Source organism: Poecilia mexicana, unplaced genomic scaffold (genome assembly GCF_051168715.1).
Source record: "Poecilia mexicana isolate PSO_F unplaced genomic scaffold, ASM5116871v1 ptg000084l_RagTag, whole genome shotgun sequence".
NCBI classification, from domain to species: Eukaryota; Metazoa; Chordata; class Actinopteri; order Cyprinodontiformes; family Poeciliidae; genus Poecilia; species Poecilia mexicana.
The window spans coordinates 1-64,179 of record NW_028263429.1 but is presented as its reverse complement, the minus strand read 5'-3'; the positions used below and the strand labels follow the sequence as shown (position 1 = coordinate 64,179).

Sequence of the window (64,179 nt, the reverse complement as noted above, 5' to 3'; positions counted from 1 at the left end):
GTATTCGGTGCGGTTCGGCCTGTTCCGTGGTGCTGGGCGTGGTTGGGGCTGGCGTTGCTGCCGCTGCTGAGGCTGCTGTCGCTGCTGTCTCCGTTGCTGGCGCTGCTGCTGTTGCCACTGATGTTGCTGGTGCTGATGCTGCTGGTTGTGGTTCCGACGTGGTGCTCCGTTGTTGTTCCAGCCCCGGGAGTCAGTACGTGGTTGGCGGTACTGGTTGCGGGGCTGGGAGCGGTATGGTTGTGGTCGGAAGTCCACATCGCGACCATAAGGACGCGGCTCACGGCGTTGCGGAGGGTACCTCTGACGTGGCTGGAAGGATCCGCCGTGTCGGGAAGGAGGGTACTGCCGCTGGCGGTGTTGTGGACCGGAGCTTCTGCTGCGATCCGCCGTGGGGTAGCGGGTCACCGAAGCATAGCTGGGCCTCCAGCGTTGTTGAGGGGGGTCCCAGTTGTTCGGTGCCGCTTCGTAGCTCCGGAGGTAGCGGTTCTCCAGTTGCCGGTTGCGTTGTCTGCCGCGGTGGTAGTGGACTGTTGTCCAGTTGTCATCCTCATAATCCAGAGGATCAGAATTCCAAACCATTTTGGATGGATGATAAAAAAAGTTTTATAAAAAAATCTAAACTGTGATTAAATGAAAAAATAAAAATTAACTAAAATAGAATAAATGAAAAATCGGGAAAACTGAACTGCTTTTAAGGCCGTTCGGCACTTATTTTATTCAGAACACGAGACAAGCAAACAAAACGCGACGTTTCGGTCAAAATTAAACCTTCATCAGGCAGTCTGCTGTCTCAACTAAGAACATCGGTTAAGATTCAAGTATATAAAGCAGAACAGTTTCAAATTTCGCACTTCAAACAAGCAGAATAAACAGTTGGCTCTGATTGGCCGAACGAGTGCAGGTAACACGTCATAGAACAGGAAGGGAGGGGGGAGGCTGAGGAGGAGATTTAAACATATACAAACACCAAATAGCGCTCCCGCCCCCTACTGGTCAAAAAAAGGAACTGTATCCAGTGCAGTGGAAGGCCAACAAACATATTTACAGGTCAGGATGGCAAAACCATAGAAAATCAATAAAATTATGCAACATATTTACATATTTACAAGGATAGTTCAATATTTACATTATATATACATGTTTTAATAAAAATTAGGTTTTAAACAACTTTTATTCAACCGTTCAGGATTAAAAATAAAAGTCAAACATATAAATTAAGACAGGTGATGCACAGCGTGAGTGTTTAGGGATTTTGGTTAGGGGAAATATTTACATTTAGGGTTAAAATTATAAATTAGGGTTAATAATGCATAGTTTTAAGTGGTTAGGGTTAGAAAAAAATCTTTGGTAAGGGCATAAAAAAAAAAAAAAAAAAAAAAAAAAAAAAAAAAAAAAAAAAAATATACAAATTAGGATGGTTAGGGTTAGAGAAAAATCTTTGGTAAGGGCATAAAGAAAGATATTCAAATTAGGAGGGGGTCAAAGGTTAGGATTAGGCAAGGGAATGGGACTTTAGGTTTAGGCACTAATCCTTGATTGTTTCTGTGTTTTAAACAGGTGTGGAGGGATCCCATGGTCACCACAGAGAAGACAGGACACTGAAGAAGAACCCAGGCGGGAGGCACTGGCTGGTTAGGACGAGTGTTGCGGGTTGGAGCAGGGTTTGGGTTCAAGGTCAAAGGTCAGGAAACCAATATTGGTTCCCCAAACCAATGCCTCTTACCCTCTACCCCGCCCAGATGCACGGGCACGTCCCGCCCGGAGAATCAACAGTGCAGCCTATCTCTCGTTGAGGCCCCTGGGGATCTTAGTGTCCAACCTGTGGATCCAGAGCCTTTCAGCTCTCCTCCTCTGGGCCGGAGACCACGCCGGGTTGGAGTTCAGCACCAGAGCCGAAACAGAGGTCCAACCGTGCCTAATAAAGTGTCGAATTAGGGGTACATGTGTCTTTTTTTGCTTTTGAATATTATGTCTGTGTTGGACAAAACGGGTGAGGAGGGTGTTTCCCGTTTCGCCGACATAATTCATTTTACAAATTTTACATGTGATTAGATAAACACAATTTTTTAATTTAGGGTGGCCTAATTGATCTAATTTAAAAATTGTGTTGTTAAATTTATTTTGTACCCAACTCAACTGTTTGAAAAAATCACTCTGACCTTTCACCTTGGGTTTCTCCAGAGGTTTGACTTCAGCTTTAACTAGGAAGTCTCTCAAATTTTTGTTCCTTTTATATGCCGCAATTATTCTATAATTTTGAAGTAAAGAGGTTTCTGATTGGAATTTGGTGAAATTTTGTTTAATATTATATACAAATTGGCCTGCTGAAGAGGTGAAGGTTGTGATCAGAGGAAGTAGGGGAGACGGATCGGGGGGTCTGGACTCAAGGAAGCCTTTCCTACATGCCCTGAGGAAAGTCCTGGAATATCCTCTTTTGGAAAGTGCAGAGAACAGGATCTTAACAGCCTCCTCAAAATCTGCTCTCTGCGTACATATCCTGTGGAATCTGAGGAGTTGTGACTTGATGAGGCCGGCATATGTGTGCCTTGGGTGATAACTGGTTTTAAATAAGAGGGCATGTGTGTCTGTTTCTTTGAAAAAAACCTTGATATCCAATTTGTGTGTCGTGTCAAAATTTGGTCCTTTAAAGGTGGTTGTGTCCAGAAAATCTACCGCTTTAACGCTTGTAGTGGACTTGACTGTAATGGAGGGATTGTATGTGTTTAAATGATTGAGGAATTCCTTAAAGTCTTCTTCAGAATGAGTCCAGACCCCCCAGATGTCGTCCAGGTATCTGAAATAAAATAAAGGGGTCTTTCTGCAAGTGCTGAGGGCACCCTCCTCCCAGTCAGCCATGAATATATTTGCATAGGCAGGTGCAAATTTTTTACCCATGGCTGTACCTTTCACTTGCAGGAAGAAGTTTCCGTCAAAAACAAAGTCATTCCTTTTCAGGTTGATCTCCAGCAGCTGGATTAATTCACGATCTGGCCTCCTCGAATCTGGGTACTTAAAGAATATTCTTTTAATGCAACTAATTCCTTCATTTATATCAATGTTAGTGTACAAACTGTCTATGTCAATGGTAAATAGAATAGAGTCCTGAGGTAGGGAAATTAATTTGATTTTTTCAATAAAATCATAGGTATCTTTAATATAGCTTTTGTGTAATATGGATAGAGGGTATAAATAATGATCAATAAATTCTGCTGTGTTATATGTTTCACTCCCACAGTCTGAAACAATTGGTCTTCCATGTGGGATCTCATTTTTCTTGCTCCAAGCTTCTCTTTTTTTGTGTATTTTAGGGAGCAAATAAAATCTCCTGGCTCTGGGTTCAGGAGGCCCAAGCAGGTAAGATTTTTGTTTAGCATTAATGAATTTCTTTTTATGTAGATTGTCAATTATTTTTCTAATTAGGGGGGCTGTTTCTTTATAAATAGGAGCATCCAATTTCTTATAATATGTTTGATTGTATAATTGTTTATAGCCCTCCCACAGGTACTGTTCTCTATCCATAATCACAATAGCACTGCCTTTATCAGCAGGTTTAATTATTATATTCTTGTTATCCATTAATTCTTTAAGTGCTTTGCTTTCTTCTATAGTTAGGTTAGGTATGGTTTTACTAAATTTAAAGTTTTTATCTAGGTATTTTAGATCTTTATTAATTAATTTTCCCACCTCAGGAGGAAGAGCGTCGATTGGAGGAGACCAGTCGGATTCAGGTAAGAAAGGTAGGTTCTTATTACTGTTAGATACATCATCCTTGTAATACACTGCTAGTTTAATTCTTCTGTGATACTTTTGTAATTCAAACCTCATTTGCATTTTAGTTATTTGTTTATTGTCAACCTGACTAGGAATGAAGGTTAGACCTCTGCTCAAAAGGGAACGCTGTGCATCACTCAGAATAAAGGATTTTGAAAGATTACAGATATTATTATGTACAATCTGAGAGTGCCCTTCCTTCTCTCCAAGGCTCTCAGGGCAATCTATTTTAACCACTCACCCCAGTGGTTGAGAAGACGGGATGCAGTGGCCTTGGTCCAGTGGATTCTGTCCCTGGCCACCGTGAAGGACGTCTTCTTCAGTGCAGGGATGTAGAGAGGAAGCTGCATGATGTGAGTGTTCAGGTGAGAGAGGATTGCCTGTTCATGTTGAGGCAGAGCAGATGAGAAGTTGACCTCAGGAACATAAACATCTGCATTAGGACACTTGGTCCTGGCAGCTCTCACAGCCGCCTTCATCTCTCTCACAACAGCTTCCTTGTTTCTCTGGGATCTGTGGTTGATCCCCAGAGAGAGGATCAGACGCTCGACACCCTCGTTGATCTGCGTTCTTCCAAACAGGTGTGTCAGATGTCTCCATCTGGCACCGGAGAAGCTGATGACCTGCAGATCAGGGTTGCTCACGTTCGGGAACCTCGCTACGTTGGAGTCTCCGATGATGACACATCTGCTGTCGAGGTTGAGGGCCCAGTTCCTGGTCTTGGACAGGACGCCCTCCTGCCCGGCTGTCATCAGGGCCCGGCCGACAGAAGGGCCCGTGGGGCCGGCCGTGGAGGAGACAGAGGCAGGAACACCAAACGTGAGCTTACGTTGAGTGCTGACCTGTAGCCTGCGTTGGATGGGGGCCATCCTGGGTCGCAGAGAGGTCATTCGAACTTCACGAAGGGAGGGTGTGGGGGTGGAGGAGCGGGTAGATGGAGATCTGTATCTCTGGAGCTCCTCCTGCAGGAACTCAGCCACAAAGGAGATGTCCTCATCTAGAGCAGGAGTTGACCTTCTCTGTGGAGGAGCAGGCACAGGGGTTTGAGCTGTTCTCCGGGGGACAGAGGTGGTTTCTCTGGCTGGGTCCTGCTGACGTTGGGGCAGAGGAGTGATGTTCTCTGCTGCATGGTGAGGGGGAGGGGGGCTGCATGCTGCATCCAGGCTCCTCACAGATGTCACAGGTGACCAGTCATTTTGGGGAGGATCTGTCATGGTAGCTGTGGTTGACATGACAGGTCTAGGGGGTGGGGGAGGAGGGGGGGAGGGAGAGGAGGAGGAAGAGGAGGGGGAAGATCGAGGGACCACCGGTTGGGAGGGGGAACGGTGGAAGTAATCATATTCATCCTCCTCCTCTGTAGTTGCAGCTTGAGTTGGTGGAGGGTGATCAGCAGGTTCACCCTCTGTTTCTGCAGCTTGCTGAGGTGGCCCATCATCCTCTGTATTCAGGTGCCGAGAGGATGGGTTGGATGAGGAGGAGGAGGAAGCAGCAGAGGATCCAGCAGGAGAGGGGGGAGCCCCATCATCATCTGAGGCCAGCAGGTAAGCCTGGACATCATCTGCTACAGATGGGTTGAATCTTTTGCCCAGGTTGCGTTTGGCCCATTTCACAGCAACCTCCAGCGGTTGCAGCATGTCGCCACCTAGTGCCAGAAGCAGCTGTTTTTCTTCTTCTTGCACATCCTGATAGTGTTGCCTCAGGATGCACATTGTGTTGAAGGCCCAGTTCCTGGCATTTCCATCAATTAAATCGAGTGTTTTAATTGATGGATTGGCAGGTTTGATCGCCTCAGCCAGGTTGATGGTGATCCGCTGGATGGCCGGTGGGTCACGATCTTTCTGGGATACATTGTTGAGGTGGTGGGTGGCTTTAAGCAGCCTGTGTAGGGATCTGACCTTAACGGTAAAGTCCGGGTCGTCCGATTGCTGGTATTCGGTGCGGTTCGGCCTGTTCCGTGGTGCTGGGCGTGGTTGGGGCTGGCGTTGCTGCCGCTGCTGAGGCTGCTGTCGCTGCTGTCTCCGTTGCTGGCGCTGCTGCTGTTGCCACTGATGTTGCTGGTGCTGATGCTGCTGGTTGTGGTTCCGACGTGGTGCTCCGTTGTTGTTCCAGCCCCGGGAGTCAGTACGTGGTTGGCGGTACTGGTTGCGGGGCTGGGAGCGGTATGGTTGTGGTCGGAAGTCCACATCGCGACCATAAGGACGCGGCTCACGGCGTTGCGGAGGGTACCTCTGACGTGGCTGGAAGGATCCGCCGTGTCGGGAAGGAGGGTACTGCCGCTGGCGGTGTTGTGGACCGGAGCTTCTGCTGCGATCCGCCGTGGGGTAGCGGGTCACCGAAGCATAGCTGGGCCTCCAGCGTTGTTGAGGGGGGTCCCAGTTGTTCGGTGCCGCTTCGTAGCTCCGGAGGTAGCGGTTCTCCAGTTGCCGGTTGCGTTGTCTGCCGCGGTGGTAGTGGACTGTTGTCCAGTTGTCATCCTCATAATCCAGAGGATCAGAATTCCAAACCATTTTGGATGGATGATAAAAAAAGTTTTATAAAAAAATCTAAACTGTGATTAAATGAAAAAATAAAAATTAACTAAAATAGAATAAATGAAAAATCGGGAAAACTGAACTGCTTTTAAGGCCGTTCGGCACTTATTTTATTCAGAACACGAGACAAGCAAACAAAACGCGACGTTTCGGTCAAAATTAAACCTTCATCAGGCAGTCTGCTGTCTCAACTAAGAACATCGGTTAAGATTCAAGTATATAAAGCAGAACAGTTTCAAATTTCGCACTTCAAACAAGCAGAATAAACAGTTGGCTCTGATTGGCCGAACGAGTGCAGGTAACACGTCATAGAACAGGAAGGGAGGGGGGAGGCTGAGGAGGAGATTTAAACATATACAAACACCAAATAGCGCTCCCGCCCCCTACTGGTCAAAAAAAGGAACTGTATCCAGTGCAGTGGAAGGCCAACAAACATATTTACAGGTCAGGATGGCAAAACCATAGAAAATCAATAAAATTATGCAACATATTTACATATTTACAAGGATAGTTCAATATTTACATTATATATACATGTTTTAATAAAAATTAGGTTTTAAACAACTTTTATTCAACCGTTCAGGATTAAAAATAAAAGTCAAACATATAAATTAAGACAGGTGATGCACAGCGTGAGTGTTTAGGGATTTTGGTTAGGGGAAATATTTACATTTAGGGTTAAAATTATAAATTAGGGTTAATAATGCATAGTTTTAAGTGGTTAGGGTTAGAAAAAAATCTTTGGTAAGGGCATAAAAGAAAAATATACAAATTAGGATGGTTAGGGTTAGAGAAAAATCTTTGGTAAGGGCATAAAGAAAGATATTCAAATTAGGAGGGGGTCAAAGGTTAGGATTAGGCAAGGGAATGGGACTTTAGGTTTAGGCACTAATCCTTGATTGTTTCTGTGTTTTAAACAGGTGTGGAGGGATCCCATGGTCACCACAGAGAAGACAGGACACTGAAGAAGAACCCAGGCGGGAGGCACTGGCTGGTTAGGACGAGTGTTGCGGGTTGGAGCAGGGTTTGGGTTCAAGGTCAAAGGTCAGGAAACCAATATTGGTTCCCCAAACCAATGCCTCTTACCCTCTACCCCGCCCAGATGCACGGGCACGTCCCGCCCGGAGAATCAACAGTGCAGCCTATCTCTCGTTGAGGCCCCTGGGGATCTTAGTGTCCAACCTGTGGATCCAGAGCCTTTCAGCTCTCCTCCTCTGGGCCGGAGACCACGCCGGGTTGGAGTTCAGCACCAGAGCCGAAACAGAGGTCCAACCGTGCCTAATAAAGTGTCGAATTAGGGGTACATGTGTCTTTTTTTGCTTTTGAATATTATGTCTGTGTTGGACAAAACGGGTGAGGAGGGTGTTTCCCGTTTCGCCGACATAATTCATTTTACAAATTTTACATGTGATTAGATAAACACAATTTTTTAATTTAGGGTGGCCTAATTGATCTAATTTAAAAATTGTGTTGTTAAATTTATTTTGTACCCAACTCAACTGTTTGAAAAAATCACTCTGACCTTTCACCTTGGGTTTCTCCAGAGGTTTGACTTCAGCTTTAACTAGGAAGTCTCTCAAATTTTTGTTCCTTTTATATGCCGCAATTATTCTATAATTTTGAAGTAAAGAGGTTTCTGATTGGAATTTGGTGAAATTTTGTTTAATATTATATACAAATTGGCCTGCTGAAGAGGTGAAGGTTGTGATCAGAGGAAGTAGGGGAGACGGATCGGGGGGTCTGGACTCAAGGAAGCCTTTCCTACATGCCCTGAGGAAAGTCCTGGAATATCCTCTTTTGGAAAGTGCAGAGAACAGGATCTTAACAGCCTCCTCAAAATCTGCTCTCTGCGTACATATCCTGTGGAATCTGAGGAGTTGTGACTTGATGAGGCCGGCATATGTGTGCCTTGGGTGATAACTGGTTTTAAATAAGAGGGCATGTGTGTCTGTTTCTTTGAAAAAAACCTTGATATCCAATTTGTGTGTCGTGTCAAAATTTGGTCCTTTAAAGGTGGTTGTGTCCAGAAAATCTACCGCTTTAACGCTTGTAGTGGACTTGACTGTAATGGAGGGATTGTATGTGTTTAAATGATTGAGGAATTCCTTAAAGTCTTCTTCAGAATGAGTCCAGACCCCCCAGATGTCGTCCAGGTATCTGAAATAAAATAAAGGGGTCTTTCTGCAAGTGCTGAGGGCACCCTCCTCCCAGTCAGCCATGAATATATTTGCATAGGCAGGTGCAAATTTTTTACCCATGGCTGTACCTTTCACTTGCAGGAAGAAGTTTCCGTCAAAAACAAAGTCATTCCTTTTCAGGTTGATCTCCAGCAGCTGGATTAATTCACGATCTGGCCTCCTCGAATCTGGGTACTTAAAGAATATTCTTTTAATGCAACTAATTCCTTCATTTATATCAATGTTAGTGTACAAACTGTCTATGTCAATGGTAAATAGAATAGAGTCCTGAGGTAGGGAAATTAATTTGATTTTTTCAATAAAATCATAGGTATCTTTAATATAGCTTTTGTGTAATATGGATAGAGGGTATAAATAATGATCAATAAATTCTGCTGTGTTATATGTTTCACTCCCACAGTCTGAAACAATTGGTCTTCCATGTGGGATCTCATTTTTCTTGCTCCAAGCTTCTCTTTTTTTGTGTATTTTAGGGAGCAAATAAAATCTCCTGGCTCTGGGTTCAGGAGGCCCAAGCAGGTAAGATTTTTGTTTAGCATTAATGAATTTCTTTTTATGTAGATTGTCAATTATTTTTCTAATTAGGGGGGCTGTTTCTTTATAAATAGGAGCATCCAATTTCTTATAATATGTTTGATTGTATAATTGTTTATAGCCCTCCCACAGGTACTGTTCTCTATCCATAATCACAATAGCACTGCCTTTATCAGCAGGTTTAATTATTATATTCTTGTTATCCATTAATTCTTTAAGTGCTTTGCTTTCTTCTATAGTTAGGTTAGGTATGGTTTTACTAAATTTAAAGTTTTTATCTAGGTATTTTAGATCTTTATTAATTAATTTTCCCACCTCAGGAGGAAGAGCGTCGATTGGAGGAGACCAGTCGGATTCAGGTAAGAAAGGTAGGTTCTTATTACTGTTAGATACATCATCCTTGTAATACACTGCTAGTTTAATTCTTCTGTGATACTTTTGTAATTCAAACCTCATTTGCATTTTAGTTATTTGTTTATTGTCAACCTGACTAGGAATGAAGGTTAGACCTCTGCTCAAAAGGGAACGCTGTGCATCACTCAGAATAAAGGATTTTGAAAGATTACAGATATTATTATGTACAATCTGAGAGTGCCCTTCCTTCTCTCCAAGGCTCTCAGGGCAATCTATTTTAACCACTCACCCCAGTGGTTGAGAAGACGGGATGCAGTGGCCTTGGTCCAGTGGATTCTGTCCCTGGCCACCGTGAAGGACGTCTTCTTCAGTGCAGGGATGTAGAGAGGAAGCTGCATGATGTGAGTGTTCAGGTGAGAGAGGATTGCCTGTTCATGTTGAGGCAGAGCAGATGAGAAGTTGACCTCAGGAACATAAACATCTGCATTAGGACACTTGGTCCTGGCAGCTCTCACAGCCGCCTTCATCTCTCTCACAACAGCTTCCTTGTTTCTCTGGGATCTGTGGTTGATCCCCAGAGAGAGGATCAGACGCTCGACACCCTCGTTGATCTGCGTTCTTCCAAACAGGTGTGTCAGATGTCTCCATCTGGCACCGGAGAAGCTGATGACCTGCAGATCAGGGTTGCTCACGTTCGGGAACCTCGCTACGTTGGAGTCTCCGATGATGACACATCTGCTGTCGAGGTTGAGGGCCCAGTTCCTGGTCTTGGACAGGACGCCCTCCTGCCCGGCTGTCATCAGGGCCCGGCCGACAGAAGGGCCCGTGGGGCCGGCCGTGGAGGAGACAGAGGCAGGAACACCAAACGTGAGCTTACGTTGAGTGCTGACCTGTAGCCTGCGTTGGATGGGGGCCATCCTGGGTCGCAGAGAGGTCATTCGAACTTCACGAAGGGAGGGTGTGGGGGTGGAGGAGCGGGTAGATGGAGATCTGTATCTCTGGAGCTCCTCCTGCAGGAACTCAGCCACAAAGGAGATGTCCTCATCTAGAGCAGGAGTTGACCTTCTCTGTGGAGGAGCAGGCACAGGGGTTTGAGCTGTTCTCCGGGGGACAGAGGTGGTTTCTCTGGCTGGGTCCTGCTGACGTTGGGGCAGAGGAGTGATGTTCTCTGCTGCATGGTGAGGGGGAGGGGGGCTGCATGCTGCATCCAGGCTCCTCACAGATGTCACAGGTGACCAGTCATTTTGGGGAGGATCTGTCATGGTAGCTGTGGTTGACATGACAGGTCTAGGGGGTGGGGGAGGAGGGGGGGAGGGAGAGGAGGAGGAAGAGGAGGGGGAAGATCGAGGGACCACCGGTTGGGAGGGGGAACGGTGGAAGTAATCATATTCATCCTCCTCCTCTGTAGTTGCAGCTTGAGTTGGTGGAGGGTGATCAGCAGGTTCACCCTCTGTTTCTGCAGCTTGCTGAGGTGGCCCATCATCCTCTGTATTCAGGTGCCGAGAGGATGGGTTGGATGAGGAGGAGGAGGAAGCAGCAGAGGATCCAGCAGGAGAGGGGGGAGCCCCATCATCATCTGAGGCCAGCAGGTAAGCCTGGACATCATCTGCTACAGATGGGTTGAATCTTTTGCCCAGGTTGCGTTTGGCCCATTTCACAGCAACCTCCAGCGGTTGCAGCATGTCGCCACCTAGTGCCAGAAGCAGCTGTTTTTCTTCTTCTTGCACATCCTGATAGTGTTGCCTCAGGATGCACATTGTGTTGAAGGCCCAGTTCCTGGCATTTCCATCAATTAAATCGAGTGTTTTAATTGATGGATTGGCAGGTTTGATCGCCTCAGCCAGGTTGATGGTGATCCGCTGGATGGCCGGTGGGTCACGATCTTTCTGGGATACATTGTTGAGGTGGTGGGTGGCTTTAAGCAGCCTGTGTAGGGATCTGACCTTAACGGTAAAGTCCGGGTCGTCCGATTGCTGGTATTCGGTGCGGTTCGGCCTGTTCCGTGGTGCTGGGCGTGGTTGGGGCTGGCGTTGCTGCCGCTGCTGAGGCTGCTGTCGCTGCTGTCTCCGTTGCTGGCGCTGCTGCTGTTGCCACTGATGTTGCTGGTGCTGATGCTGCTGGTTGTGGTTCCGACGTGGTGCTCCGTTGTTGTTCCAGCCCCGGGAGTCAGTACGTGGTTGGCGGTACTGGTTGCGGGGCTGGGAGCGGTATGGTTGTGGTCGGAAGTCCACATCGCGACCATAAGGACGCGGCTCACGGCGTTGCGGAGGGTACCTCTGACGTGGCTGGAAGGATCCGCCGTGTCGGGAAGGAGGGTACTGCCGCTGGCGGTGTTGTGGACCGGAGCTTCTGCTGCGATCCGCCGTGGGGTAGCGGGTCACCGAAGCATAGCTGGGCCTCCAGCGTTGTTGAGGGGGGTCCCAGTTGTTCGGTGCCGCTTCGTAGCTCCGGAGGTAGCGGTTCTCCAGTTGCCGGTTGCGTTGTCTGCCGCGGTGGTAGTGGACTGTTGTCCAGTTGTCATCCTCATAATCCAGAGGATCAGAATTCCAAACCATTTTGGATGGATGATAAAAAAAGTTTTATAAAAAAATCTAAACTGTGATTAAATGAAAAAATAAAAATTAACTAAAATAGAATAAATGAAAAATCGGGAAAACTGAACTGCTTTTAAGGCCGTTCGGCACTTATTTTATTCAGAACACGAGACAAGCAAACAAAACGCGACGTTTCGGTCAAAATTAAACCTTCATCAGGCAGTCTGCTGTCTCAACTAAGAACATCGGTTAAGATTCAAGTATATAAAGCAGAACAGTTTCAAATTTCGCACTTCAAACAAGCAGAATAAACAGTTGGCTCTGATTGGCCGAACGAGTGCAGGTAACACGTCATAGAACAGGAAGGGAGGGGGGAGGCTGAGGAGGAGATTTAAACATATACAAACACCAAATAGCGCTCCCGCCCCCTACTGGTCAAAAAAAGGAACTGTATCCAGTGCAGTGGAAGGCCAACAAACATATTTACAGGTCAGGATGGCAAAACCATAGAAAATCAATAAAATTATGCAACATATTTACATATTTACAAGGATAGTTCAATATTTACATTATATATACATGTTTTAATAAAAATTAGGTTTTAAACAACTTTTATTCAACCGTTCAGGATTAAAAATAAAAGTCAAACATATAAATTAAGACAGGTGATGCACAGCGTGAGTGTTTAGGGATTTTGGTTAGGGGAAATATTTACATTTAGGGTTAAAATTATAAATTAGGGTTAATAATGCATAGTTTTAAGTGGTTAGGGTTAGAAAAAAATCTTTGGTAAGGGCATAAAAAAAAAAAAAAATATACAAATTAGGATGGTTAGGGTTAGAGAAAAATCTTTGGTAAGGGCATAAAGAAAGATATTCAAATTAGGAGGGGGTCAAAGGTTAGGATTAGGCAAGGGAATGGGACTTTAGGTTTAGGCACTAATCCTTGATTGTTTCTGTGTTTTAAACAGGTGTGGAGGGATCCCATGGTCACCACAGAGAAGACAGGACACTGAAGAAGAACCCAGGCGGGAGGCACTGGCTGGTTAGGACGAGTGTTGCGGGTTGGAGCAGGGTTTGGGTTCAAGGTCAAAGGTCAGGAAACCAATATTGGTTCCCCAAACCAATGCCTCTTACCCTCTACCCCGCCCAGATGCACGGGCACGTCCCGCCCGGAGAATCAACAGTGCAGCCTATCTCTCGTTGAGGCCCCTGGGGATCTTAGTGTCCAACCTGTGGATCCAGAGCCTTTCAGCTCTCCTCCTCTGGGCCGGAGACCACGCCGGGTTGGAGTTCAGCACCAGAGCCGAAACAGAGGTCCAACCGTGCCTAATAAAGTGTCGAATTAGGGGTACATGTGTCTTTTTTTGCTTTTGAATATTATGTCTGTGTTGGACAAAACGGGTGAGGAGGGTGTTTCCCGTTTCGCCGACATAATTCATTTTACAAATTTTACATGTGATTAGATAAACACAATTTTTTAATTTAGGGTGGCCTAATTGATCTAATTTAAAAATTGTGTTGTTAAATTTATTTTGTACCCAACTCAACTGTTTGAAAAAATCACTCTGACCTTTCACCTTGGGTTTCTCCAGAGGTTTGACTTCAGCTTTAACTAGGAAGTCTCTCAAATTTTTGTTCCTTTTATATGCCGCAATTATTCTATAATTTTGAAGTAAAGAGGTTTCTGATTGGAATTTGGTGAAATTTTGTTTAATATTATATACAAATTGGCCTGCTGAAGAGGTGAAGGTTGTGATCAGAGGAAGTAGGGGAGACGGATCGGGGGGTCTGGACTCAAGGAAGCCTTTCCTACATGCCCTGAGGAAAGTCCTGGAATATCCTCTTTTGGAAAGTGCAGAGAACAGGATCTTAACAGCCTCCTCAAAATCTGCTCTCTGCGTACATATCCTGTGGAATCTGAGGAGTTGTGACTTGATGAGGCCGGCATATGTGTGCCTTGGGTGATAACTGGTTTTAAATAAGAGGGCATGTGTGTCTGTTTCTTTGAAAAAAACCTTGATATCCAATTTGTGTGTCGTGTCAAAATTTGGTCCTTTAAAGGTGGTTGTGTCCAGAAAATCTACCGCTTTAACGCTTGTAGTGGACTTGACTGTAATGGAGGGATTGTATGTGTTTAAATGATTGAGGAATTCCTTAAAGTCTTCTTCAGAATGAGTCCAGACCCCCCAGATGTCGTCCAGGTATCTGAAATAAAATAAAGGGGTCTTTCTGCAAGTGCTGAGGGCACCCTCCTCCCAGTCAGCCATGAATATATTTGCATAGGCAGGTGCAAATTTTTTACCCATGGCTGTACCTTTCACTTGCAGGAAGAAGTTTCCGTCAAAAACAAAGTCATTCCTTTTCAGGTTGATCTCCAGCAGCTGGATTAATTCACGATCTGGCCTCCTCGAATCTGGGTACTTAAAGAATATTCTTTTAATGCAACTAATTCCTTCATTTATATCAATGTTAGTGTACAAACTGTCTATGTCAATGGTAAATAGAATAGAGTCCTGAGGTAGGGAAATTAATTTGATTTTTTCAATAAAATCATAGGTATCTTTAATATAGCTTTTGTGTAATATGGATAGAGGGTATAAATAATGATCAATAAATTCTGCTGTGTTATATGTTTCACTCCCACAGTCTGAAACAATTGGTCTTCCATGTGGGATCTCATTTTTCTTGCTCCAAGCTTCTCTTTTTTTGTGTATTTTAGGGAGCAAATAAAATCTCCTGGCTCTGGGTTCAGGAGGCCCAAGCAGGTAAGATTTTTGTTTAGCATTAATGAATTTCTTTTTATGTAGATTGTCAATTATTTTTCTAATTAGGGGGGCTGTTTCTTTATAAATAGGAGCATCCAATTTCTTATAATATGTTTGATTGTATAATTGTTTATAGCCCTCCCACAGGTACTGTTCTCTATCCATAATCACAATAGCACTGCCTTTATCAGCAGGTTTAATTATTATATTCTTGTTATCCATTAATTCTTTAAGTGCTTTGCTTTCTTCTATAGTTAGGTTAGGTATGGTTTTACTAAATTTAAAGTTTTTATCTAGGTATTTTAGATCTTTATTAATTAATTTTCCCACCTCAGGAGGAAGAGCGTCGATTGGAGGAGACCAGTCGGATTCAGGTAAGAAAGGTAGGTTCTTATTACTGTTAGATACATCATCCTTGTAATACACTGCTAGTTTAATTCTTCTGTGATACTTTTGTAATTCAAACCTCATTTGCATTTTAGTTATTTGTTTATTGTCAACCTGACTAGGAATGAAGGTTAGACCTCTGCTCAAAAGGGAACGCTGTGCATCACTCAGAATAAAGGATTTTGAAAGATTACAGATATTATTATGTACAATCTGAGAGTGCCCTTCCTTCTCTCCAAGGCTCTCAGGGCAATCTATTTTAACCACTCACCCCAGTGGTTGAGAAGACGGGATGCAGTGGCCTTGGTCCAGTGGATTCTGTCCCTGGCCACCGTGAAGGACGTCTTCTTCAGTGCAGGGATGTAGAGAGGAAGCTGCATGATGTGAGTGTTCAGGTGAGAGAGGATTGCCTGTTCATGTTGAGGCAGAGCAGATGAGAAGTTGACCTCAGGAACATAAACATCTGCATTAGGACACTTGGTCCTGGCAGCTCTCACAGCCGCCTTCATCTCTCTCACAACAGCTTCCTTGTTTCTCTGGGATCTGTGGTTGATCCCCAGAGAGAGGATCAGACGCTCGACACCCTCGTTGATCTGCGTTCTTCCAAACAGGTGTGTCAGATGTCTCCATCTGGCACCGGAGAAGCTGATGACCTGCAGATCAGGGTTGCTCACGTTCGGGAACCTCGCTACGTTGGAGTCTCCGATGATGACACATCTGCTGTCGAGGTTGAGGGCCCAGTTCCTGGTCTTGGACAGGACGCCCTCCTGCCCGGCTGTCATCAGGGCCCGGCCGACAGAAGGGCCCGTGGGGCCGGCCGTGGAGGAGACAGAGGCAGGAACACCAAACGTGAGCTTACGTTGAGTGCTGACCTGTAGCCTGCGTTGGATGGGGGCCATCCTGGGTCGCAGAGAGGTCATTCGAACTTCACGAAGGGAGGGTGTGGGGGTGGAGGAGCGGGTAGATGGAGATCTGTATCTCTGGAGCTCCTCCTGCAGGAACTCAGCCACAAAGGAGATGTCCTCATCTAGAGCAGGAGTTGACCTTCTCTGTGGAGGAGCAGGCACAGGGGTTTGAGCTGTTCTCCGGGGGACAGAGGTGGTTTCTCTGGCTGGGTCCTGCTGACGTTGGGGCAGAGGAGTGATGTTCTCTGCTGCATGGTGAGGGGGAGGGGGGCTGCATGCTGCATCCAGGCTCCTCACAGATGTCACAGGTGACCAGTCATTTTGGGGAGGATCTGTCATGGTAGCTGTGGTTGACATGACAGGTCTAGGGGGTGGGGGAGGAGGGGGGGAGGGAGAGGAGGAGGAAGAGGAGGGGGAAGATCGAGGGACCACCGGTTGGGAGGGGGAACGGTGGAAGTAATCATATTCATCCTCCTCCTCTGTAGTTGCAGCTTGAGTTGGTGGAGGGTGATCAGCAGGTTCACCCTCTGTTTCTGCAGCTTGCTGAGGTGGCCCATCATCCTCTGTATTCAGGTGCCGAGAGGATGGGTTGGATGAGGAGGAGGAGGAAGCAGCAGAGGATCCAGCAGGAGAGGGGGGAGCCCCATCATCATCTGAGGCCAGCAGGTAAGCCTGGACATCATCTGCTACAGATGGGTTGAATCTTTTGCCCAGGTTGCGTTTGGCCCATTTCACAGCAACCTCCAGCGGTTGCAGCATGTCGCCACCTAGTGCCAGAAGCAGCTGTTTTTCTTCTTCTTGCACATCCTGATAGTGTTGCCTCAGGATGCACATTGTGTTGAAGGCCCAGTTCCTGGCATTTCCATCAATTAAATCGAGTGTTTTAATTGATGGATTGGCAGGTTTGATCGCCTCAGCCAGGTTGATGGTGATCCGCTGGATGGCCGGTGGGTCACGATCTTTCTGGGATACATTGTTGAGGTGGTGGGTGGCTTTAAGCAGCCTGTGTAGGGATCTGACCTTAACGGTAAAGTCCGGGTCGTCCGATTGCTGGTATTCGGTGCGGTTCGGCCTGTTCCGTGGTGCTGGGCGTGGTTGGGGCTGGCGTTGCTGCCGCTGCTGAGGCTGCTGTCGCTGCTGTCTCCGTTGCTGGCGCTGCTGCTGTTGCCACTGATGTTGCTGGTGCTGATGCTGCTGGTTGTGGTTCCGACGTGGTGCTCCGTTGTTGTTCCAGCCCCGGGAGTCAGTACGTGGTTGGCGGTACTGGTTGCGGGGCTGGGAGCGGTATGGTTGTGGTCGGAAGTCCACATCGCGACCATAAGGACGCGGCTCACGGCGTTGCGGAGGGTACCTCTGACGTGGCTGGAAGGATCCGCCGTGTCGGGAAGGAGGGTACTGCCGCTGGCGGTGTTGTGGACCGGAGCTTCTGCTGCGATCCGCCGTGGGGTAGCGGGTCACCGAAGCATAGCTGGGCCTCCAGCGTTGTTGAGGGGGGTCCCAGTTGTTCGGTGCCGCTTCGTAGCTCCGGAGGTAGCGGTTCTCCAGTTGCCGGTTGCGTTGTCTGCCGCGGTGGTAGTGGACTGTTGTCCAGTTGTCATCCTCATAATCCAGAGGATCAGAATTCCAAACCATTTTGGATGGATGATAAAAAAAGTTTTATAAAAAAATCTAAACTGTGATTAAATGAAAAAATAAAAATTAACTAAAATAGAATAAATGAAAAATCGGGAAAACTGAACTGCTTTTAAGGCCGTTCGGCACTTATTTTATTCAGAACACGAGACAAGCAAACAAAACGCGACGTTTCGGTCAAAATTAAACCTTCATCAGGCAGTCTGCTGTCTCAACTAAGAACATCGGTTAAGATTCAAGTATATAAAGCAGAACAGTTTCAAATTTCGCACTTCAAACAAGCAGAATAAACAGTTGGCTCTGATTGGCCGAACGAGTGCAGGTAACACGTCATAGAACAGGAAGGGAGGGGGGAGGCTGAGGAGGAGATTTAAACATATACAAACACCAAATAGCGCTCCCGCCCCCTACTGGTCAAAAAAAGGAACTGTATCCAGTGCAGTGGAAGGCCAACAAACATATTTACAGGTCAGGATGGCAAAACCATAGAAAATCAATAAAATTATGCAACATATTTACATATTTACAAGGATAGTTCAATATTTACATTATATATACATGTTTTAATAAAAATTAGGTTTTAAACAACTTTTATTCAACCGTTCAGGATTAAAAATAAAAGTCAAACATATAAATTAAGACAGGTGATGCACAGCGTGAGTGTTTAGGGATTTTGGTTAGGGGAAATATTTACATTTAGGGTTAAAATTATAAATTAGGGTTAATAATGCATAGTTTTAAGTGGTTAGGGTTAGAAAAAAATCTTTGGTAAGGGCATAAAAAAAAAAAAAAAAAAAAAAAAAAAAAAAAAAAAAAAAAAAAATATACAAATTAGGATGGTTAGGGTTAGAGAAAAATCTTTGGTAAGGGCATAAAGAAAGATATTCAAATTAGGAGGGGGTCAAAGGTTAGGATTAGGCAAGGGAATGGGACTTTAGGTTTAGGCACTAATCCTTGATTGTTTCTGTGTTTTAAACAGGTGTGGAGGGATCCCATGGTCACCACAGAGAAGACAGGACACTGAAGAAGAACCCAGGCGGGAGGCACTGGCTGGTTAGGACGAGTGTTGCGGGTTGGGTAGGGTTAGGGTTAGGGTTAGGGTTAGGGTTAGGATAAGGGATGAAAGCCAGAAAATGACTTGGATCACTCAAAATATCTCAAAAAGTAAATGAGCTAGGGGGCTGATACTTGGCACAGACACGCCCCCTGAGGGGACCTACAACCTATCAAAGTTTGGTGGGCGTGGCTTGTTTCCTTATGGTAGCTGCCATAGACTCCCATTCATTTGAAAAAGTGGATCACTCAAAATAACTCGAAAACTAAAGGAGGTCACGAGGTCAAACCATGGTCCATAGGGACCCCTCGGGGGCCCCCACCTCCCCACCGAGTTTGGTGGTCCTAGCCCCTCCCCTTCCTATAGCTGCCATAGACTCCCATTCATTTTTGGTGATGTCATATCTCTGGCTAGGAGTGACGTAGCGAGCTGGGAGTGGTACGTACGTGCTCAGGGCGTCCCCCCGAGTCCGTGGATATGCGGATCATGGGGGATCATTGAACTTTAATTTTTCGAAAAACGCACTAAGTGTCGTCCTTGGGCCTTACTGTGGGAACCTCACTAGAGCGCGTTTTGGCGCCCCCTGAGGCCACTGGAGGTACTCCTGGAGGTGATTTTTTGGAACTTCATCAGGACACTAAGTCCCCATACTTTGTCCGATCGGAACGGGAGTGGTACCGTCGTGCTCAGCAGCGCCCCCTGAGTCCGTGGATATACATATCATGTGTGTCCAAGACACTTTGTGCAAAACCTTGTCCGATCGTGACGGGAGTGGTACCTACGTGCTCAGGAGCGCCCCCTGAGTCCGTTGATATGCATATCATGTGACTTTGACCTTAGTAAAAAAAATACAAAAGTCGACCTAAGTACTGACCGAAAATTTTTTGAAAATTTTTCTAAGTGTAACCCTAGGGTTAGGGGTTAGGGTTAGGGTTAGGGGTTAGGGTTAGGGTAGGGTTAGGGTAAGGGTTAGGGTTAGGGTTAGGGTAGGGTTAGGGTTAGGGTTAGGGTTAGAGGAATGGATCCCCGATGGCCTAACCTGTCATTGAATATGCTGCGCCATGGCGGTTTCTGCTGCCTAGAGTCTATGACGATCCCCCTGGCCACGGTGCAGCACATGAATGGGGATTTGGGGATCAGTTTTAGCCATTCGGGCGGACCCGCAGTGTCCTCGCAGACACACTCGGGGGAGCTCTTGTATTGGTTTTGGAAGGGTCCTTGTGTTCCACTGTGGAGAGGGTTTCTCTGAGTTCGGGGGTGATGCCGTTTGGGCTCATTCCTGACACGTGGAGTCAGGCGAATGGGGAAAGCGTTTCCAAATGCGGGATGGAGGTCTGGGGGGGTCGGAAGCGATGCGGGGGGGTCACCTTTGCCCTGAGGAAGCACTTTAGCCACATGGGGACATTTGGTTATTTGAAGAAATACGTGTTTGGGGTCGATCCGTGACCCCGTGGGTGTGTGGTTTCAGCCATAAGTCGACATGGTGTGGTGCTGCCCTATGTCTGCGAGGGACGGGGGCAGGGTACAACAGCGCTTTCAGTCCGGCTCTCATTTTCACAGGAATTGTGTACGAGTTCCTCTAGCTGAAGTTTTGTTTTTAACTCTGCCTTGACTTGTTTCCGTCGGCCCTTTGACCGGGCGACGGGATGGAGGTGTGGGTGACATTTGGTTATTTGAAGAAGCACGGGTTGGGGGGTCGATCCGTGACCTCGTGGGTTGACGGTTGCAGCCATAAGTCGACATGGGTCGGTGCTGCCCTATGTCTGGGAGTGTGTCGGGCCCTGAAAAAATCTTTTGGAGCTCGGGTCCGGGGCGGGTGGCCTTTGGGCCGGTGGGGGAGGGTCCCGGGAATAAAAGGGGAGCGCTTTTGCCATCCGGAAGACTTTGGTTAAGGAGCTATAGGGCCGCCACGAGGGAGCCGAAGGTGGTGCTGCCGGATGTCGCGGGCCTGCAGGCCCGAAAGGTCAAGCTCCAGAGGTCACGGGCGGCTAGGAGGGGCCCAGGCGGGCGTCCCGCCGCCCGGCCGCCCTCCGGGCGGTCGGGCGACGGTTCCCCTTTGGTGGGGACCCAGCGGGAGGCGTTACTCTGAAGACAGACCGCGGCGAGAACTACAGGGAACCCCAAGGGATGGTAGGGTCGGGTTCAGGGTCCCCGGAGGTCCCAGAGACGCGGGGTTCGGAGCGTAGGTCGGGCGGGTTCCCGGTTACAAAAGCCCGGGGTCCGTCGGCGCCTGGAGCGGCCCGGTTCTGTAGAACCGGTTTGCCATAAGTCGACATGGGTCGGTGCTGCCCTATGTCTGCAAGTGTTTTGGGCCCTGAAAAAATCTCTTGGAGCTCAGGTCCGGGGCGGGTGGCGTATGGGCCGGTGGGGGAGTGTCCCGGGAATAAAAGGGGAGCGCTTTTGCCATCCGGAAGCCTTTGGTTGAGGAGCTATAGGGCCGCCACAAGGGAGCCGAAGGTGGTGCTGCCGGATGTCGTGGGCCTGCAGGCCCGAAAGGTCAAGCTCCAGAGGTCACGGGCGGCTAGGAGGGGCCCAGGCGGGCGTCCCGCCGCCCGGCCGCCCTCCGGGCGGTCGGGCGACGGTTCCCCCGAGGTAGGGACCCAGCGGGAGGCGTTACTCTGAAGACAGACCGCGGCGAGAACTACAGGGAACCCCAAGGGACGGTAGGGTCGGGTTCGGGGTCCCCGGAGGTCCCAGAGACGCGGGGTTCGGAGCGTAGGTCGGGCGGGTTCCCGGTTACGAAAGCCCGGGGTCCGTCGGCGCCTGGAGCGGCCCGGTTCTGTAGAACCGGTTCGCCATAAGTCGACATGGGTCGGTGCTGCCCTATGTCTGGGAGTGTGTCGGGCCCTGAAAAAATCTCTTGGAGCTCAGGTCCGGGGCGGGTTGCGTTCGGGCCGGTGGGGGAGGGTCCCGGGAATAAAAGGGGATCGCTGTTGCCATCAGGAACCCTTCGGTCGAGGAGCTGTAGGCCTGCCACGAGGGACCCTACGGTGGTGCTGCCGGATGTCTGCGAGTCATACGGAAGCACGAGGTCATGCTGCCAAATGGCCTCGACCTGTCGAGCCGCGGTGCGGTCTGCCTTGGGTGTGAGGGCCTTTTGACCTACGGAATCATAGGGTGATGATCCCAAATGGCTGCCTTACCAGAGGCACGAGCCATAAGGAGACGTCCAGGGGTTCCACCGAATGTCTGAGCCTCTGCCCGGGTCCGGGTTCACCGAGCTGGGGGCGGGTTCCAGCCATTTGCTGGAAGGGTTCAGCCATTCGGTGGAACGGGACTTGTGCCCTCTCTACAAAGTGCCCAGCCATAAGGAGACGTCCAGGTGTTCCACCGAATGTCTGAGCCCCTGCCCGGGTTCCGGTGCCCCGATCCCGGGTAAAGAAGCTCCATAACTCCCCCCCCCGGCGTTCCAGGACGGGGGCCGGCCCGGCGGAGGTGCGGGGACCGTCCCCCGGTTCCGGAGAACCGTGCAGGGGTATTTTTGACAACTTGTAGCGGGGCTGAGAGTGTCCGAATCCCGGGGAGGGTCCAGCCATTTGCTGGAAGGGTTCAGCCATTTGGTGGAACGGGTCTTGTGCCATTTTAAAGTCCCTGGCCATAAGGAGATGCCCATTGTTCCCACCGAATGTCTGAGCCCTGCCATAAGTCGACATGGGTTGGTGCTGCCCTATGTCTGGGAGTGTTTTGGGCCCCTCCAAACTCTTTTGGAGCTCAGGTCGGGGGCGGGTGGCCTTTGGGCCGGTGGGGGAGGGTCCCGGGAATAAAAGGGGAGCGCTTTTGCCATCCGGAAGCCTTCGGTCGAGGAGCTGTAGGCCTGCCACGAGGGACCCTACGGTGGTGCTGCCGGATGTCTGCGAGTCATACGGAAGCACGAGGTCATGCTGCCAAATGGCCTCGACCTGTCGAGCCGCGGTGCGGTCTGCCTTGGGTGTGAGGGCCTTTTGACCTACGGAATCATAGGGTGATGATCCCAAATGGCTGCCTTACCAGAGGCACGAGCCATAAGGAGACGTCCAGGGGTTCCACCGAATGTCTGAGCCCCTGCCCGGGTTCCGGTGCCCCGATCCCGGGTAAAGAAGCTCCATAATTCCCCCCCCCGGTCCTCCAGGACGGGGGCCGGCCCGGCGGAGGTCCTGGGACCGTCCCCCGGTTCCGGAGAACCGTGCAGGGGTATTTTTGACAACTTGTAGCGGGGCTGAGAGTGTCCGAATCCCGGGGAGGGTCCAGCCATTTGCTGGAAGGGTTCAGCCATTCGGTGGAACGGGACTTGTGCCATTTTAAAGTCCCTGGCCATAAGGAGATGCCCAGGGTTCCCACCGAATGTCTGAGCCCTGCCATAAGTCGACATGGGTTGGTGCTGCCCTATGTCTGGGAGTGTGTCGGGCCCCTCAAAACTGTTTTGGAGCTCAGGTCGGGGGCGGGTGGCGTTCGGGCCGGTGGGGGAGGGTCCCGGGAATAAAAGGGGAGCGCTTTTGCCATCCGGAAGCCTTCGGTCGAGGAGCTATAGGCCCGCCACGAGGGATCAGAAGGGGGTGCTGCTGGATGTCTGCGAGTCATACGGAAGCACGAGGTCATGCTGCCAAATGGCCTCGACCTGTCGAGCCGCGGTGCGGTCTGTCTTGGGTGTGAGGGCCTTTTGACATTCGGAATCATAGGGTGATGATCCCAAATGGCTGCCTTACCAGAGGCACGAGCCATAAGGAGACGTCCAGGGGTTCCACCGAATGTCTGAGCCCCTGCCCGGGTTCCGGTGCCCCGATCCCGGGTAAAGAAGCTCCATAACTCCCCCCCCCGGTCCTCCAGGACAGGGGACGGCCCGGCGGAGGTCCTGGGACCGGCCCCCGGTTCCGGAGAACCGTGCAGGGGTATTTTTGACAACTTGTAGCGGGGCTGAGAGTGTCCGAATCCCGGGGAGGGTCCAGCCATTTGCTGGAAGGGTTCAGCCATTTGGTGGAACGGGTCTTGTGCCATATTAAATCTCCCAGCCATAAGGAGACGTCCAGGGGTTCCACCGAATGTCTGAGCCCCTGCCCGGGTTCCGGTGCCCCGATCCCGGGTAAAGAAGCTCCATAATTCCCCCCCCGGTCCTCCAGGACAGGGGCCGGCCCGGCGGAGGTCCTGGGACCGGCCCCCGGTTCCGGAGAACCGTGCAGGGGTATTTTTGACAACTTGTAGCGGGGCTGAGAGTGTCCGAATCCCGGGGAGGGTCCAGCCATTTGCTGGAAGGGTCCAGCCATTCGGTGGAACGGGACTTGTGCCATTTTAAAGTGCCCGGCCATAAGGAGACGCCCATGGTTCCCACCGAATGTCTGAGCCCCTGCCGGGGTCCGGGGAGGGCTTCCGGCCATTTGCTGGAACGGTCCAGCCGTTTGGTGGAACGGGGACTTGACCTAGGGTTATCAGGGGTGGGGTTAGGGTTGAGCTCCCTGGAGGTCCCAGAGCCACGGGGTTTTTTGGCCAGGGTAAGGCGGGGTCCCGGTAACGGAACCCCGGGTACGGAACCTCCTTGAGCGGTCCCGGTTCCGTAGAACCGGATCTGGACATACGGAATCATAGGGTGATGATCCCAAATGGCTACCTTACCAGAGGCACGAGCCATCCATGAGGAGACGTCCCGGGGTTCCACCGAATGTCTGAGCCCCTTTTTCGGGGCTAGGGTTTATCGGGCGCCCGCCCGAACCTCCACGGGTGCTCTGGGCTCGGTTAGTCTTGCGGTCGCATCACCCGAAGCAGAGCATGATTTTTCTCTCGACCCCAACAGGAGGGAAGAGGTGCCAAAGGCGCCCTTCGCTTCTCGCAGGCACTCGTTGCATCCTGTAATTTAGCGGTTCGGGAAAAGGGTGGACTCGGTGGATCCTGTACTTTAGCGGCTCAAGACAAGGGAGGGGGAGAAGGAGAAGCAGAGCGAGCTACGGAGACGGACGTTCTCACATACTCCCTCCCTTTCGCAGCCCCAATCCATTGTAAGCGTGGCACCTTCAACCACAAGACTCCTCGATCCATGCGGGTGACCTTTTGCTCATAGCGCTTATGACGTCGTAGCAAGTAATTTAGACACATAGTAGCACCACGTGGTGCTGCCTTATTTCGGCCATTGAGCAGCACCACGTGGTGCCTCTTTCTGTCAGGAACGGAAAAAGAAGAGGACAGGAGCAGTTACGCTCTTCGCTGTACCACAATCATTGAAATGGAGCTCAAAATCAACCCCTAAACTATCGGAGCCACGTGATTGGCAACATTTTGAGCTAAATCCCCCCCCCCCCCGAAAAAACAAAAACAAAAGCCTCGGTAGCCAAGACCGTTATCGAACCCGGGTCTCCCAGCTGGGGGCCGGTGTTCCTGTACACCTGGCTATCAAGGCAGGTTTGTCTACCACGTTCATAGGACTTGTAACCTCATCTAAAGATTAAAAAAAAACTAAAACACAATAAAAAAACAAGAGGCTTTCTGCAGCCAGCGGGAAGCGAACCCTGGTCTCTGGGGCGGAGACCGGGCGGCTAAACCGCTAAACTACAGGAGCCATGTGGGTTTCCTTGGCTCATAGCGCTTATGACCTCATAGCAAGTGATGTAGACATAGGGGATCATCAGCGTCCGGACGTGCGGAAGCAGGAGGTGGTGCTGCCACATGGCCTTGACCTACGGAATCACGGGGTGGTGCTCCCAAATGGCTGCTGCCTTACCAGATGCACGAGACATAAGGAGGCCCCATTGAAAAGGATGTCCGGATGTCGAGGCTTCCCTATGTCCGAAGCGCCTCCTTATGTCTGCGGTCGGCCAAAAAGATAGAAAAGGCCTGAGCAGCTTGTGGGAATCGTACCCCGGTCGCTGGGGGGGCGCCGCAGCAGATCCACCACAAGACTACTCGAGCCATACGGGTTTCCTTGGCTCATAGCGCTTATGACCTCATAGCAAGTGATGTAGACGTCTGGGATCATCGTCCGGGTCTGGACATGCGGAAGCAGGAGGTGCTGCTGCCAAATTCCTGCCTTACCAGAGGCACGAGACATAAGGAGACGCCCAGGGGCTCCGCCGAATGTCTGGGCCTCTGCCCCGTCCCCGGTAGGGGTTCAGCCATCCGCTGGAAGGGTCCAGCCATTTGGTGGAACGGGACTTGTGCCATTTGAAAGTCCCTGGCCATAAGGAGACGCCCAGGGGTCCCACCGAATGTCTGAGCCCCCGCCCGGGATCCAGTGCCCCGATCCCGGGTAAAGTAGCTCCATATCTCCCCCCTGGTCCTCCAGGACCAGTTCCGGCCCAGCGGAGGTCCTGGGACCGTACCCCGGTTCCGGAGAACCGTGCAGGGGTATTTTTGACAAGTTGTAGCGGGGCTGAGAGTGTCCGAATCCCGGGGAGGGTCCAGCCATTTGCTGGAAGGGTCCAGCCATTCGGCGGAACGGGTCTTGTGCCATTTTAAAGTCCCCATACGAAAAGTCTTTTTGTAGACTAATAGAAATAGGGTGGATGGTTGCCATTGGGGATCATGAGTGAGCGATCCTTTATGTCACCCAAAAAGACAAAAGAGGGTTCCCGGTGCAAGCGGGCCGCGAACCCGGGCGTCCCGGGTGGGAGCGCGGCTATTGGACCACTTTGCGAACCGAGATAAAGACAGGCTGGGCAAAGGAGGGGTTATGAGTGCGGGGGGAGCCGACAGACACTCGAAGGCATGAGGTGCTGCTGCCAGATGGCGTCGGGGGTGACACCGGGGAGCGTGCCCGCGCTTTTTGGCAGCATTCGCCACCGGGAGGCATCCCTGCCGTTCGGGGACGTTAGCCACCGTGCAGCAGGGAGCCATGCGCCCAACCGTCCTGCGCCACCTGGTGTCTGTTGCCCGCAAGTGCCGTTTGAGCCGCCATAAGGCAGCACTCGGAAAAAGTTCAAAGTGTTTTCGAGCTACTTTGCGATTTTCGGGCGGCCGCCGCGCGGCCGCCTTGCTCGCTAAAAATCGGGTCTAGTTGGAACGGAGTTCTCCAGGTCGTGCTCTTTCGGGCGCCCCGGGTCCCGCGGTCCCACGAGGTCCGGTTCGGCCGCTACGATTTTTCAAAGTGGGCCCGAAATGCTCCCGGATGGCTGGTTTTGGGGCCGTTCCTCTAAGTAGGGTTAGGGTTAGGGGTTAGGGTTAGGGTTAGGGTTAGGGGGTTAGGGTTAGGGTTAGGGTTAGGGTTAGAGGAATGGATCCCCGATGGCCTAACCTGTCATTGAATATGCTGCGCCATGGCGGTTTCTGCTGCCTAGAGTCTATGACGATCCCCCTGGCCACGGTGCAGCACATGAATGGGGATTTGGGGATCAGTTTTAGCCATTCGGGCGGACCCGCAGTGTCCTCGCAGACACACTCGGGGGAGCTCTTGTATTGGTTTTGGAAGGGTCCTTGTGTTCCACTGTGGAGAGGGTTTCTCTGAGTTCGGGGGTGATGCCGTTTGGGCTCATTCCTGACACGTGGAGTCAGGCGAATGGGGAAAGCGTTTCCAAATGCGGGATGGAGGTCTGGGGGGGTCGGAAGCGATGCGGGGGGGTCACCTTTGCCCTGAGGAAGCACTTTAGCCACATGGGGACATTTGGTTATTTGAAGAAATACGTGTTTGGGGTCGATCCGTGACCCCGTGGGTGTGTGGTTTCAGCCATAAGTCGACATGGTGTGGTGCTGCCCTATGTCTGCGAGGGACGGGGGCAGGGTACAACAGCGCTTTCAGTCCGGCTCTCATTTTCACAGGAATTGTGTACGAGTTCCTCTAGCTGAAGTTTTGTTTTTAACTCTGCCTTGACTTGTTTCCGTCGGCCCTTTGACCGGGCGACGGGATGGAGGTGTGGGTGACATTTGGTTATTTGAAGAAGCACGGGTTGGGGGGTCGATCCGTGACCTCGTGGGTTGACGGTTGCAGCCATAAGTCGACATGGGTCGGTGCTGCCCTATGTCTGGGAGTGTGTCGGGCCCTGAAAAAATCTTTTGGAGCTCGGGTCCGGGGCGGGTGGCCTTTGGGCCGGTGGGGGAGGGTCCCGGGAATAAAAGGGGAGCGCTTTTGCCATCCGGAAGACTTTGGTTAAGGAGCTATAGGGCCGCCACGAGGGAGCCGAAGGTGGTGCTGCCGGATGTCGCGGGCCTGCAGGCCCGAAAGGTCAAGCTCCAGAGGTCACGGGCGGCTAGGAGGGGCCCAGGCGGGCGTCCCGCCGCCCGGCCGCCCTCCGGGCGGTCGGGCGACGGTTCCCCTTTGGTGGGGACCCAGCGGGAGGCGTTACTCTGAAGACAGACCGCGGCGAGAACTACAGGGAACCCCAAGGGATGGTAGGGTCGGGTTCAGGGTCCCCGGAGGTCCCAGAGACGCGGGGTTCGGAGCGTAGGTCGGGCGGGTTCCCGGTTACAAAAGCCCGGGGTCCGTCGGCGCCTGGAGCGGCCCGGTTCTGTAGAACCGGTTTGCCATAAGTCGACATGGGTCGGTGCTGCCCTATGTCTGCAAGTGTTTTGGGCCCTGAAAAAATCTCTTGGAGCTCAGGTCCGGGGCGGGTGGCGTATGGGCCGGTGGGGGAGTGTCCCGGGAATAAAAGGGGAGCGCTTTTGCCATCCGGAAGCCTTTGGTTGAGGAGCTATAGGGCCGCCACAAGGGAGCCGAAGGTGGTGCTGCCGGATGTCGTGGGCCTGCAGGCCCGAAAGGTCAAGCTCCAGAGGTCACGGGCGGCTAGGAGGGGCCCAGGCGGGCGTCCCGCCGCCCGGCCGCCCTCCGGGCGGTCGGGCGACGGTTCCCCCGAGGTAGGGACCCAGCGGGAGGCGTTACTCTGAAGACAGACCGCGGCGAGAACTACAGGGAACCCCAAGGGACGGTAGGGTCGGGTTCGGGGTCCCCGGAGGTCCCAGAGACGCGGGGTTCGGAGCGTAGGTCGGGCGGGTTCCCGGTTACGAAAGCCCGGGGTCCGTCGGCGCCTGGAGCGGCCCGGTTCTGTAGAACCGGTTCGCCATAAGTCGACATGGGTCGGTGCTGCCCTATGTCTGGGAGTGTGTCGGGCCCTGAAAAAATCTCTTGGAGCTCAGGTCCGGGGCGGGTTGCGTTCGGGCCGGTGGGGGAGGGTCCCGGGAATAAAAGGGGATCGCTGTTGCCATCAGGAACCCTTCGGTCGAGGAGCTGTAGGCCTGCCACGAGGGACCCTACGGTGGTGCTGCCGGATGTCTGCGAGTCATACGGAAGCACGAGGTCATGCTGCCAAATGGCCTCGACCTGTCGAGCCGCGGTGCGGTCTGCCTTGGGTGTGAGGGCCTTTTGACCTACGGAATCATAGGGTGATGATCCCAAATGGCTGCCTTACCAGAGGCACGAGCCATAAGGAGACGTCCAGGGGTTCCACCGAATGTCTGAGCCTCTGCCCGGGTCCGGGTTCACCGAGCTGGGGGCGGGTTCCAGCCATTTGCTGGAAGGGTTCAGCCATTCGGTGGAACGGGACTTGTGCCCTCTCTACAAAGTGCCCAGCCATAAGGAGACGTCCAGGTGTTCCACCGAATGTCTGAGCCCCTGCCCGGGTTCCGGTGCCCCGATCCCGGGTAAAGAAGCTCCATAACTCCCCCCCCCGGCGTTCCAGGACGGGGGCCGGCCCGGCGGAGGTGCGGGGACCGTCCCCCGGTTCCGGAGAACCGTGCAGGGGTATTTTTGACAACTTGTAGCGGGGCTGAGAGTGTCCGAATCCCGGGGAGGGTCCAGCCATTTGCTGGAAGGGTTCAGCCATTTGGTGGAACGGGTCTTGTGCCATTTTAAAGTCCCTGGCCATAAGGAGATGCCCATTGTTCCCACCGAATGTCTGAGCCCTGCCATAAGTCGACATGGGTTGGTGCTGCCCTATGTCTGGGAGTGTTTTGGGCCCCTCCAAACTCTTTTGGAGCTCAGGTCGGGGGCGGGTGGCCTTTGGGCCGGTGGGGGAGGGTCCCGGGAATAAAAGGGGAGCGCTTTTGCCATCCGGAAGCCTTCGGTCGAGGAGCTGTAGGCCTGCCACGAGGGACCCTACGGTGGTGCTGCCGGATGTCTGCGAGTCATACGGAAGCACGAGGTCATGCTGCCAAATGGCCTCGACCTGTCGAGCCGCGGTGCGGTCTGCCTTGGGTGTGAGGGCCTTTTGACCTACGGAATCATAGGGTGATGATCCCAAATGGCTGCCTTACCAGAGGCACGAGCCATAAGGAGACGTCCAGGGGTTCCACCGAATGTCTGAGCCCCTGCCCGGGTTCCGGTGCCCCGATCCCGGGTAAAGAAGCTCCATAATTCCCCCCCCCGGTCCTCCAGGACGGGGGCCGGCCCGGCGGAGGTCCTGGGACCGTCCCCCGGTTCCGGAGAACCGTGCAGGGGTATTTTTGACAACTTGTAGCGGGGCTGAGAGTGTCCGAATCCCGGGGAGGGTCCAGCCATTTGCTGGAAGGGTTCAGCCATTCGGTGGAACGGGACTTGTGCCATTTTAAAGTCCCTGGCCATAAGGAGATGCCCAGGGTTCCCACCGAATGTCTGAGCCCTGCCATAAGTCGACATGGGTTGGTGCTGCCCTATGTCTGGGAGTGTGTCGGGCCCCTCAAAACTGTTTTGGAGCTCAGGTCGGGGGCGGGTGGCGTTCGGGCCGGTGGGGGAGGGTCCCGGGAATAAAAGGGGAGCGCTTTTGCCATCCGGAAGCCTTCGGTCGAGGAGCTATAGGCCCGCCACGAGGGATCAGAAGGGGGTGCTGCTGGATGTCTGCGAGTCATACGGAAGCACGAGGTCATGCTGCCAAATGGCCTCGACCTGTCGAGCCGCGGTGCGGTCTGTCTTGGGTGTGAGGGCCTTTTGACATTCGGAATCATAGGGTGATGATCCCAAATGGCTGCCTTACCAGAGGCACGAGCCATAAGGAGACGTCCAGGGGTTCCACCGAATGTCTGAGCCCCTGCCCGGGTTCCGGTGCCCCGATCCCGGGTAAAGAAGCTCCATAACTCCCCCCCCCGGTCCTCCAGGACAGGGGACGGCCCGGCGGAGGTCCTGGGACCGGCCCCCGGTTCCGGAGAACCGTGCAGGGGTATTTTTGACAACTTGTAGCGGGGCTGAGAGTGTCCGAATCCCGGGGAGGGTCCAGCCATTTGCTGGAAGGGTTCAGCCATTTGGTGGAACGGGTCTTGTGCCATATTAAATCTCCCAGCCATAAGGAGACGTCCAGGGGTTCCACCGAATGTCTGAGCCCCTGCCCGGGTTCCGGTGCCCCGATCCCGGGTAAAGAAGCTCCATAATTCCCCCCCCGGTCCTCCAGGACAGGGGCCGGCCCGGCGGAGGTCCTGGGACCGGCCCCCGGTTCCGGAGAACCGTGCAGGGGTATTTTTGACAACTTGTAGCGGGGCTGAGAGTGTCCGAATCCCGGGGAGGGTCCAGCCATTTGCTGGAAGGGTCCAGCCATTCGGTGGAACGGGACTTGTGCCATTTTAAAGTGCCCGGCCATAAGGAGACGCCCATGGTTCCCACCGAATGTCTGAGCCCCTGCCGGGGTCCGGGGAGGGCTTCCGGCCATTTGCTGGAACGGTCCAGCCGTTTGGTGGAACGGGGACTTGACCTAGGGTTATCAGGGGTGGGGTTAGGGTTGAGCTCCCTGGAGGTCCCAGAGCCACGGGGTTTTTTGGCCAGGGTAAGGCGGGGTCCCGGTAACGGAACCCCGGGTACGGAACCTCCTTGAGCGGTCCCGGTTCCGTAGAACCGGATCTGGACATACGGAATCATAGGGTGATGATCCCAAATGGCTACCTTACCAGAGGCACGAGCCATCCATGAGGAGACGTCCCGGGGTTCCACCGAATGTCTGAGCCCCTTTTTCGGGGCTAGGGTTTATCGGGCGCCCGCCCGAACCTCCACGGGTGCTCTGGGCTCGGTTAGTCTTGCGGTCGCATCACCCGAAGCAGAGCATGATTTTTCTCTCGACCCCAACAGGAGGGAAGAGGTGCCAAAGGCGCCCTTCGCTTCTCGCAGGCACTCGTTGCATCCTGTAATTTAGCGGTTCGGGAAAAGGGTGGACTCGGTGGATCCTGTACTTTAGCGGCTCAAGACAAGGGAGGGGGAGAAGGAGAAGCAGAGCGAGCTACGGAGACGGACGTTCTCACATACTCCCTCCCTTTCGCAGCCCCAATCCATTGTAAGCGTGGCACCTTCAACCACAAGACTCCTCGATCCATGCGGGTGACCTTTTGCTCATAGCGCTTATGACGTCGTAGCAAGTAATTTAGACACATAGTAGCACCACGTGGTGCTGCCTTATTTCGGCCATTGAGCAGCACCACGTGGTGCCTCTTTCTGTCAGGAACGGAAAAAGAAGAGGACAGGAGCAGTTACGCTCTTCGCTGTACCACAATCATTGAAATGGAGCTCAAAATCAACCCCTAAACTATCGGAGCCACGTGATTGGCAACATTTTGAGCTAAATCCCCCCCCCCCCCGAAAAAACAAAAACAAAAGCCTCGGTAGCCAAGACCGTTATCGAACCCGGGTCTCCCAGCTGGGGGCCGGTGTTCCTGTACACCTGGCTATCAAGGCAGGTTTGTCTACCACGTTCATAGGACTTGTAACCTCATCTAAAGATTAAAAAAAAACTAAAACACAATAAAAAAACAAGAGGCTTTCTGCAGCCAGCGGGAAGCGAACCCTGGTCTCTGGGGCGGAGACCGGGCGGCTAAACCGCTAAACTACAGGAGCCATGTGGGTTTCCTTGGCTCATAGCGCTTATGACCTCATAGCAAGTGATGTAGACATAGGGGATCATCAGCGTCCGGACGTGCGGAAGCAGGAGGTGGTGCTGCCACATGGCCTTGACCTACGGAATCACGGGGTGGTGCTCCCAAATGGCTGCTGCCTTACCAGATGCACGAGACATAAGGAGGCCCCATTGAAAAGGATGTCCGGATGTCGAGGCTTCCCTATGTCCGAAGCGCCTCCTTATGTCTGCGGTCGGCCAAAAAGATAGAAAAGGCCTGAGCAGCTTGTGGGAATCGTACCCCGGTCGCTGGGGGGGCGCCGCAGCAGATCCACCACAAGACTACTCGAGCCATACGGGTTTCCTTGGCTCATAGCGCTTATGACCTCATAGCAAGTGATGTAGACGTCTGGGATCATCGTCCGGGTCTGGACATGCGGAAGCAGGAGGTGCTGCTGCCAAATTCCTGCCTTACCAGAGGCACGAGACATAAGGAGACGCCCAGGGGCTCCGCCGAATGTCTGGGCCTCTGCCCCGTCCCCGGTAGGGGTTCAGCCATCCGCTGGAAGGGTCCAGCCATTTGGTGGAACGGGACTTGTGCCATTTGAAAGTCCCTGGCCATAAGGAGACGCCCAGGGGTCCCACCGAATGTCTGAGCCCCCGCCCGGGATCCAGTGCCCCGATCCCGGGTAAAGTAGCTCCATATCTCCCCCCTGGTCCTCCAGGACCAGTTCCGGCCCAGCGGAGGTCCTGGGACCGTACCCCGGTTCCGGAGAACCGTGCAGGGGTATTTTTGACAAGTTGTAGCGGGGCTGAGAGTGTCCGAATCCCGGGGAGGGTCCAGCCATTTGCTGGAAGGGTCCAGCCATTCGGCGGAACGGGTCTTGTGCCATTTTAAAGTCCCCATACGAAAAGTCTTTTTGTAGACTAATAGAAATAGGGTGGATGGTTGCCATTGGGGATCATGAGTGAGCGATCCTTTATGTCACCCAAAAAGACAAAAGAGGGTTCCCGGTGCAAGCGGGCCGCGAACCCGGGCGTCCCGGGTGGGAGCGCGGCTATTGGACCACTTTGCGAACCGAGATAAAGACAGGCTGGGCAAAGGAGGGGTTATGAGTGCGGGGGGAGCCGACAGACACTCGAAGGCATGAGGTGCTGCTGCCAGATGGCGTCGGGGGTGACACCGGGGAGCGTGCCCGCGCTTTTTGGCAGCATTCGCCACCGGGAGGCATCCCTGCCGTTCGGGGACGTTAGCCACCGTGCAGCAGGGAGCCATGCGCCCAACCGTCCTGCGCCACCTGGTGTCTGTTGCCCGCAAGTGCCGTTTGAGCCGCCATAAGGCAGCACTCGGAAAAAGTTCAAAGTGTTTTCGAGCTACTTTGCGATTTTCGGGCGGCCGCCGCGCGGCCGCCTTGCTCGCTAAAAATCGGGTCTAGTTGGAACGGAGTTCTCCAGGTCGTGCTCTTTCGGGCGCCCCGGGTCCCGCGGTCCCACGAGGTCCGGTTCGGCCGCTACGATTTTTCAAAGTGGGCCCGAAATGCTCCCGGATGGCTGGTTTTGGGGCCGTTCCTCTAAGTAGGGTTAGGGTTAGAGGAATGGATCCCCGATGGCCTAACCTGTCATTGAATATGCTGCGCCATGGCGGTTTCTGCTGCCTAGAGTCTATGACGATCCCCCTGGCCACGGTGCAGCACATGAATGGGGATTTGGGGATCAGTTTTAGCCATTCGGGCGGACCCGCAGTGTCCTCGCAGACACACTCGGGGGAGCTCTTGTATTGGTTTTGGAAGGGTCCTTGTGTTCCACTGTGGAGAGGGTTTCTCTGAGTTCGGGGGTGATGCCGTTTGGGCTCATTCCTGACACGTGGAGTCAGGCGAATGGGGAAAGCGTTTCCAAATGCGGGATGGAGGTCTGGGGGGGTCGGAAGCGATGCGGGGGGGTCACCTTTGCCCTGAGGAAGCACTTTAGCCACATGGGGACATTTGGTTATTTGAAGAAATACGTGTTTGGGGTCGATCCGTGACCCCGTGGGTGTGTGGTTTCAGCCATAAGTCGACATGGTGTGGTGCTGCCCTATGTCTGCGAGGGACGGGGGCAGGGTACAACAGCGCTTTCAGTCCGGCTCTCATTTTCACAGGAATTGTGTACGAGTTCCTCTAGCTGAAGTTTTGTTTTTAACTCTGCCTTGACTTGTTTCCGTCGGCCCTTTGACCGGGCGACGGGATGGAGGTGTGGGTGACATTTGGTTATTTGAAGAAGCACGGGTTGGGGGGTCGATCCGTGACCTCGTGGGTTGACGGTTGCAGCCATAAGTCGACATGGGTCGGTGCTGCCCTATGTCTGGGAGTGTGTCGGGCCCTGAAAAAATCTTTTGGAGCTCGGGTCCGGGGCGGGTGGCCTTTGGGCCGGTGGGGGAGGGTCCCGGGAATAAAAGGGGAGCGCTTTTGCCATCCGGAAGACTTTGGTTAAGGAGCTATAGGGCCGCCACGAGGGAGCCGAAGGTGGTGCTGCCGGATGTCGCGGGCCTGCAGGCCCGAAAGGTCAAGCTCCAGAGGTCACGGGCGGCTAGGAGGGGCCCAGGCGGGCGTCCCGCCGCCCGGCCGCCCTCCGGGCGGTCGGGCGACGGTTCCCCTTTGGTGGGGACCCAGCGGGAGGCGTTACTCTGAAGACAGACCGCGGCGAGAACTACAGGGAACCCCAAGGGATGGTAGGGTCGGGTTCAGGGTCCCCGGAGGTCCCAGAGACGCGGGGTTCGGAGCGTAGGTCGGGCGGGTTCCCGGTTACAAAAGCCCGGGGTCCGTCGGCGCCTGGAGCGGCCCGGTTCTGTAGAACCGGTTTGCCATAAGTCGACATGGGTCGGTGCTGCCCTATGTCTGCAAGTGTTTTGGGCCCTGAAAAAATCTCTTGGAGCTCAGGTCCGGGGCGGGTGGCGTATGGGCCGGTGGGGGAGTGTCCCGGGAATAAAAGGGGAGCGCTTTTGCCATCCGGAAGCCTTTGGTTGAGGAGCTATAGGGCCGCCACAAGGGAGCCGAAGGTGGTGCTGCCGGATGTCGTGGGCCTGCAGGCCCGAAAGGTCAAGCTCCAGAGGTCACGGGCGGCTAGGAGGGGCCCAGGCGGGCGTCCCGCCGCCCGGCCGCCCTCCGGGCGGTCGGGCGACGGTTCCCCCGAGGTAGGGACCCAGCGGGAGGCGTTACTCTGAAGACAGACCGCGGCGAGAACTACAGGGAACCCCAAGGGACGGTAGGGTCGGGTTCGGGGTCCCCGGAGGTCCCAGAGACGCGGGGTTCGGAGCGTAGGTCGGGCGGGTTCCCGGTTACGAAAGCCCGGGGTCCGTCGGCGCCTGGAGCGGCCCGGTTCTGTAGAACCGGTTCGCCATAAGTCGACATGGGTCGGTGCTGCCCTATGTCTGGGAGTGTGTCGGGCCCTGAAAAAATCTCTTGGAGCTCAGGTCCGGGGCGGGTTGCGTTCGGGCCGGTGGGGGAGGGTCCCGGGAATAAAAGGGGATCGCTGTTGCCATCAGGAACCCTTCGGTCGAGGAGCTGTAGGCCTGCCACGAGGGACCCTACGGTGGTGCTGCCGGATGTCTGCGAGTCATACGGAAGCACGAGGTCATGCTGCCAAATGGCCTCGACCTGTCGAGCCGCGGTGCGGTCTGCCTTGGGTGTGAGGGCCTTTTGACCTACGGAATCATAGGGTGATGATCCCAAATGGCTGCCTTACCAGAGGCACGAGCCATAAGGAGACGTCCAGGGGTTCCACCGAATGTCTGAGCCTCTGCCCGGGTCCGGGTTCACCGAGCTGGGGGCGGGTTCCAGCCATTTGCTGGAAGGGTTCAGCCATTCGGTGGAACGGGACTTGTGCCCTCTCTACAAAGTGCCCAGCCATAAGGAGACGTCCAGGTGTTCCACCGAATGTCTGAGCCCCTGCCCGGGTTCCGGTGCCCCGATCCCGGGTAAAGAAGCTCCATAACTCCCCCCCCCGGCGTTCCAGGACGGGGGCCGGCCCGGCGGAGGTGCGGGGACCGTCCCCCGGTTCCGGAGAACCGTGCAGGGGTATTTTTGACAACTTGTAGCGGGGCTGAGAGTGTCCGAATCCCGGGGAGGGTCCAGCCATTTGCTGGAAGGGTTCAGCCATTTGGTGGAACGGGTCTTGTGCCATTTTAAAGTCCCTGGCCATAAGGAGATGCCCATTGTTCCCACCGAATGTCTGAGCCCTGCCATAAGTCGACATGGGTTGGTGCTGCCCTATGTCTGGGAGTGTTTTGGGCCCCTCCAAACTCTTTTGGAGCTCAGGTCGGGGGCGGGTGGCCTTTGGGCCGGTGGGGGAGGGTCCCGGGAATAAAAGGGGAGCGCTTTTGCCATCCGGAAGCCTTCGGTCGAGGAGCTGTAGGCCTGCCACGAGGGACCCTACGGTGGTGCTGCCGGATGTCTGCGAGTCATACGGAAGCACGAGGTCATGCTGCCAAATGGCCTCGACCTGTCGAGCCGCGGTGCGGTCTGCCTTGGGTGTGAGGGCCTTTTGACCTACGGAATCATAGGGTGATGATCCCAAATGGCTGCCTTACCAGAGGCACGAGCCATAAGGAGACGTCCAGGGGTTCCACCGAATGTCTGAGCCCCTGCCCGGGTTCCGGTGCCCCGATCCCGGGTAAAGAAGCTCCATAATTCCCCCCCCCGGTCCTCCAGGACGGGGGCCGGCCCGGCGGAGGTCCTGGGACCGTCCCCCGGTTCCGGAGAACCGTGCAGGGGTATTTTTGACAACTTGTAGCGGGGCTGAGAGTGTCCGAATCCCGGGGAGGGTCCAGCCATTTGCTGGAAGGGTTCAGCCATTCGGTGGAACGGGACTTGTGCCATTTTAAAGTCCCTGGCCATAAGGAGATGCCCAGGGTTCCCACCGAATGTCTGAGCCCTGCCATAAGTCGACATGGGTTGGTGCTGCCCTATGTCTGGGAGTGTGTCGGGCCCCTCAAAACTGTTTTGGAGCTCAGGTCGGGGGCGGGTGGCGTTCGGGCCGGTGGGGGAGGGTCCCGGGAATAAAAGGGGAGCGCTTTTGCCATCCGGAAGCCTTCGGTCGAGGAGCTATAGGCCCGCCACGAGGGATCAGAAGGGGGTGCTGCTGGATGTCTGCGAGTCATACGGAAGCACGAGGTCATGCTGCCAAATGGCCTCGACCTGTCGAGCCGCGGTGCGGTCTGTCTTGGGTGTGAGGGCCTTTTGACATTCGGAATCATAGGGTGATGATCCCAAATGGCTGCCTTACCAGAGGCACGAGCCATAAGGAGACGTCCAGGGGTTCCACCGAATGTCTGAGCCCCTGCCCGGGTTCCGGTGCCCCGATCCCGGGTAAAGAAGCTCCATAACTCCCCCCCCCGGTCCTCCAGGACAGGGGACGGCCCGGCGGAGGTCCTGGGACCGGCCCCCGGTTCCGGAGAACCGTGCAGGGGTATTTTTGACAACTTGTAGCGGGGCTGAGAGTGTCCGAATCCCGGGGAGGGTCCAGCCATTTGCTGGAAGGGTTCAGCCATTTGGTGGAACGGGTCTTGTGCCATATTAAATCTCCCAGCCATAAGGAGACGTCCAGGGGTTCCACCGAATGTCTGAGCCCCTGCCCGGGTTCCGGTGCCCCGATCCCGGGTAAAGAAGCTCCATAATTCCCCCCCCGGTCCTCCAGGACAGGGGCCGGCCCGGCGGAGGTCCTGGGACCGGCCCCCGGTTCCGGAGAACCGTGCAGGGGTATTTTTGACAACTTGTAGCGGGGCTGAGAGTGTCCGAATCCCGGGGAGGGTCCAGCCATTTGCTGGAAGGGTCCAGCCATTCGGTGGAACGGGACTTGTGCCATTTTAAAGTGCCCGGCCATAAGGAGACGCCCATGGTTCCCACCGAATGTCTGAGCCCCTGCCGGGGTCCGGGGAGGGCTTCCGGCCATTTGCTGGAACGGTCCAGCCGTTTGGTGGAACGGGGACTTGACCTAGGGTTATCAGGGGTGGGGTTAGGGTTGAGCTCCCTGGAGGTCCCAGAGCCACGGGGTTTTTTGGCCAGGGTAAGGCGGGGTCCCGGTAACGGAACCCCGGGTACGGAACCTCCTTGAGCGGTCCCGGTTCCGTAGAACCGGATCTGGACATACGGAATCATAGGGTGATGATCCCAAATGGCTACCTTACCAGAGGCACGAGCCATCCATGAGGAGACGTCCCGGGGTTCCACCGAATGTCTGAGCCCCTTTTTCGGGGCTAGGGTTTATCGGGCGCCCGCCCGAACCTCCACGGGTGCTCTGGGCTCGGTTAGTCTTGCGGTCGCATCACCCGAAGCAGAGCATGATTTTTCTCTCGACCCCAACAGGAGGGAAGAGGTGCCAAAGGCGCCCTTCGCTTCTCGCAGGCACTCGTTGCATCCTGTAATTTAGCGGTTCGGGAAAAGGGTGGACTCGGTGGATCCTGTACTTTAGCGGCTCAAGACAAGGGAGGGGGAGAAGGAGAAGCAGAGCGAGCTACGGAGACGGACGTTCTCACATACTCCCTCCCTTTCGCAGCCCCAATCCATTGTAAGCGTGGCACCTTCAACCACAAGACTCCTCGATCCATGCGGGTGACCTTTTGCTCATAGCGCTTATGACGTCGTAGCAAGTAATTTAGACACATAGTAGCACCACGTGGTGCTGCCTTATTTCGGCCATTGAGCAGCACCACGTGGTGCCTCTTTCTGTCAGGAACGGAAAAAGAAGAGGACAGGAGCAGTTACGCTCTTCGCTGTACCACAATCATTGAAATGGAGCTCAAAATCAACCCCTAAACTATCGGAGCCACGTGATTGGCAACATTTTGAGCTAAATCCCCCCCCCCCCCGAAAAAACAAAAACAAAAGCCTCGGTAGCCAAGACCGTTATCGAACCCGGGTCTCCCAGCTGGGGGCCGGTGTTCCTGTACACCTGGCTATCAAGGCAGGTTTGTCTACCACGTTCATAGGACTTGTAACCTCATCTAAAGATTAAAAAAAAACTAAAACACAATAAAAAAACAAGAGGCTTTCTGCAGCCAGCGGGAAGCGAACCCTGGTCTCTGGGGCGGAGACCGGGCGGCTAAACCGCTAAACTACAGGAGCCATGTGGGTTTCCTTGGCTCATAGCGCTTATGACCTCATAGCAAGTGATGTAGACATAGGGGATCATCAGCGTCCGGACGTGCGGAAGCAGGAGGTGGTGCTGCCACATGGCCTTGACCTACGGAATCACGGGGTGGTGCTCCCAAATGGCTGCTGCCTTACCAGATGCACGAGACATAAGGAGGCCCCATTGAAAAGGATGTCCGGATGTCGAGGCTTCCCTATGTCCGAAGCGCCTCCTTATGTCTGCGGTCGGCCAAAAAGATAGAAAAGGCCTGAGCAGCTTGTGGGAATCGTACCCCGGTCGCTGGGGGGGCGCCGCAGCAGATCCACCACAAGACTACTCGAGCCATACGGGTTTCCTTGGCTCATAGCGCTTATGACCTCATAGCAAGTGATGTAGACGTCTGGGATCATCGTCCGGGTCTGGACATGCGGAAGCAGGAGGTGCTGCTGCCAAATTCCTGCCTTACCAGAGGCACGAGACATAAGGAGACGCCCAGGGGCTCCGCCGAATGTCTGGGCCTCTGCCCCGTCCCCGGTAGGGGTTCAGCCATCCGCTGGAAGGGTCCAGCCATTTGGTGGAACGGGACTTGTGCCATTTGAAAGTCCCTGGCCATAAGGAGACGCCCAGGGGTCCCACCGAATGTCTGAGCCCCCGCCCGGGATCCAGTGCCCCGATCCCGGGTAAAGTAGCTCCATATCTCCCCCCTGGTCCTCCAGGACCAGTTCCGGCCCAGCGGAGGTCCTGGGACCGTACCCCGGTTCCGGAGAACCGTGCAGGGGTATTTTTGACAAGTTGTAGCGGGGCTGAGAGTGTCCGAATCCCGGGGAGGGTCCAGCCATTTGCTGGAAGGGTCCAGCCATTCGGCGGAACGGGTCTTGTGCCATTTTAAAGTCCCCATACGAAAAGTCTTTTTGTAGACTAATAGAAATAGGGTGGATGGTTGCCATTGGGGATCATGAGTGAGCGATCCTTTATGTCACCCAAAAAGACAAAAGAGGGTTCCCGGTGCAAGCGGGCCGCGAACCCGGGCGTCCCGGGTGGGAGCGCGGCTATTGGACCACTTTGCGAACCGAGATAAAGACAGGCTGGGCAAAGGAGGGGTTATGAGTGCGGGGGGAGCCGACAGACACTCGAAGGCATGAGGTGCTGCTGCCAGATGGCGTCGGGGGTGACACCGGGGAGCGTGCCCGCGCTTTTTGGCAGCATTCGCCACCGGGAGGCATCCCTGCCGTTCGGGGACGTTAGCCACCGTGCAGCAGGGAGCCATGCGCCCAACCGTCCTGCGCCACCTGGTGTCTGTTGCCCGCAAGTGCCGTTTGAGCCGCCATAAGGCAGCACTCGGAAAAAGTTCAAAGTGTTTTCGAGCTACTTTGCGATTTTCGGGCGGCCGCCGCGCGGCCGCCTTGCTCGCTAAAAATCGGGTCTAGTTGGAACGGAGTTCTCCAGGTCGTGCTCTTTCGGGCGCCCCGGGTCCCGCGGTCCCACGAGGTCCGGTTCGGCCGCTACGATTTTTCAAAGTGGGCCCGAAATGCTCCCGGATGGCTGGTTTTGGGGCCGTTCCTCTAAGTAGGGTTAGAGGTTAGGGTTAGGGTTAGGGTTAGGGTTAGGGTTAGGATAAGGGATGAAAGCCAGAAAATGACTTGGATCACTCAAAATATCTCAAAAAGTAAATGAGCTAGGGGGCTGATACTTGGCACAGACACGCCCCCTGAGGGGACCTACAACCTATCAAAGTTTGGTGGGCGTGGCTTGTTTCCTTATGGTAGCTGCCATAGACTCCCATTCATTTGAAAAAGTGGATCACTCAAAATAACTCGAAAACTAAAGGAGGTCACGAGGTCAAACCATGGTCCATAGGGACCCCTCGGGGGCCCCCACCTCCCCACCGAGTTTGGTGGTCCTAGCCCCTCCCCTTCCTATAGCTGCCATAGACTCCCATTCATTTTTGGTGATGTCATATCTCTGGCTAGGAGTGACGTAGCGAGCTGGGAGTGGTACGTACGTGCTCAGGGCGTCCCCCCGAGTCCGTGGATATGCGGATCATGGGGGATCATTGAACTTTAATTTTTCGAAAAACGCACTAAGTGTCGTCCTTGGGCCTTACTGTGGGAACCTCACTAGAGCGCGTTTTGGCGCCCCCTGAGGCCACTGGAGGTACTCCTGGAGGTGATTTTTTGGAACTTCATCAGGACACTAAGTCCCCATACTTTGTCCGATCGGAACGGGAGTGGTACCGTCGTGCTCAGCAGCGCCCCCTGAGTCCGTGGATATACATATCATGTGTGTCCAAGACACTTTGTGCAAAACCTTGTCCGATCGTGACGGGAGTGGTACCTACGTGCTCAGGAGCGCCCCCTGAGTCCGTTGATATGCATATCATGTGACTTTGACCTTAGTAAAAAAAATACAAAAGTCGACCTAAGTACTGACCGAAAATTTTTTGAAAATTTTTCTAAGTGTAACCCTAGGGTTAGGGGTTAGGGTTAGGGTTAGGGGTTAGGGTTAGGGTAGGGTTAGGGTAAGGGTTAGGGTTAGGGTTAGGGTAGGGTTAGGGTTAGGGTTAGGGTTAGGGTTAGGGGTTAGGGTTAGGGTTAGGGTTAGGGGGTTAGGGTTAGGGTTAGGGTTAGGGTTAGGGTTAGGGGTTAGGGTTAGGGTTAGGGTTAGGGTTAGGGTTAGGGTTAGGGTTAGGGTTAGGGTTAGGGTTAGGGTTAGGGTTAGGGTTAGGATAGAGGGCTACAGCCAAGTCAGATCAGTCAAAATGAGAATAACTCGTGAAGCGAACGTGCTACGGATGCCGAAGCCAGGTCTGCGGTGGGGTTCGCACGGGTTCCGGACGCGTGTGCCGCGACGGCTTCTTCGCCCGACTCAGGGTTTAGCCTGCGTGGGCCGACGGAGGATCAGTCGGAAACGGGTTAGGCGTTAGGGATCCGTGGGGTTAGGCGTTAGGGATCCGTGGCGTTAGGGCTGTGCCAAATCAGGGAATAGGGAAAAAAAAATCGAGCCTCCCCCCTAGCTTTGACTGAAATCCTGAGAGGTTAGGTTGAGGGAAAATATTGGACGGTAAGGCTTCCAAAAAAAAACAGTGAAACGGTCCATAATAAAAATAAATTAGGTTTGTTTTAGGTTTAGGCACGGAGAGCAAGATTTAAGTTAAAGAAACGGGGAGAAGGCCGTTCAAAGGGGAGAAGATAATTATCATTTTAAAAAAGGAGTAAAATTACCCATCAGTTAAATGTCAGGTGAAAGTCTTTGTGCAGTTCATTTATTCCTCCTCCGGATGGCGCCGGTCGAGCATCGGGTGACATTTGGTGGCACGGGATCATTTCTGGTGAGGTGAGAAGCGGTTATGCGCACTTCAATTTTTCCGCCACTAGATGGAGTCGGTCGCTGCATTTCAGGCCAAATCAGGGAATAGGAAAGCTTCAGCGTCTTTCCTAACTCACAAGACACTAGGATAGAGGGCTACAGCCAAGTCAGATCAGTCAAAATGAGAATAACTCGTGAAGCGAACGTGCTACGGATGCCGAAGCCAGGTCTGCGGTGGGGTTCGCACGGGTTCCGGACGCGTGTGCCGCGACGGCTTCTTCGCCCGACTCAGGGTTTAGCCTGCGTGGGCCGACGGAGGATCAGTCGGAAACGGGTTAGGCGTTAGGGATCCGTGGGGTTAGGCGTTAGGGATCCGTGGCGTTAGGGCTGTGCCAAATCAGGGAATAGGGAAAAAAAAATCGAGCCTCCCCCCTAGCTTTGACTGAAATCCTGAGAGGTTAGGTTGAGGGAAAATATTGGACGGTAAGGCTTCCAAAAAAAAACAGTGAAACGGTCCATAATAAAAATAAATTAGGTTTGTTTTAGGTTTAGGCACGGAGAGCAAGATTTAAGTTAAAGAAACGGGGAGAAGGCCGTTCAAAGGGGAGAAGATAATTATCATTTTAAAAAAGGAGTAAAATTACCCATCAGTTAAATGTCAGGTGAAAGTCTTTGTGCAGTTCATTTATTCCTCCTCCGGATGGCGCCGGTCGAGCATCGGGTGACATTTGGTGGCACGGGATCATTTCTGGTGAGGGGAAAGGTGAGAAGTGGTTATGCGCACTTCAATTTTTCCGCCACTAGATGGAGTCGGTCGCTGCATTTCAGGCCAAATCAGGGAATAGGAGAAAGCAGGAGCCTCTTCCCTAGCTGGAGCCTCTTCCCTAACCGCTCAGAGCAGGATATAGGAAGAAAACCCAGTTGCTCATTTGAGCACTCGAAATAGCTCCGAAACGGTGAGCCTCAGGCGGGCGAAACTCGGCACAGAGAGTCTGCGGGTGGGGTGCCAGATGCCCGGGAATTCTGACCGGCGTGGCACGTTCCCCCGCCGTCGCTCCCATAGACTCCCATTGATCTGAAAAAGCGCACCGCTCAAAATGAATGGGGAAAGGCAAGGAGCATCGAGGTTGTTGTTTAGGGGTCCCTAATCAGATTGGGGTTAGGTGGAGCGAGGTCAAAGGTCACGAAGCAAACTGTACTTTAAGGGCCTTTTCTAACAAGTTTAGCTGTGACTGAAATCCTGAGAGGTTAGGTTGAGGGAGAATACTGGAAGGTAAGGCTTCCCAAAAAAACTGGAAAACGGTCCATAATAAAAATAAATTAGGTTTGTTTTAGGTTTAGGCACGGAGAGCAAGATTTAAGTTAAAGAAACGGGGAGAAGGCCGTTTAAAGGGGAGAAGATAATTATCGTTTTAAAAAAGGAGTAAAATTACCCATCAATTCAATGTCAGGTGAAAGTCTTTGTGCAGTTCATTTATTCCTCCTCCGGATGGCGCCGGTGGAGGATCGGGTGACATTTGGTTGTGCTGGATCAGTTCTGGTGAGGTGAGAAGTGGTTATGCGCACTTCAATTTTCCGTCCACTAGATGGAGTCGGTAACTGCCATCACATGTGCCAAATCAGGGAATAGGAAAGCTTCAGCGTCTTTCCTAACTCACAAGACACTAGGATAGAGGGCTACAGCCAAGTCAGATCAGTCAAAATGAGAATAACTCGTGAAGCGAACGTGCTACGGATGCCGAAGCCAGGTCTGCGGTGGGGTTCGCACGGGTTCCGGACGCGTGTGCCGCGACGGCTTCTTCGCCCGACTCAGGGTTTAGCCTGCGTGGGCCGACGGAGGATCAGTCGGAAACGGGTTAGGCGTTAGGGATCCGTGGGGGTAGACCCAGGGCTCCCATGTGTCCGGAGGTTATAATTGAAAATGCCACGCCATGCCGAAAAATGCTGCCTAGGGGCTATGAGGTCCATGTTGGCCACGGTGCAGCATTTGAATGGGGAATTGGGGATCAGTTTTAGCCATTTGGGCGGACGCGCAGTGTCCTCGCAGACACACTTGGGGGAGCTCTTGTATTGGTTTTGGAAGGGTCCGGGTGTTGTACTGTGGAGAGGGTTTCTCTGAGTTCGGGGGTGATGCCGTTTGGGCTCATTCCTGACACGTGGAGTCAGGCGAATGGGGAAAGCGTTTCCAAAGGCGGGATGGAGGTCTGGGGGGGTCGGAAGCGATGCGGGGGGGTGACCTTTGCCCTGAGGAAGCACTTTAGCCACATGGGGGCATTTGGTTATTTGAAGAAATACGTGTTTGGGGTCGATCCGTGACCCCGTGGGTGGGTGGTTGCAGCCATAAGTCGACATGGGTCGGTGCTGCCCTATGTCTGACGGGGGCAGGGTACAACAGCGCTTTCAGTCCGGCTCTCATTTTCACAGGAATTGTGTACGAGTTCCTCTAGCTGAAGTTTTGTTTTTAACTCTGCCTTGACTTGTTTCCGTCGGGTTAGGGTTAGGGTTAGGGTTAGGGTAGGGTTAGGGTTAGGGTTAGGGTTAGGGTTAGGGTTAGGGTTAGGACGAGTGTTGCGGGTTGGAGCAGGGTTTGGGTTCAAGGTCAAAGGTCAGGAAACCAATATTGGTTCCCCAAACCAATGCCTCTTACCCTCTACCCCGCCCAGATGCACGGGCACGTCCCGCCCGGAGAATCAACAGTGCAGCCTATCTCTCGTTGAGGCCCCTGGGGATCTTAGTGTCCAACCTGTGGATCCAGAGCCTTTCAGCTCTCCTCCTCTGGGCCGGAGACCACGCCGGGTTGGAGTTCAGCACCAGAGCCGAAACAGAGGTCCAACCGTGCCTAATAAAGTGTCGAATTAGGGGTACATGTGTCTTTTTTTGCTTTTGAATATTATGTCTGTGTTGGACAAAACGGGTGAGGAGGGTGTTTCCCGTTTCGCCGACATAATTCATTTTACAAATTTTACATGTGATTAGATAAACACAATTTTTTAATTTAGGGTGGCCTAATTGATCTAATTTAAAAATTGTGTTGTTAAATTTATTTTGTACCCAACTCAACTGTTTGAAAAAATCACTCTGACCTTTCACCTTGGGTTTCTCCAGAGGTTTGACTTCAGCTTTAACTAGGAAGTCTCTCAAATTTTTGTTCCTTTTATATGCCGCAATTATTCTATAATTTTGAAGTAAAGAGGTTTCTGATTGGAATTTGGTGAAATTTTGTTTAATATTATATACAAATTGGCCTGCTGAAGAGGTGAAGGTTGTGATCAGAGGAAGTAGGGGAGACGGATCGGGGGGTCTGGACTCAAGGAAGCCTTTCCTACATGCCCTGAGGAAAGTCCTGGAATATCCTCTTTTGGAAAGTGCAGAGAACAGGATCTTAACAGCCTCCTCAAAATCTGCTCTCTGCGTACATATCCTGTGGAATCTGAGGAGTTGTGACTTGATGAGGCCGGCATATGTGTGCCTTGGGTGATAACTGGTTTTAAATAAGAGGGCATGTGTGTCTGTTTCTTTGAAAAAAACCTTGATATCCAATTTGTGTGTCGTGTCAAAATTTGGTCCTTTAAAGGTGGTTGTGTCCAGAAAATCTACCGCTTTAACGCTTGTAGTGGACTTGACTGTAATGGAGGGATTGTATGTGTTTAAATGATTGAGGAATTCCTTAAAGTCTTCTTCAGAATGAGTCCAGACCCCCCAGATGTCGTCCAGGTATCTGAAATAAAATAAAGGGGTCTTTCTGCAAGTGCTGAGGGCACCCTCCTCCCAGTCAGCCATGAATATATTTGCATAGGCAGGTGCAAATTTTTTACCCATGGCTGTACCTTTCACTTGCAGGAAGAAGTTTCCGTCAAAAACAAAGTCATTCCTTTTCAGGTTGATCTCCAGCAGCTGGATTAATTCACGATCTGGCCTCCTCGAATCTGGGTACTTAAAGAATATTCTTTTAATGCAACTAATTCCTTCATTTATATCAATGTTAGTGTACAAACTGTCTATGTCAATGGTAAATAGAATAGAGTCCTGAGGTAGGGAAATTAATTTGATTTTTTCAATAAAATCATAGGTATCTTTAATATAGCTTTTGTGTAATATGGATAGAGGGTATAAATAATGATCAATAAATTCTGCTGTGTTATATGTTTCACTCCCACAGTCTGAAACAATTGGTCTTCCATGTGGGATCTCATTTTTCTTGCTCCAAGCTTCTCTTTTTTTGTGTATTTTAGGGAGCAAATAAAATCTCCTGGCTCTGGGTTCAGGAGGCCCAAGCAGGTAAGATTTTTGTTTAGCATTAATGAATTTCTTTTTATGTAGATTGTCAATTATTTTTCTAATTAGGGGGGCTGTTTCTTTATAAATAGGAGCATCCAATTTCTTATAATATGTTTGATTGTATAATTGTTTATAGCCCTCCCACAGGTACTGTTCTCTATCCATAATCACAATAGCACTGCCTTTATCAGCAGGTTTAATTATTATATTCTTGTTATCCATTAATTCTTTAAGTGCTTTGCTTTCTTCTATAGTTAGGTTAGGTATGGTTTTACTAAATTTAAAGTTTTTATCTAGGTATTTTAGATCTTTATTAATTAATTTTCCCACCTCAGGAGGAAGAGCGTCGATTGGAGGAGACCAGTCGGATTCAGGTAAGAAAGGTAGGTTCTTATTACTGTTAGATACATCATCCTTGTAATACACTGCTAGTTTAATTCTTCTGTGATACTTTTGTAATTCAAACCTCATTTGCATTTTAGTTATTTGTTTATTGTCAACCTGACTAGGAATGAAGGTTAGACCTCTGCTCAAAAGGGAACGCTGTGCATCACTCAGAATAAAGGATTTTGAAAGATTACAGATATTATTATGTACAATCTGAGAGTGCCCTTCCTTCTCTCCAAGGCTCTCAGGGCAATCTATTTTAACCACTCACCCCAGTGGTTGAGAAGACGGGATGCAGTGGCCTTGGTCCAGTGGATTCTGTCCCTGGCCACCGTGAAGGACGTCTTCTTCAGTGCAGGGATGTAGAGAGGAAGCTGCATGATGTGAGTGTTCAGGTGAGAGAGGATTGCCTGTTCATGTTGAGGCAGAGCAGATGAGAAGTTGACCTCAGGAACATAAACATCTGCATTAGGACACTTGGTCCTGGCAGCTCTCACAGCCGCCTTCATCTCTCTCACAACAGCTTCCTTGTTTCTCTGGGATCTGTGGTTGATCCCCAGAGAGAGGATCAGACGCTCGACACCCTCGTTGATCTGCGTTCTTCCAAACAGGTGTGTCAGATGTCTCCATCTGGCACCGGAGAAGCTGATGACCTGCAGATCAGGGTTGCTCACGTTCGGGAACCTCGCTACGTTGGAGTCTCCGATGATGACACATCTGCTGTCGAGGTTGAGGGCCCAGTTCCTGGTCTTGGACAGGACGCCCTCCTGCCCGGCTGTCATCAGGGCCCGGCCGACAGAAGGGCCCGTGGGGCCGGCCGTGGAGGAGACAGAGGCAGGAACACCAAACGTGAGCTTACGTTGAGTGCTGACCTGTAGCCTGCGTTGGATGGGGGCCATCCTGGGTCGCAGAGAGGTCATTCGAACTTCACGAAGGGAGGGTGTGGGGGTGGAGGAGCGGGTAGATGGAGATCTGTATCTCTGGAGCTCCTCCTGCAGGAACTCAGCCACAAAGGAGATGTCCTCATCTAGAGCAGGAGTTGACCTTCTCTGTGGAGGAGCAGGCACAGGGGTTTGAGCTGTTCTCCGGGGGACAGAGGTGGTTTCTCTGGCTGGGTCCTGCTGACGTTGGGGCAGAGGAGTGATGTTCTCTGCTGCATGGTGAGGGGGAGGGGGGCTGCATGCTGCATCCAGGCTCCTCACAGATGTCACAGGTGACCAGTCATTTTGGGGAGGATCTGTCATGGTAGCTGTGGTTGACATGACAGGTCTAGGGGGTGGGGGAGGAGGGGGGGAGGGAGAGGAGGAGGAAGAGGAGGGGGAAGATCGAGGGACCACCGGTTGGGAGGGGGAACGGTGGAAGTAATCATATTCATCCTCCTCCTCTGTAGTTGCAGCTTGAGTTGGTGGAGGGTGATCAGCAGGTTCACCCTCTGTTTCTGCAGCTTGCTGAGGTGGCCCATCATCCTCTGTATTCAGGTGCCGAGAGGATGGGTTGGATGAGGAGGAGGAGGAAGCAGCAGAGGATCCAGCAGGAGAGGGGGGAGCCCCATCATCATCTGAGGCCAGCAGGTAAGCCTGGACATCATCTGCTACAGATGGGTTGAATCTTTTGCCCAGGTTGCGTTTGGCCCATTTCACAGCAACCTCCAGCGGTTGCAGCATGTCGCCACCTAGTGCCAGAAGCAGCTGTTTTTCTTCTTCTTGCACATCCTGATAGTGTTGCCTCAGGATGCACATTGTGTTGAAGGCCCAGTTCCTGGCATTTCCATCAATTAAATCGAGTGTTTTAATTGATGGATTGGCAGGTTTGATCGCCTCAGCCAGGTTGATGGTGATCCGCTGGATGGCCGGTGGGTCACGATCTTTCTGGGATACATTGTTGAGGTGGTGGGTGGCTTTAAGCAGCCTGTGTAGGGATCTGACCTTAACGGTAAAGTCCGGGTCGTCCGATTGCTGGTATTCGGTGCGGTTCGGCCTGTTCCGTGGTGCTGGGCGTGGTTGGGGCTGGCGTTGCTGCCGCTGCTGAGGCTGCTGTCGCTGCTGTCTCCGTTGCTGGCGCTGCTGCTGTTGCCACTGATGTTGCTGGTGCTGATGCTGCTGGTTGTGGTTCCGACGTGGTGCTCCGTTGTTGTTCCAGCCCCGGGAGTCAGTACGTGGTTGGCGGTACTGGTTGCGGGGCTGGGAGCGGTATGGTTGTGGTCGGAAGTCCACATCGCGACCATAAGGACGCGGCTCACGGCGTTGCGGAGGGTACCTCTGACGTGGCTGGAAGGATCCGCCGTGTCGGGAAGGAGGGTACTGCCGCTGGCGGTGTTGTGGACCGGAGCTTCTGCTGCGATCCGCCGTGGGGTAGCGGGTCACCGAAGCATAGCTGGGCCTCCAGCGTTGTTGAGGGGGGTCCCAGTTGTTCGGTGCCGCTTCGTAGCTCCGGAGGTAGCGGTTCTCCAGTTGCCGGTTGCGTTGTCTGCCGCGGTGGTAGTGGACTGTTGTCCAGTTGTCATCCTCATAATCCAGAGGATCAGAATTCCAAACCATTTTGGATGGATGATAAAAAAAGTTTTATAAAAAAATCTAAACTGTGATTAAATGAAAAAATAAAAATTAACTAAAATAGAATAAATGAAAAATCGGGAAAACTGAACTGCTTTTAAGGCCGTTCGGCACTTATTTTATTCAGAACACGAGACAAGCAAACAAAACGCGACGTTTCGGTCAAAATTAAACCTTCATCAGGCAGTCTGCTGTCTCAACTAAGAACATCGGTTAAGATTCAAGTATATAAAGCAGAACAGTTTCAAATTTCGCACTTCAAACAAGCAGAATAAACAGTTGGCTCTGATTGGCCGAACGAGTGCAGGTAACACGTCATAGAACAGGAAGGGAGGGGGGAGGCTGAGGAGGAGATTTAAACATATACAAACACCAAATAGCGCTCCCGCCCCCTACTGGTCAAAAAAAGGAACTGTATCCAGTGCAGTGGAAGGCCAACAAACATATTTACAGGTCAGGATGGCAAAACCATAGAAAATCAATAAAATTATGCAACATATTTACATATTTACAAGGATAGTTCAATATTTACATTATATATACATGTTTTAATAAAAATTAGGTTTTAAACAACTTTTATTCAACCGTTCAGGATTAAAAATAAAAGTCAAACATATAAATTAAGACAGGTGATGCACAGCGTGAGTGTTTAGGGATTTTGGTTAGGGGAAATATTTACATTTAGGGTTAAAATTATAAATTAGGGTTAATAATGCATAGTTTTAAGTGGTTAGGGTTAGAAAAAAATCTTTGGTAAGGGCATAAAAGAAAAATATACAAATTAGGATGGTTAGGGTTAGAGAAAAATCTTTGGTAAGGGCATAAAGAAAGATATTCAAATTAGGAGGGGGTCAAAGGTTAGGATTAGGCAAGGGAATGGGACTTTAGGTTTAGGCACTAATCCTTGATTGTTTCTGTGTTTTAAACAGGTGTGGAGGGATCCCATGGTCACCACAGAGAAGACAGGACACTGAAGAAGAACCCAGGCGGGAGGCACTGGCTGGTTAGGACGAGTGTTGCGGGTTGGAGCAGGGTTTGGGTTCAAGGTCAAAGGTCAGGAAACCAATATTGGTTCCCCAAACCAATGCCTCTTACCCTCTACCCCGCCCAGATGCACGGGCACGTCCCGCCCGGAGAATCAACAGTGCAGCCTATCTCTCGTTGAGGCCCCTGGGGATCTTAGTGTCCAACCTGTGGATCCAGAGCCTTTCAGCTCTCCTCCTCTGGGCCGGAGACCACGCCGGGTTGGAGTTCAGCACCAGAGCCGAAACAGAGGTCCAACCGTGCCTAATAAAGTGTCGAATTAGGGGTACATGTGTCTTTTTTTGCTTTTGAATATTATGTCTGTGTTGGACAAAACGGGTGAGGAGGGTGTTTCCCGTTTCGCCGACATAATTCATTTTACAAATTTTACATGTGATTAGATAAACACAATTTTTTAATTTAGGGTGGCCTAATTGATCTAATTTAAAAATTGTGTTGTTAAATTTATTTTGTACCCAACTCAACTGTTTGAAAAAATCACTCTGACCTTTCACCTTGGGTTTCTCCAGAGGTTTGACTTCAGCTTTAACTAGGAAGTCTCTCAAATTTTTGTTCCTTTTATATGCCGCAATTATTCTATAATTTTGAAGTAAAGAGGTTTCTGATTGGAATTTGGTGAAATTTTGTTTAATATTATATACAAATTGGCCTGCTGAAGAGGTGAAGGTTGTGATCAGAGGAAGTAGGGGAGACGGATCGGGGGGTCTGGACTCAAGGAAGCCTTTCCTACATGCCCTGAGGAAAGTCCTGGAATATCCTCTTTTGGAAAGTGCAGAGAACAGGATCTTAACAGCCTCCTCAAAATCTGCTCTCTGCGTACATATCCTGTGGAATCTGAGGAGTTGTGACTTGATGAGGCCGGCATATGTGTGCCTTGGGTGATAACTGGTTTTAAATAAGAGGGCATGTGTGTCTGTTTCTTTGAAAAAAACCTTGATATCCAATTTGTGTGTCGTGTCAAAATTTGGTCCTTTAAAGGTGGTTGTGTCCAGAAAATCTACCGCTTTAACGCTTGTAGTGGACTTGACTGTAATGGAGGGATTGTATGTGTTTAAATGATTGAGGAATTCCTTAAAGTCTTCTTCAGAATGAGTCCAGACCCCCCAGATGTCGTCCAGGTATCTGAAATAAAATAAAGGGGTCTTTCTGCAAGTGCTGAGGGCACCCTCCTCCCAGTCAGCCATGAATATATTTGCATAGGCAGGTGCAAATTTTTTACCCATGGCTGTACCTTTCACTTGCAGGAAGAAGTTTCCGTCAAAAACAAAGTCATTCCTTTTCAGGTTGATCTCCAGCAGCTGGATTAATTCACGATCTGGCCTCCTCGAATCTGGGTACTTAAAGAATATTCTTTTAATGCAACTAATTCCTTCATTTATATCAATGTTAGTGTACAAACTGTCTATGTCAATGGTAAATAGAATAGAGTCCTGAGGTAGGGAAATTAATTTGATTTTTTCAATAAAATCATAGGTATCTTTAATATAGCTTTTGTGTAATATGGATAGAGGGTATAAATAATGATCAATAAATTCTGCTGTGTTATATGTTTCACTCCCACAGTCTGAAACAATTGGTCTTCCATGTGGGATCTCATTTTTCTTGCTCCAAGCTTCTCTTTTTTTGTGTATTTTAGGGAGCAAATAAAATCTCCTGGCTCTGGGTTCAGGAGGCCCAAGCAGGTAAGATTTTTGTTTAGCATTAATGAATTTCTTTTTATGTAGATTGTCAATTATTTTTCTAATTAGGGGGGCTGTTTCTTTATAAATAGGAGCATCCAATTTCTTATAATATGTTTGATTGTATAATTGTTTATAGCCCTCCCACAGGTACTGTTCTCTATCCATAATCACAATAGCACTGCCTTTATCAGCAGGTTTAATTATTATATTCTTGTTATCCATTAATTCTTTAAGTGCTTTGCTTTCTTCTATAGTTAGGTTAGGTATGGTTTTACTAAATTTAAAGTTTTTATCTAGGTATTTTAGATCTTTATTAATTAATTTTCCCACCTCAGGAGGAAGAGCGTCGATTGGAGGAGACCAGTCGGATTCAGGTAAGAAAGGTAGGTTCTTATTACTGTTAGATACATCATCCTTGTAATACACTGCTAGTTTAATTCTTCTGTGATACTTTTGTAATTCAAACCTCATTTGCATTTTAGTTATTTGTTTATTGTCAACCTGACTAGGAATGAAGGTTAGACCTCTGCTCAAAAGGGAACGCTGTGCATCACTCAGAATAAAGGATTTTGAAAGATTACAGATATTATTATGTACAATCTGAGAGTGCCCTTCCTTCTCTCCAAGGCTCTCAGGGCAATCTATTTTAACCACTCACCCCAGTGGTTGAGAAGACGGGATGCAGTGGCCTTGGTCCAGTGGATTCTGTCCCTGGCCACCGTGAAGGACGTCTTCTTCAGTGCAGGGATGTAGAGAGGAAGCTGCATGATGTGAGTGTTCAGGTGAGAGAGGATTGCCTGTTCATGTTGAGGCAGAGCAGATGAGAAGTTGACCTCAGGAACATAAACATCTGCATTAGGACACTTGGTCCTGGCAGCTCTCACAGCCGCCTTCATCTCTCTCACAACAGCTTCCTTGTTTCTCTGGGATCTGTGGTTGATCCCCAGAGAGAGGATCAGACGCTCGACACCCTCGTTGATCTGCGTTCTTCCAAACAGGTGTGTCAGATGTCTCCATCTGGCACCGGAGAAGCTGATGACCTGCAGATCAGGGTTGCTCACGTTCGGGAACCTCGCTACGTTGGAGTCTCCGATGATGACACATCTGCTGTCGAGGTTGAGGGCCCAGTTCCTGGTCTTGGACAGGACGCCCTCCTGCCCGGCTGTCATCAGGGCCCGGCCGACAGAAGGGCCCGTGGGGCCGGCCGTGGAGGAGACAGAGGCAGGAACACCAAACGTGAGCTTACGTTGAGTGCTGACCTGTAGCCTGCGTTGGATGGGGGCCATCCTGGGTCGCAGAGAGGTCATTCGAACTTCACGAAGGGAGGGTGTGGGGGTGGAGGAGCGGGTAGATGGAGATCTGTATCTCTGGAGCTCCTCCTGCAGGAACTCAGCCACAAAGGAGATGTCCTCATCTAGAGCAGGAGTTGACCTTCTCTGTGGAGGAGCAGGCACAGGGGTTTGAGCTGTTCTCCGGGGGACAGAGGTGGTTTCTCTGGCTGGGTCCTGCTGACGTTGGGGCAGAGGAGTGATGTTCTCTGCTGCATGGTGAGGGGGAGGGGGGCTGCATGCTGCATCCAGGCTCCTCACAGATGTCACAGGTGACCAGTCATTTTGGGGAGGATCTGTCATGGTAGCTGTGGTTGACATGACAGGTCTAGGGGGTGGGGGAGGAGGGGGGGAGGGAGAGGAGGAGGAAGAGGAGGGGGAAGATCGAGGGACCACCGGTTGGGAGGGGGAACGGTGGAAGTAATCATATTCATCCTCCTCCTCTGTAGTTGCAGCTTGAGTTGGTGGAGGGTGATCAGCAGGTTCACCCTCTGTTTCTGCAGCTTGCTGAGGTGGCCCATCATCCTCTGTATTCAGGTGCCGAGAGGATGGGTTGGATGAGGAGGAGGAGGAAGCAGCAGAGGATCCAGCAGGAGAGGGGGGAGCCCCATCATCATCTGAGGCCAGCAGGTAAGCCTGGACATCATCTGCTACAGATGGGTTGAATCTTTTGCCCAGGTTGCGTTTGGCCCATTTCACAGCAACCTCCAGCGGTTGCAGCATGTCGCCACCTAGTGCCAGAAGCAGCTGTTTTTCTTCTTCTTGCACATCCTGATAGTGTTGCCTCAGGATGCACATTGTGTTGAAGGCCCAGTTCCTGGCATTTCCATCAATTAAATCGAGTGTTTTAATTGATGGATTGGCAGGTTTGATCGCCTCAGCCAGGTTGATGGTGATCCGCTGGATGGCCGGTGGGTCACGATCTTTCTGGGATACATTGTTGAGGTGGTGGGTGGCTTTAAGCAGCCTGTGTAGGGATCTGACCTTAACGGTAAAGTCCGGGTCGTCCGATTGCTGGTATTCGGTGCGGTTCGGCCTGTTCCGTGGTGCTGGGCGTGGTTGGGGCTGGCGTTGCTGCCGCTGCTGAGGCTGCTGTCGCTGCTGTCTCCGTTGCTGGCGCTGCTGCTGTTGCCACTGATGTTGCTGGTGCTGATGCTGCTGGTTGTGGTTCCGACGTGGTGCTCCGTTGTTGTTCCAGCCCCGGGAGTCAGTACGTGGTTGGCGGTACTGGTTGCGGGGCTGGGAGCGGTATGGTTGTGGTCGGAAGTCCACATCGCGACCATAAGGACGCGGCTCACGGCGTTGCGGAGGGTACCTCTGACGTGGCTGGAAGGATCCGCCGTGTCGGGAAGGAGGGTACTGCCGCTGGCGGTGTTGTGGACCGGAGCTTCTGCTGCGATCCGCCGTGGGGTAGCGGGTCACCGAAGCATAGCTGGGCCTCCAGCGTTGTTGAGGGGGGTCCCAGTTGTTCGGTGCCGCTTCGTAGCTCCGGAGGTAGCGGTTCTCCAGTTGCCGGTTGCGTTGTCTGCCGCGGTGGTAGTGGACTGTTGTCCAGTTGTCATCCTCATAATCCAGAGGATCAGAATTCCAAACCATTTTGGATGGATGATAAAAAAAGTTTTATAAAAAAATCTAAACTGTGATTAAATGAAAAAATAAAAATTAACTAAAATAGAATAAATGAAAAATCGGGAAAACTGAACTGCTTTTAAGGCCGTTCGGCACTTATTTTATTCAGAACACGAGACAAGCAAACAAAACGCGACGTTTCGGTCAAAATTAAACCTTCATCAGGCAGTCTGCTGTCTCAACTAAGAACATCGGTTAAGATTCAAGTATATAAAGCAGAACAGTTTCAAATTTCGCACTTCAAACAAGCAGAATAAACAGTTGGCTCTGATTGGCCGAACGAGTGCAGGTAACACGTCATAGAACAGGAAGGGAGGGGGGAGGCTGAGGAGGAGATTTAAACATATACAAACACCAAATAGCGCTCCCGCCCCCTACTGGTCAAAAAAAGGAACTGTATCCAGTGCAGTGGAAGGCCAACAAACATATTTACAGGTCAGGATGGCAAAACCATAGAAAATCAATAAAATTATGCAACATATTTACATATTTACAAGGATAGTTCAATATTTACATTATATATACATGTTTTAATAAAAATTAGGTTTTAAACAACTTTTATTCAACCGTTCAGGATTAAAAATAAAAGTCAAACATATAAATTAAGACAGGTGATGCACAGCGTGAGTGTTTAGGGATTTTGGTTAGGGGAAATATTTACATTTAGGGTTAAAATTATAAATTAGGGTTAATAATGCATAGTTTTAAGTGGTTAGGGTTAGAAAAAAATCTTTGGTAAGGGCATAAAAAAAAAAAAAAATATACAAATTAGGATGGTTAGGGTTAGAGAAAAATCTTTGGTAAGGGCATAAAGAAAGATATTCAAATTAGGAGGGGGTCAAAGGTTAGGATTAGGCAAGGGAATGGGACTTTAGGTTTAGGCACTAATCCTTGATTGTTTCTGTGTTTTAAACAGGTGTGGAGGGATCCCATGGTCACCACAGAGAAGACAGGACACTGAAGAAGAACCCAGGCGGGAGGCACTGGCTGGTTAGGACGAGTGTTGCGGGTTGGAGCAGGGTTTGGGTTCAAGGTCAAAGGTCAGGAAACCAATATTGGTTCCCCAAACCAATGCCTCTTACCCTCTACCCCGCCCAGATGCACGGGCACGTCCCGCCCGGAGAATCAACAGTGCAGCCTATCTCTCGTTGAGGCCCCTGGGGATCTTAGTGTCCAACCTGTGGATCCAGAGCCTTTCAGCTCTCCTCCTCTGGGCCGGAGACCACGCCGGGTTGGAGTTCAGCACCAGAGCCGAAACAGAGGTCCAACCGTGCCTAATAAAGTGTCGAATTAGGGGTACATGTGTCTTTTTTTGCTTTTGAATATTATGTCTGTGTTGGACAAAACGGGTGAGGAGGGTGTTTCCCGTTTCGCCGACATAATTCATTTTACAAATTTTACATGTGATTAGATAAACACAATTTTTTAATTTAGGGTGGCCTAATTGATCTAATTTAAAAATTGTGTTGTTAAATTTATTTTGTACCCAACTCAACTGTTTGAAAAAATCACTCTGACCTTTCACCTTGGGTTTCTCCAGAGGTTTGACTTCAGCTTTAACTAGGAAGTCTCTCAAATTTTTGTTCCTTTTATATGCCGCAATTATTCTATAATTTTGAAGTAAAGAGGTTTCTGATTGGAATTTGGTGAAATTTTGTTTAATATTATATACAAATTGGCCTGCTGAAGAGGTGAAGGTTGTGATCAGAGGAAGTAGGGGAGACGGATCGGGGGGTCTGGACTCAAGGAAGCCTTTCCTACATGCCCTGAGGAAAGTCCTGGAATATCCTCTTTTGGAAAGTGCAGAGAACAGGATCTTAACAGCCTCCTCAAAATCTGCTCTCTGCGTACATATCCTGTGGAATCTGAGGAGTTGTGACTTGATGAGGCCGGCATATGTGTGCCTTGGGTGATAACTGGTTTTAAATAAGAGGGCATGTGTGTCTGTTTCTTTGAAAAAAACCTTGATATCCAATTTGTGTGTCGTGTCAAAATTTGGTCCTTTAAAGGTGGTTGTGTCCAGAAAATCTACCGCTTTAACGCTTGTAGTGGACTTGACTGTAATGGAGGGATTGTATGTGTTTAAATGATTGAGGAATTCCTTAAAGTCTTCTTCAGAATGAGTCCAGACCCCCCAGATGTCGTCCAGGTATCTGAAATAAAATAAAGGGGTCTTTCTGCAAGTGCTGAGGGCACCCTCCTCCCAGTCAGCCATGAATATATTTGCATAGGCAGGTGCAAATTTTTTACCCATGGCTGTACCTTTCACTTGCAGGAAGAAGTTTCCGTCAAAAACAAAGTCATTCCTTTTCAGGTTGATCTCCAGCAGCTGGATTAATTCACGATCTGGCCTCCTCGAATCTGGGTACTTAAAGAATATTCTTTTAATGCAACTAATTCCTTCATTTATATCAATGTTAGTGTACAAACTGTCTATGTCAATGGTAAATAGAATAGAGTCCTGAGGTAGGGAAATTAATTTGATTTTTTCAATAAAATCATAGGTATCTTTAATATAGCTTTTGTGTAATATGGATAGAGGGTATAAATAATGATCAATAAATTCTGCTGTGTTATATGTTTCACTCCCACAGTCTGAAACAATTGGTCTTCCATGTGGGATCTCATTTTTCTTGCTCCAAGCTTCTCTTTTTTTGTGTATTTTAGGGAGCAAATAAAATCTCCTGGCTCTGGGTTCAGGAGGCCCAAGCAGGTAAGATTTTTGTTTAGCATTAATGAATTTCTTTTTATGTAGATTGTCAATTATTTTTCTAATTAGGGGGGCTGTTTCTTTATAAATAGGAGCATCCAATTTCTTATAATATGTTTGATTGTATAATTGTTTATAGCCCTCCCACAGGTACTGTTCTCTATCCATAATCACAATAGCACTGCCTTTATCAGCAGGTTTAATTATTATATTCTTGTTATCCATTAATTCTTTAAGTGCTTTGCTTTCTTCTATAGTTAGGTTAGGTATGGTTTTACTAAATTTAAAGTTTTTATCTAGGTATTTTAGATCTTTATTAATTAATTTTCCCACCTCAGGAGGAAGAGCGTCGATTGGAGGAGACCAGTCGGATTCAGGTAAGAAAGGTAGGTTCTTATTACTGTTAGATACATCATCCTTGTAATACACTGCTAGTTTAATTCTTCTGTGATACTTTTGTAATTCAAACCTCATTTGCATTTTAGTTATTTGTTTATTGTCAACCTGACTAGGAATGAAGGTTAGACCTCTGCTCAAAAGGGAACGCTGTGCATCACTCAGAATAAAGGATTTTGAAAGATTACAGATATTATTATGTACAATCTGAGAGTGCCCTTCCTTCTCTCCAAGGCTCTCAGGGCAATCTATTTTAACCACTCACCCCAGTGGTTGAGAAGACGGGATGCAGTGGCCTTGGTCCAGTGGATTCTGTCCCTGGCCACCGTGAAGGACGTCTTCTTCAGTGCAGGGATGTAGAGAGGAAGCTGCATGATGTGAGTGTTCAGGTGAGAGAGGATTGCCTGTTCATGTTGAGGCAGAGCAGATGAGAAGTTGACCTCAGGAACATAAACATCTGCATTAGGACACTTGGTCCTGGCAGCTCTCACAGCCGCCTTCATCTCTCTCACAACAGCTTCCTTGTTTCTCTGGGATCTGTGGTTGATCCCCAGAGAGAGGATCAGACGCTCGACACCCTCGTTGATCTGCGTTCTTCCAAACAGGTGTGTCAGATGTCTCCATCTGGCACCGGAGAAGCTGATGACCTGCAGATCAGGGTTGCTCACGTTCGGGAACCTCGCTACGTTGGAGTCTCCGATGATGACACATCTGCTGTCGAGGTTGAGGGCCCAGTTCCTGGTCTTGGACAGGACGCCCTCCTGCCCGGCTGTCATCAGGGCCCGGCCGACAGAAGGGCCCGTGGGGCCGGCCGTGGAGGAGACAGAGGCAGGAACACCAAACGTGAGCTTACGTTGAGTGCTGACCTGTAGCCTGCGTTGGATGGGGGCCATCCTGGGTCGCAGAGAGGTCATTCGAACTTCACGAAGGGAGGGTGTGGGGGTGGAGGAGCGGGTAGATGGAGATCTGTATCTCTGGAGCTCCTCCTGCAGGAACTCAGCCACAAAGGAGATGTCCTCATCTAGAGCAGGAGTTGACCTTCTCTGTGGAGGAGCAGGCACAGGGGTTTGAGCTGTTCTCCGGGGGACAGAGGTGGTTTCTCTGGCTGGGTCCTGCTGACGTTGGGGCAGAGGAGTGATGTTCTCTGCTGCATGGTGAGGGGGAGGGGGGCTGCATGCTGCATCCAGGCTCCTCACAGATGTCACAGGTGACCAGTCATTTTGGGGAGGATCTGTCATGGTAGCTGTGGTTGACATGACAGGTCTAGGGGGTGGGGGAGGAGGGGGGGAGGGAGAGGAGGAGGAAGAGGAGGGGGAAGATCGAGGGACCACCGGTTGGGAGGGGGAACGGTGGAAGTAATCATATTCATCCTCCTCCTCTGTAGTTGCAGCTTGAGTTGGTGGAGGGTGATCAGCAGGTTCACCCTCTGTTTCTGCAGCTTGCTGAGGTGGCCCATCATCCTCTGTATTCAGGTGCCGAGAGGATGGGTTGGATGAGGAGGAGGAGGAAGCAGCAGAGGATCCAGCAGGAGAGGGGGGAGCCCCATCATCATCTGAGGCCAGCAGGTAAGCCTGGACATCATCTGCTACAGATGGGTTGAATCTTTTGCCCAGGTTGCGTTTGGCCCATTTCACAGCAACCTCCAGCGGTTGCAGCATGTCGCCACCTAGTGCCAGAAGCAGCTGTTTTTCTTCTTCTTGCACATCCTGATAGTGTTGCCTCAGGATGCACATTGTGTTGAAGGCCCAGTTCCTGGCATTTCCATCAATTAAATCGAGTGTTTTAATTGATGGATTGGCAGGTTTGATCGCCTCAGCCAGGTTGATGGTGATCCGCTGGATGGCCGGTGGGTCACGATCTTTCTGGGATACATTGTTGAGGTGGTGGGTGGCTTTAAGCAGCCTGTGTAGGGATCTGACCTTAACGGTAAAGTCCGGGTCGTCCGATTGCTGGTATTCGGTGCGGTTCGGCCTGTTCCGTGGTGCTGGGCGTGGTTGGGGCTGGCGTTGCTGCCGCTGCTGAGGCTGCTGTCGCTGCTGTCTCCGTTGCTGGCGCTGCTGCTGTTGCCACTGATGTTGCTGGTGCTGATGCTGCTGGTTGTGGTTCCGACGTGGTGCTCCGTTGTTGTTCCAGCCCCGGGAGTCAGTACGTGGTTGGCGGTACTGGTTGCGGGGCTGGGAGCGGTATGGTTGTGGTCGGAAGTCCACATCGCGACCATAAGGACGCGGCTCACGGCGTTGCGGAGGGTACCTCTGACGTGGCTGGAAGGATCCGCCGTGTCGGGAAGGAGGGTACTGCCGCTGGCGGTGTTGTGGACCGGAGCTTCTGCTGCGATCCGCCGTGGGGTAGCGGGTCACCGAAGCATAGCTGGGCCTCCAGCGTTGTTGAGGGGGGTCCCAGTTGTTCGGTGCCGCTTCGTAGCTCCGGAGGTAGCGGTTCTCCAGTTGCCGGTTGCGTTGTCTGCCGCGGTGGTAGTGGACTGTTGTCCAGTTGTCATCCTCATAATCCAGAGGATCAGAATTCCAAACCATTTTGGATGGATGATAAAAAAAGTTTTATAAAAAAATCTAAACTGTGATTAAATGAAAAAATAAAAATTAACTAAAATAGAATAAATGAAAAATCGGGAAAACTGAACTGCTTTTAAGGCCGTTCGGCACTTATTTTATTCAGAACACGAGACAAGCAAACAAAACGCGACGTTTCGGTCAAAATTAAACCTTCATCAGGCAGTCTGCTGTCTCAACTAAGAACATCGGTTAAGATTCAAGTATATAAAGCAGAACAGTTTCAAATTTCGCACTTCAAACAAGCAGAATAAACAGTTGGCTCTGATTGGCCGAACGAGTGCAGGTAACACGTCATAGAACAGGAAGGGAGGGGGGAGGCTGAGGAGGAGATTTAAACATATACAAACACCAAATAGCGCTCCCGCCCCCTACTGGTCAAAAAAAGGAACTGTATCCAGTGCAGTGGAAGGCCAACAAACATATTTACAGGTCAGGATGGCAAAACCATAGAAAATCAATAAAATTATGCAACATATTTACATATTTACAAGGATAGTTCAATATTTACATTATATATACATGTTTTAATAAAAATTAGGTTTTAAACAACTTTTATTCAACCGTTCAGGATTAAAAATAAAAGTCAAACATATAAATTAAGACAGGTGATGCACAGCGTGAGTGTTTAGGGATTTTGGTTAGGGGAAATATTTACATTTAGGGTTAAAATTATAAATTAGGGTTAATAATGCATAGTTTTAAGTGGTTAGGGTTAGAAAAAAATCTTTGGTAAGGGCATAAAAAAAAAAAAAAAAAAAAAAAAAAAAAAAAAAAAAAAAAAAAATATACAAATTAGGATGGTTAGGGTTAGAGAAAAATCTTTGGTAAGGGCATAAAGAAAGATATTCAAATTAGGAGGGGGTCAAAGGTTAGGATTAGGCAAGGGAATGGGACTTTAGGTTTAGGCACTAATCCTTGATTGTTTCTGTGTTTTAAACAGGTGTGGAGGGATCCCATGGTCACCACAGAGAAGACAGGACACTGAAGAAGAACCCAGGCGGGAGGCACTGGCTGGTTAGGACGAGTGTTGCGGGTTGGAGCAGGGTTTGGGTTCAAGGTCAAAGGTCAGGAAACCAATATTGGTTCCCCAAACCAATGCCTCTTACCCTCTACCCCGCCCAGATGCACGGGCACGTCCCGCCCGGAGAATCAACAGTGCAGCCTATCTCTCGTTGAGGCCCCTGGGGATCTTAGTGTCCAACCTGTGGATCCAGAGCCTTTCAGCTCTCCTCCTCTGGGCCGGAGACCACGCCGGGTTGGAGTTCAGCACCAGAGCCGAAACAGAGGTCCAACCGTGCCTAATAAAGTGTCGAATTAGGGGTACATGTGTCTTTTTTTGCTTTTGAATATTATGTCTGTGTTGGACAAAACGGGTGAGGAGGGTGTTTCCCGTTTCGCCGACATAATTCATTTTACAAATTTTACATGTGATTAGATAAACACAATTTTTTAATTTAGGGTGGCCTAATTGATCTAATTTAAAAATTGTGTTGTTAAATTTATTTTGTACCCAACTCAACTGTTTGAAAAAATCACTCTGACCTTTCACCTTGGGTTTCTCCAGAGGTTTGACTTCAGCTTTAACTAGGAAGTCTCTCAAATTTTTGTTCCTTTTATATGCCGCAATTATTCTATAATTTTGAAGTAAAGAGGTTTCTGATTGGAATTTGGTGAAATTTTGTTTAATATTATATACAAATTGGCCTGCTGAAGAGGTGAAGGTTGTGATCAGAGGAAGTAGGGGAGACGGATCGGGGGGTCTGGACTCAAGGAAGCCTTTCCTACATGCCCTGAGGAAAGTCCTGGAATATCCTCTTTTGGAAAGTGCAGAGAACAGGATCTTAACAGCCTCCTCAAAATCTGCTCTCTGCGTACATATCCTGTGGAATCTGAGGAGTTGTGACTTGATGAGGCCGGCATATGTGTGCCTTGGGTGATAACTGGTTTTAAATAAGAGGGCATGTGTGTCTGTTTCTTTGAAAAAAACCTTGATATCCAATTTGTGTGTCGTGTCAAAATTTGGTCCTTTAAAGGTGGTTGTGTCCAGAAAATCTACCGCTTTAACGCTTGTAGTGGACTTGACTGTAATGGAGGGATTGTATGTGTTTAAATGATTGAGGAATTCCTTAAAGTCTTCTTCAGAATGAGTCCAGACCCCCCAGATGTCGTCCAGGTATCTGAAATAAAATAAAGGGGTCTTTCTGCAAGTGCTGAGGGCACCCTCCTCCCAGTCAGCCATGAATATATTTGCATAGGCAGGTGCAAATTTTTTACCCATGGCTGTACCTTTCACTTGCAGGAAGAAGTTTCCGTCAAAAACAAAGTCATTCCTTTTCAGGTTGATCTCCAGCAGCTGGATTAATTCACGATCTGGCCTCCTCGAATCTGGGTACTTAAAGAATATTCTTTTAATGCAACTAATTCCTTCATTTATATCAATGTTAGTGTACAAACTGTCTATGTCAATGGTAAATAGAATAGAGTCCTGAGGTAGGGAAATTAATTTGATTTTTTCAATAAAATCATAGGTATCTTTAATATAGCTTTTGTGTAATATGGATAGAGGGTATAAATAATGATCAATAAATTCTGCTGTGTTATATGTTTCACTCCCACAGTCTGAAACAATTGGTCTTCCATGTGGGATCTCATTTTTCTTGCTCCAAGCTTCTCTTTTTTTGTGTATTTTAGGGAGCAAATAAAATCTCCTGGCTCTGGGTTCAGGAGGCCCAAGCAGGTAAGATTTTTGTTTAGCATTAATGAATTTCTTTTTATGTAGATTGTCAATTATTTTTCTAATTAGGGGGGCTGTTTCTTTATAAATAGGAGCATCCAATTTCTTATAATATGTTTGAT

At 50.9% G+C, this 64,179-nt stretch overlaps 13 protein-coding genes across 13 annotated transcripts; all 13 read right to left on the bottom strand.

Moving 5' to 3' along the window:
- Window positions 1-1,779: 1,779 nt before the first annotated feature.
- On the bottom strand, window positions 1,780-3,847 carry LOC148152375 (uncharacterized). Its single transcript, XM_088003632.1, has one exon. The coding sequence runs from the start codon at window positions 3,829-3,831 to the stop codon at window positions 1,780-1,782; it is 2,052 nt and encodes a 683-aa protein (XP_087859758.1). The 5' UTR covers window positions 3,832-3,847.
- Window positions 3,848-3,995: 148 nt separating this feature from the next.
- On the bottom strand, window positions 3,996-7,530 carry LOC148152374 (uncharacterized). Its single transcript, XM_088003631.1, has one exon. The coding sequence runs from the start codon at window positions 6,276-6,278 to the stop codon at window positions 3,996-3,998; it is 2,283 nt and encodes a 760-aa protein (XP_087859757.1). The 5' UTR covers window positions 6,279-7,530.
- LOC148152373 (uncharacterized) lies at window positions 7,445-9,512 on the bottom strand. The gene has a single exon (XM_088003630.1). The coding sequence runs from the start codon at window positions 9,494-9,496 to the stop codon at window positions 7,445-7,447; it is 2,052 nt and encodes a 683-aa protein (XP_087859756.1). The 5' UTR covers window positions 9,497-9,512.
- Window positions 9,513-9,660: 148 nt separating this feature from the next.
- On the bottom strand, window positions 9,661-12,674 carry LOC148152372 (uncharacterized). Its single transcript, XM_088003629.1, has one exon. It carries the CDS (start codon window positions 11,941-11,943, stop codon window positions 9,661-9,663), a length of 2,283 nt encoding a protein of 760 aa, XP_087859755.1. The 5' UTR covers window positions 11,944-12,674.
- A 440-nt stretch (window positions 12,675-13,114) lies between these two features.
- On the bottom strand, window positions 13,115-15,182 carry LOC148152371 (uncharacterized). The gene has a single exon (XM_088003628.1). It carries the CDS (start codon window positions 15,164-15,166, stop codon window positions 13,115-13,117), a length of 2,052 nt encoding a protein of 683 aa, XP_087859754.1. The 5' UTR covers window positions 15,167-15,182.
- Window positions 15,183-15,330: 148 nt separating this feature from the next.
- On the bottom strand, window positions 15,331-18,430 carry LOC148152370 (uncharacterized). The gene has a single exon (XM_088003627.1). The coding sequence runs from the start codon at window positions 17,611-17,613 to the stop codon at window positions 15,331-15,333; it is 2,283 nt and encodes a 760-aa protein (XP_087859753.1). The 5' UTR covers window positions 17,614-18,430.
- A 27,020-nt stretch (window positions 18,431-45,450) lies between these two features.
- Window positions 45,451-47,518, bottom strand: LOC148152369 (uncharacterized). Its single transcript, XM_088003626.1, has one exon. It carries the CDS (start codon window positions 47,500-47,502, stop codon window positions 45,451-45,453), a length of 2,052 nt encoding a protein of 683 aa, XP_087859752.1. The 5' UTR covers window positions 47,503-47,518.
- A 148-nt stretch (window positions 47,519-47,666) lies between these two features.
- Window positions 47,667-51,201, bottom strand: LOC148152368 (uncharacterized). The gene has a single exon (XM_088003625.1). The coding sequence runs from the start codon at window positions 49,947-49,949 to the stop codon at window positions 47,667-47,669; it is 2,283 nt and encodes a 760-aa protein (XP_087859751.1). The 5' UTR covers window positions 49,950-51,201.
- On the bottom strand, window positions 51,116-53,183 carry LOC148152367 (uncharacterized). Its single transcript, XM_088003623.1, has one exon. It carries the CDS (start codon window positions 53,165-53,167, stop codon window positions 51,116-51,118), a length of 2,052 nt encoding a protein of 683 aa, XP_087859749.1. The 5' UTR covers window positions 53,168-53,183.
- Window positions 53,184-53,331: 148 nt separating this feature from the next.
- Window positions 53,332-56,345, bottom strand: LOC148152366 (uncharacterized). The gene has a single exon (XM_088003622.1). The coding sequence runs from the start codon at window positions 55,612-55,614 to the stop codon at window positions 53,332-53,334; it is 2,283 nt and encodes a 760-aa protein (XP_087859748.1). The 5' UTR covers window positions 55,615-56,345.
- Window positions 56,346-56,785: 440 nt separating this feature from the next.
- On the bottom strand, window positions 56,786-58,853 carry LOC148152365 (uncharacterized). The gene has a single exon (XM_088003621.1). It carries the CDS (start codon window positions 58,835-58,837, stop codon window positions 56,786-56,788), a length of 2,052 nt encoding a protein of 683 aa, XP_087859747.1. The 5' UTR covers window positions 58,838-58,853.
- Window positions 58,854-59,001: 148 nt separating this feature from the next.
- On the bottom strand, window positions 59,002-62,100 carry LOC148152364 (uncharacterized). Its single transcript, XM_088003620.1, has one exon. It carries the CDS (start codon window positions 61,282-61,284, stop codon window positions 59,002-59,004), a length of 2,283 nt encoding a protein of 760 aa, XP_087859746.1. The 5' UTR covers window positions 61,285-62,100.
- A 385-nt stretch (window positions 62,101-62,485) lies between these two features.
- LOC148152363 (uncharacterized) lies at window positions 62,486-64,171 on the bottom strand (the record flags this gene model as incomplete). Its single annotated transcript, XM_088003633.1, has 1 exon — window positions 62,486-64,171. A coding segment is annotated over one exon (1,686 nt), but the record flags the coding sequence as incomplete, so codon positions are not given.
- Window positions 64,172-64,179: the final 8 nt, after the last annotated feature.

What these genes read in the sequence shown, in the direction of transcription:
- LOC148152375 (XM_088003632.1), bottom strand. Translation starts at nt 3,831, where the DNA reads ATGCAAATGAGGTTTGAATTACAAAAGTATCACAGAAGAATTAAACTA.
- LOC148152374 (XM_088003631.1), bottom strand. Translation starts at nt 6,278, where the DNA reads ATGGTTTGGAATTCTGATCCTCTGGATTATGAGGATGACAACTGGACA.
- LOC148152373 (XM_088003630.1), bottom strand. Translation starts at nt 9,496, where the DNA reads ATGCAAATGAGGTTTGAATTACAAAAGTATCACAGAAGAATTAAACTA.
- LOC148152372 (XM_088003629.1), bottom strand. Translation starts at nt 11,943, where the DNA reads ATGGTTTGGAATTCTGATCCTCTGGATTATGAGGATGACAACTGGACA.
- LOC148152371 (XM_088003628.1), bottom strand. Translation starts at nt 15,166, where the DNA reads ATGCAAATGAGGTTTGAATTACAAAAGTATCACAGAAGAATTAAACTA.
- LOC148152370 (XM_088003627.1), bottom strand. Translation starts at nt 17,613, where the DNA reads ATGGTTTGGAATTCTGATCCTCTGGATTATGAGGATGACAACTGGACA.
- LOC148152369 (XM_088003626.1), bottom strand. Translation starts at nt 47,502, where the DNA reads ATGCAAATGAGGTTTGAATTACAAAAGTATCACAGAAGAATTAAACTA.
- LOC148152368 (XM_088003625.1), bottom strand. Translation starts at nt 49,949, where the DNA reads ATGGTTTGGAATTCTGATCCTCTGGATTATGAGGATGACAACTGGACA.
- LOC148152367 (XM_088003623.1), bottom strand. Translation starts at nt 53,167, where the DNA reads ATGCAAATGAGGTTTGAATTACAAAAGTATCACAGAAGAATTAAACTA.
- LOC148152366 (XM_088003622.1), bottom strand. Translation starts at nt 55,614, where the DNA reads ATGGTTTGGAATTCTGATCCTCTGGATTATGAGGATGACAACTGGACA.
- LOC148152365 (XM_088003621.1), bottom strand. Translation starts at nt 58,837, where the DNA reads ATGCAAATGAGGTTTGAATTACAAAAGTATCACAGAAGAATTAAACTA.
- LOC148152364 (XM_088003620.1), bottom strand. Translation starts at nt 61,284, where the DNA reads ATGGTTTGGAATTCTGATCCTCTGGATTATGAGGATGACAACTGGACA.